General features: G+C 41.6%; 5 protein-coding genes across 6 annotated transcripts; 3 read left to right on the top strand and 2 right to left on the bottom strand.

Annotated features, from left to right (window-relative positions):
* The first annotated feature begins 19438 nt into the window (after positions 1-19438).
* Positions 19439-21628, top strand: fkbp3 (FKBP prolyl isomerase 3). The gene is made up of 7 exons (XM_070925912.1): positions 19439-19573; positions 19954-20055; positions 20200-20301; positions 20402-20537; positions 20744-20811; positions 20927-21024; positions 21278-21628. The coding sequence occupies exons 1-7, from the start codon at positions 19439-19441 to the stop codon at positions 21330-21332; spliced, it is 696 nt and encodes a 231-aa protein (XP_070782013.1). The 3' UTR covers positions 21333-21628.
* A 542-nt stretch (positions 21629-22170) lies between these two features.
* On the bottom strand, positions 22171-23994 carry faua (FAU ubiquitin like and ribosomal protein S30 fusion a). The gene is made up of 5 exons (XM_070925642.1): positions 23944-23994; positions 23416-23497; positions 23129-23273; positions 22638-22693; positions 22171-22403 (listed from the first exon to the last, which is right to left on the bottom strand). Exons 2-5 carry the CDS (start codon positions 23488-23490, stop codon positions 22278-22280), a joined length of 402 nt encoding a protein of 133 aa, XP_070781743.1. The 5' UTR covers positions 23491-23497; positions 23944-23994; the 3' UTR covers positions 22171-22277.
* Positions 23995-24491: 497 nt separating this feature from the next.
* On the bottom strand, positions 24492-32197 carry prpf39 (PRP39 pre-mRNA processing factor 39 homolog (yeast)). 2 transcript variants are annotated; one of them, XM_070925512.1, is made up of 15 exons: positions 32096-32197; positions 30464-30898; positions 29691-29881; positions 29461-29586; positions 29062-29180; positions 28696-28863; positions 28243-28423; positions 27726-27833; positions 27467-27631; positions 26904-27030; positions 26488-26756; positions 25893-26077; positions 25699-25782; positions 25338-25452; positions 24492-25162 (listed from the first exon to the last, which is right to left on the bottom strand). In XM_070925512.1, the coding sequence occupies exons 1-15, from the start codon at positions 32106-32108 to the stop codon at positions 25073-25075; spliced, it is 2376 nt and encodes a 791-aa protein (XP_070781613.1). In that variant the 5' UTR covers positions 32109-32197; the 3' UTR covers positions 24492-25072. The 2 variants fall into 2 exon arrangements, with proteins under 2 accessions (XP_070781613.1, XP_070781614.1); XM_070925513.1 differs by having other exon boundaries at positions 25708-25782.
* Positions 32198-35589: 3392 nt separating this feature from the next.
* arf6a (ADP-ribosylation factor 6a) lies at positions 35590-37573 on the top strand. The gene is made up of 2 exons (XM_070925306.1): positions 35590-35687; positions 35819-37573. Exon 2 carries the CDS (start codon positions 36504-36506, stop codon positions 37029-37031), a length of 528 nt encoding a protein of 175 aa, XP_070781407.1. The 5' UTR covers positions 35590-35687; positions 35819-36503; the 3' UTR covers positions 37032-37573.
* Positions 37574-47923: 10350 nt separating this feature from the next.
* On the top strand, positions 47924-55671 carry LOC139302021 (E3 ubiquitin-protein ligase pellino homolog 2). The gene is made up of 7 exons (XM_070925571.1): positions 47924-48006; positions 52717-52846; positions 53285-53386; positions 53880-54077; positions 54285-54470; positions 54586-54791; positions 54925-55671. The coding sequence occupies exons 1-7, from the start codon at positions 47927-47929 to the stop codon at positions 55307-55309; spliced, it is 1287 nt and encodes a 428-aa protein (XP_070781672.1). The 5' UTR covers positions 47924-47926; the 3' UTR covers positions 55310-55671.
* Positions 55672-71438: the final 15767 nt, after the last annotated feature.

The following is a 71438-nucleotide window of genomic DNA, read 5'->3' as shown; positions in this document are numbered from 1 at the left end:
TGCTGTGCCTTCTCTGAACAGAAGAAGGGAGAAGACATCCTTGTCCTGCAGTTTTCGTGACATAATTCCTCTGCCATGCATACGGTAAGTTTACAGTTTGCACAGATTGTTTGATTGTTTATGGAAATCCCACAGATTCGTCAATCTCTCTGGGATTCACGTATAATGCATGAGAAAACAAAATTAAAGCTGCGCTAAGCAATATCAATGTTTCAAATGATTATGATAATATAATAGAGAAATATCACCCAAGTTTACAGTTGGACACACAAGTCAGAATGAATGCTAATGTTGCTGTGTATCTGCCGGATGTGTAAATAGGTAACTGTTGGCTAAAATGTTTGCCATAAAAACTTTGGAAGGTGATGTCACTGTTTGCACTTTGTTACGTTGCCCAGAAGTGGACAAAATAAAATGAATGCAGCTTTAAAGAGACTCTAAACGGTTATAACATTGTTAAAGTGAATACAGAAAAGTCTTTCTTGACCTTGCAGACAGAAGGTGACAAAGGTCACCGCACGGTCCACTAGCTGCTCTGCAGCCTTTCAATGTTCTTGTCGACTTGTTTCCAAGGTCAAAATACAACTTTTAGTCTAAACTTTTAAGCCGACATGGGCGAAACGTCTTCAAAGTGCTCAGGCAGAAAAATGGAAATTTGCACATCTGCATTTCCATGACAACTGGGCAACTCCATCTGCTGAGGAAGATAGTGTGACACGATCAAAAGCTCCAGAACAGCGAATGAGTGGATCTTTTGGTGAGATCAATTTCATTTATTGAATGCATTGCCAGTATAATCCCTTTTATTCATGTTGAACTGCCAGATATTGAGAATTATTGTGTCGTGGCCTCCTGCTAATTTAGATAATCTTTACATATTGTAGTCACAAATCATTGTAAAGTCATTACTCACACTGTTAGGGGTGTAAGCTTCAGTCTTCAATACCAGTAACTATTATTCATTTGAATGCATTGTGATTCGAGCTGTGCATCACATAATTTCCTTGTTGTAAGGTTTGTTTATGTTGTAATTATTTTTCCAGCAGAGGATGAGCAGAATTAGATCACAATGCACCCTTTAATCAGCACACTGCTTGAGTTTGGTATATATGGCCTTCAGAGAATGAAGTAGCCACACGTCTGCCAGTCCACTCAGACATCAGTTGATGCGAGAGGTCGGTGCTGGTCTGCAGTGTCTGGTATCAGATTGCCAACTTCTTCACACCCCAGTGCAACAAAACACCACACACCCAGCTGTGACACAACAGTCATTTCACTTGAGGAGATGAGCTGCAAGATTCAATAATACATGTTGATGTTCTACTGCATTTGTGGCTCAGTGAAAACGCAGCCAAGTCCCCAAACAGACTGGTGATGCTGGCTCCATCCACAGCTGACCTCCTACACACATTAGGGTCAACACACACACACACACACACACACACACACACACACAGAAATGAGCACTCTCTTTACTCACATCCAAATATGTGTGGGCGTAATTCAGAACAGAGTTGTATCATCTTGTTATGGGAATGAGCTTGATCTATCGCTGTGGAGAGACAAATCCTATTCCAATAGCAAAATATTTTTTTTCTTTTTGTCTGTGTGAGAGTGTGTGTGCACACTGCCGCATATCAGGCAATCAGGTAGAGAAGTGTGGGAATAATTGTAGGTTTTGCAGAGAAATGAAAGTGATTTCTCATAGTCAGGAGGGTTTTCTTGCTTTATATGTCGTAGCCTTGAGAAAAGTGGAACATGAAAGGGAAAATAGCAGAGTTCAGCAGACAGAGCCAAAGCATGTACGATAATTCAGCTGTTATTTTGGGGGAACTTACAATGCTTATCTTTTTTTTCTCTCTGACTTGTTAGTAACATACTTTTTTGTCAAACCTGTAATATTTTTGCAGTATTTTTTGTCTTGAACATGGTCATTAAATGTATTAAGGTGACTCACACTCTGCCATCCAACTCTAATTTACATCTTAAATCACAGCTTTTCCTACAGTTTCCTGCACTGTATCTTCAGCTAAGAAATGTGGCAGATAGCCGGATAATTAGTTTAAGAAATCTTTCCATTTGCATCTACCTTTGAATTATTTTTCCTGCTGGAGCTTCTTCAAGGACTTATGAATAATGATATGAATCTCGGTGCTATGGAGATTGGATATCGAACATTTTACCATATAGCACTTTGTTAATGCCCAACTTACCGCGAAACACCTTTGACTAATGCAGAATCACTGCACACGCTGAGTGAGAAATGATTGACTTCTTAATTGATACTCTCCTTTGGCCATATGTGGGTTGTTATCCCAGCAGCCCACAATTATTGATGAATTACCATATCATCAATATTTAAGTAATCTCTCACTGCGCAACCAAAAAAAGAACGATTATAACGGGCTGCAATTTGTAAAATATTCAGAAAGAGAGAGAAGGAATCTCTTAGACCGGCTCCGTCTGTATGAGGGAGTAAACGCTCCTGAGCAGCAGCGTCTTTTTCTCCCATTACCAGGAGGGCACCCGTCCCCACTGGCTCCCGATCGACAGGGGAGTCAGACGTTGTGAAGGACAATTGGCAACTTGTGAAAAATTAATCAGGGCCATGAATTAATCAATAAAAGGGGGAGGATAAATGAAGCAGGCGCATGCACCTAAATGATGGCAGGGGAGGCCCCATGGCCCGCTGCTACGCTTACTTCCTGAATAAATCATTTCCTGTGAAGGCCTGGAGTGTCCTGTGGAGCAACTGCTCCCAGACTCAAAATCTTTTCCCTCCCGGGCCTCTCCTGCGTGGATCTCAAGGCCACGACAGAGAGCGGGGAGCTGAGTCTGTATATTCACCTTACCAAAATAGACTCACTCAGAATATTTATCGTGCACAACACCAGATCATTTCTTATGGGAGCCAATTTGGGGGAATAGCTTGGCCTGTCAATGTCATGCAATTAAGCCTTATAACCCAGTGTATCTGATTGCTATGTAGCATGTTGGGACCTAATTGCTATGGTCTTAACTCACGGGGGAGCTAACTTAATATTTCCCTCTGTCCATAGGCCCTTCTCTTTATATTCCATGTGTCTTGGCTATAATTACAGGCTATACTTCTGTTTAATATGTTAGCATGGAACCACAGGAGGCTGGGTTTTAACAGTCGGTTTTAACAGTATGTTGGTGTAATTCTGCAGAGGGACTTGATTACTAGCTTGCACCGTAGAGATTGTTACAGTTTTGAGACCAGCTACTGTAGCAAAAGAAAATATCATCACACACTCACACACATTGCACAATGAGTAGCAAAAGCCTTACAGCTTGTGTAGCTTGTAGAAGAGGCTGCACAGCTGATCACTAACAAAAAAAAACAAACATGTCAGCTCTTCCAAGTGAACCTCCGAACTGTTTCCTGTGTTCGAGGTCAACTGCTTCCCTGATGGGCTTCACACTGAGGCTCTGCACGGCAACACTTGCAAAAAGAATCATCCCGCCGCTCGTCTGCAATATGCATTCACACATATTTGGGTTTACTTTTCTAGCCAAGTGAATGTGAAATCGAAAATGTGAAGGCACCTGGCGTGGTAATTGGTAACTCGAGCCCTAGCAAGGATAAATCTGCAGGAACTAAGTCCACATCGAATTGAAAATGCATGCTTGTGGAAAGAGTGTGGGAGAGAAAGACACAGAGAGAAAAAAAGCTGTTTTAGGTACACAGCTAGGACCTATATTATAGATACGACATATTGGATAGATAGATAGATAGATAGATAGATAGATAGATAGATAGATAGATAGATAGATCTGTGGATTGTAAAATAGAGGATAAAAGAAGTTGAAGAGAGGCAAAAATAGGAGAGAGAAAATGAGAGAGAGACAGGTGAAAAGAGAATAAGAAGCTACCACAGGGGAGAGAGTCAAGTGTGAAAGAGACAGAGAACAAGAGAGAGGGAATCAAAGACGGAGAGACTTAAACTGGCAAAGCCAACCTCGGCTTCCCGTTGGCACTGTAGTGTGCTTGGAGCTAGGTATGAGTCTAGGTAACCAGCTATAGCAGCATGGAGTCTCCTGGGCACTGTTCTCTTCTATCTCATCCTCAGCACTCAGCGGAGCACAGCAATCGCCCCTCTCCACACCCTGCCACAGATCTGCACCCGCAATTACACCCCAAATCAAATGAGTCTGGGACTGAGAACAGGGAGAGGGAGAGAGGTGGGTGAGGAGACAGGGATGGTTTGGCAGATGTGCATGCAGATTTATCATGCCAGCTCTGGATCGGAGTGGTCTGAGAGAGACAGTGGGGAGAGAGGCACATTGAGTGATTTAGAATTCATCTAAAGCCTGTTGGTTTAGAAAGGGCATTCATGCAGAGAAATGACTTGAGCGCTCTTACACAGATGCGGGGTGAACAATAGTGCATGTATGAAAGATGTGTCTCTTGAAGAGACAGAGCAACAATTTTCTTACTGTTTTTTATGCAAATGGAATTCCTGAGATCTACATTTCAGCCTCACAAAAGGAAAACCCACGTTGATACCCTGTGAGGACAGATGAAAAGGCAGAAATTGAAATAGTAAATGGCAGCTCACACATGTCATTTATGATGGCAGAAACGGTGACTGCAACAACAGAGCAGAAGGAGCTGAAGGACAAATACATAAATCATTTACTATCCTATGCTACCACAGGGTATTTAGTTGCTTCAGCTCTTAAGGGTTGCTTAAAAGAGTACTCCACCAATTTAGCAGTGCACTCCTTTAACAATGTCGGACTAACAGTGAACAATTGAAAGAAAAAGGATCAAATCGATGTAGCGTAACCAGAGATGTTGCCTTTTTTGTTCCACACGTTCTTCTTCTGTCTCAAAACCTTGCGCTTTCATTTCTCACAATGCAACTCCACCGCCGACTGTTTGGTCGGAGATGCGGGTGTGTTATGCTAATAGCAGCTAATATAGCCTTGAGCCGCTAGTCTCTAGCAAAGATGAACAGCGGGCTACAGAGGTCTGGTAACCTCACATCTGTGTCCCAGAGAATCTGTGTCCCACAGAGAATTATTGCAGTTCCCCTCAGCTCTACGAAGCATTTTAGTGTTTTACAGCTCATTGTTTTGGTTTTACAGCCCACTACTTTACTGTTTTCTCATCGCTCTCATCGTCACCATTTTCAGCCACTGTTTTCAGCATAAAAGCTCTGATAGACCCACTGTACAGTACCTGCCCAGCACCAAACAGCAGACAGACTAAGTCAGCAATTAACTAGTGAACATAGATGAGCATTTAGCAGGTAGGAGTTAGTGAAGGCCGAATAGAGCTAAAATAAGACTTAAGTATTGGACTTACATTCATCAGGTGGCCAGAAACATGACTCCAAATGAATGCTAATGTTGCTCTGTGTCTGCAAAATGTGTAAATAGGCAACTCTGTGCTAACAGGTTCATCAGCTTGTTGTGCTGCTCCCAAGTGGCCAAGTGCCTTTAGCTTGCTTGCTTGCTTTATTTAAATTTAGAAAATAGCTGTTAAAAGTAGCTAAAGCCTTATAGCTTGCCAGGATTTGGTGCCCTCCAATAATTATAACAAAGTTGTTTAAAGGCGTCAATATCTTTCATGTTAATTCGTCAAACACTGTTTACATTCTCAAAATTACAAATGATGATCACAAGAATTTTCACCTGATACATGTCCTTAAACATTTAGTCCTCTACTCTAAGAGATACAATATGCCGATAGCAGCCCAGAACCATGTTTTTACACCCTTAGTAGCTTTCTTGGTAGTGCAGGATTTCAGGATGTGACCACCATGTTTGTGGGTTAGGGTTGAAACTCCTTGTAAATATAAGACAAATTGACAATTGGAACAGTGGTGTGATGATTTAAAGCAAGTGTGAAAGCAAATAGAAAGAAATATATGGTCTGGCATTTCCCTGTTCTTACAGTTTCTCCTCTCTTATTTTATTCACATCATATCTGATATTGTCACTTGAGATATATGAATGTGGTTCAGAGACTGATGAGGAGAAATCCTCAGTTGAATGGAGAAACAATGAATACATTGGGATGGAACCCTTGCAAGCCAAACCATTGCCTTTTAAAAGTAGACAGGTAAAAGCTGAAATTGTCCCAGACTGCCACATCATTCATTAAGTCGGCCCTCACCAGCACTCTCATTTTGTGAAAAAAGAAGGTTGTACACGCCTCTTAAGGTGAGAAAGTGTTTTTGTATTGTAGAGCCCAATGATAGAAATTTAGGAAATGACAACATTCTCTAATATTTGAGGACACTTTGTCAAATTACCCTTCTTACATCTCTTGGGACCATTTCCTTTAACTTTGCCAGGTTGAATCTTGCCTCTTCAAAATAACATATTTACATGGGGGGCGCATTTTGCTCCAGGTCCATCACTCTGCAGAGATACAAACACAAAGTAGTTTTGAAAACCACTCTAATAATTACTATTAATACGCATAATTATTGTTAAGTGCACATATAATTCAAAGGTATTATGTATTCTGAAAGTGAGCATTTACACATCTAAGAATACTGAAGGACATACAGTGATGTGACTTTATCTGTATGTGTGTTGGTGCCTCAGCTTCTTCACTTTGCCACTTTTCCTCTCACAGGGAACACTAACCCGATTCACTGCAACTCCTCTTCAGCCTGCTGATGGTCGAGAGGATCACAGAGTCGATGTGCTGAAAGATGCCCCCTCATGTACAAACAGCACTCTGAAGCTCTTCAGGTTGAATGGCATGATGTGCCATCACCATGTTACATATTCCTGCCTCCCGCTCAGGTTTAAAGGCTGCTGTTGTTTCACCAGCAAGTGATTCAGCACATGAACAAAGGTGATGTATTATTTTAAATTGTCTTGGTATGACCAAGATGGTCTTGAAGAAATTTGCTGAATGGCCTTTTGAAGGTGTGCATGACACATTCAGTATACAGATTACTATTAGCACGTATGAGAACTGATTGTTGCACTGTAAATCTATTGTGTGAAGTGCCTCCATTAATTCTTAATAACAACTAAACAACTTAATTCAACAAATGTTTTGACAAGTAAAAAATTAAGTAATGTGTAAATTGGTTGCTCCTAAACGTCTGTAGTGCTGTCCAATCAAAAGCAATCAATTATGTCAGGAAGTCACTGTAGCGTCCCTTGTGGCGTAACTTTCAAAATTGATATGCTTCATTTCCTTTAAATGTAGGTATGAATCTCTTTTGCTTTTAATGTGTACATGGACAATTTTCAAAAATGTATGTTTATCCGATTATGCTAACTTAACTAACACAATTTTAGCCTGATAACTTTCTTTTTTTATTTTGATATGTTTTGTGTTACTTTCGTTAAATCTAATTTAAACTCATGCCATATTACATCATAATTAAACAACATTTTGATCAAATGTCAGGTCAGATATTTGGACCATGTTTCAGATCACCTCTTTTACTCTTAAACGGGTATAATGTTAGCAAGCTAACATTAGCTTTGTCATTTGATTCAGGTGGCTTTGTAGCAGCTACACCTGGCAGGTAGGTAAAACAACTAAATTCTATGTAAGAACTAGCTGTCAGCATTAGCTTGTGTGGTGCAACCTGTTTTAATTTAATATGTAAACCTCCACTTAGTAAACATTATTATTTTATTATTTTATGTTATTTTAAACATTTGATATTGGCTATGTTTGGACTTATAAGGAGCTGCTGCAACCAACTCCTGGTTCTTCAGAATGTTAAACAAGGTTAAATTGATGGCACATGCTTTCAAATGTGGGCAAATTATCTCTTCACCTTCAGGTGTTTGCTGTGTAATTTTCTATAATGTATAACTGCAGTAATTTAGCACGTATGTGGATTGGTTTCTTGCTTTGCATGTGAGACGGATAGCATTGGACTCGCAAGAAAATGTTTTAATTAGTCAGACTAAATTGATTTTCTTCTCAAGTGCAGACATTAGTGTTTGCTGGTTGGCAGAAGTGAATTTTACTATTGCTTTTTGGATGAAAGCAGTAAGTAATTCGAAAGCATTATGAACAAATGAGTCCATGGTTAGGGATTTTAAAACATTGTTTAGACATTGAGCGAAACAGCCTCTAAGCAGTCGAGAAGTGTAAACCCTTCAATGTGAATGACTCAAAGCGGAAATGGAGGAGACAACAGGGTGACTGGCCCATTGCACTTAAAAAGAGACACAGAAAACAGAGAGCTTTTCTTTGTTTTGTTCCAGAGAAGGGAAAAGAGGGCAGGAGGTGTGTTATTCCGTGTGAGCGAGACAGAATGAAGAGATGGGTAGTGAGGGGAGATAAGGTTCATTAGAGGAGGTGAGCAGGAACAAAGCGTAATCTCCATTTTAACCTTACCTTTAGAGGAAGGCCGCAGTTGCTGCTGTGATAAAGGACTAGTGCTGCCCTAAGCTATGCACAGAATACTGATTAATCCCTCACCATTGTTATCAGGAAACGTCAGCTAATGCTGTGATGGTGAATCGCACTCAGCTGCTGTGGCGGAGGACATTTTTTCTCTCTATCCCTTTCTCTTTCTCCCGCTCTTGTCCGTTCTCTGGGTCCATCCGTCTCTCTCTTCATGAGGGGAGAAGAGGTGCCTGGGGCCTTTGATGGCGTAAGGGGGCGTTGGTGTTTTGATAAGTATTGATATCAATCTTATGAATCTGAATTTAATGACCCGATGTGCCTGGACCGAGGACATTTGTCATGGAATCCTCATATGAGGAATAAAGCTTAAATAGGTTCTCTATATTCACATTGACTCGTTCGGACAGAAGATCGCTTGCTTGTGAATTATAAACTATGACGATCTATCTATTATAAACTATGACGATGTATTTGTGATATCGACTTACCCTGCACCTTGCCGGATATACAGTACAGTAACACAACAGAAGGCTCGTCTTTCGTGTGGAGAGCATAAGACGACTCTTGGAAAGTAAGAAAGGAAAAGCAATAAGAGATGTGAAAGGGGAAAGACAAAAAAAAGAAAGAACAAAGGGGAAAAAGAAAGGAGAGATCCTACAGAGGAAGAGTGTTTTAGCCTCAGCGTGAGTTCTTACCGTCTTTCTCTGTTCCTCTCCGCCTTCTCATCCTCCTCCCTTCCCTCTTTCAGAGTGTCTCTCTTGATGGATTGGCCCATCAGTTAGAAATAATTAGGATGAGCTGTAGTCTTGTCTTGCTGAATGCAGTATCACCAGGGAGCAGGGTCAAGCCTTAAAAGCAGAACATCCTGCTTTCACTTTATATTCCTACGGGCAGGTTTGCACATGAAATTGCATCATTCCACTTTATTGCTCTGAAACCTTATGCAAAGAACAAGCAGATAAAGTCAAAGAGCTGATGATTTCACCTGCTACTTCATGGAAACATGTACAGCATGTTGTACACTGTTATTTTCACCTGCGTAAGAGCCAGCCTTACCTTGATCAAACACCACAACAGTTAATGCACTAAATATATAACTCTCGTAAGTGATAATACTGTTGTATTTTCCCTTCCCTCTGCCTATATTTCCATTCATTTATATGTAGAGAATCACTCGCTCTTCAGCAGATGCTCTTGTCCACTGGAGGCCATCACTCGATCCTGCAGATTGCTGATTAAACCATTTTCACACTTGTGCTCCTCAAGTGCGTGCTGTTTATTAAACTCCAACATATCGTCGTGATAAATGGTTAAGTTGGATGCATCGTGGGACCTGTGTGACTCATGGAGGAGGTGCTCCAGTGTTGAATAACCCAGTGTTGACTGCAGAATAAGGTGGTGTGTGTTTCTTGCAGATTTACATTTTCACTGAGTGATTGGTGTAACAAAATAAGTTGAATATGGTTTTTAATGTATTTGTAATATAGTGTTTATGTAAGTTCAAACATAATTAATTCACAAATACTTAACTTGAATAGCCAGTGCACAAACCTGCAACAGCTCTTCTAATAGTGGTCCATGTTAAGTAATTTTTTAAACAAACTTGCAATGGCATTACCTTGCAATTCTTGATAAATCTACAGTATGCATTCAACAGGGTCTTGGTCTTCATCTCCACTTCAGATGAAGTCTCTGGAGCAGAGTGACTTTAAAGCTGCACTAATCCATATTTTTGTTTTAACAGTGAATCAAATGACCACCTGTAATGTGAAAGCAGTGGCGAACCCACAGATAATTATACCCCAATTCTGCAGTTGTTCTCACCTCTATGAAGCTTTTATTTGTGTGTGTCTTTCAGTTCATTGTTTGTTGTTTTTACGGCATGCAACTTTAATGTTTTGGTTCCTCCTCTCGCTGCTCTCGGCCTCATTTCCAGACACAGCAGGCAGCTGTTTTCAGCGAGAAAGCTGTGATAAACAGGCTGCACGCTACATGCCCAGCAAGAAATGCCAGACAGACAAAGTTAGCGACTAGCTGGTGAACATAGTGGAGCATTTAGCTGCTTAAGAGCCAGATGTTTTTCTCAGGAGTTGGTGGAGACCAGGCCAGAGCTAAAAGGAGAGTGACTATTTAACTTACATTTGCCAAGTGACCAAACGAAACCTAATGTTTTTTATGTGCCTTTTATGTGCAACTGTTTGCTAGCATGTTCGACTGTAACAACTTTTTTAATACAAACAACTTAATAAGGTGATAACATGACGTATGTGTTGTGTTTATAGCTTATTGCGCTGCCCCCAAGTGGCCAAAAATCTTTTAATGCGGCTTTAAAGCTTCATCCTCAACATACCAGTTTTTATTTCGGGGGTGTAAGGGAACACATCTTCAGGTAGAGTCTCTTCGCTAAGAATACATGATGTCAACCAATTAGATATTCTGTTAAAAACAAATTAACACGTAATTTACGGTGGAAAAAAATGCATCGTTTAGTTTAATTTTGACCACCAGAGGGAGAGTTTTCCTAAGGGAATTACACAACCTAAATTCAGAGACCTCAGCTTTTTCATAAGATTTTAAGAAACAATCTGTAACACAGCACTAAATTAATCATAGTGTCTCTGTCTGTGCCAGAAAAGAGGATGGCAGATAGCCCAGCCCATCCCTGATGACACCGACTGTACCTCCACCTGTATGGGTTGTTATTGCCATCTTGGGATGCCTCAGCCTGCCTACTGTATCTGTCGTCTGCAGCCTCCCTCTCTGTCCTTTACACTGATGAGCCCTGAGCCCCAGTGGACCATCTCACCCTTCCAGATAATGGCTTTTTTTGTCAGGACAGAGTCTGACCTTCTGCTAATACCAGTGAACAATGCCATAATATCACAGTCATCACCATCGCCATCTCCCTGTGTTTTATTTTTCTTTTGTTCAGCATGTATGTAAGGCCTTGGGAAGGCATACATAAGTACTGAATTAAGTTTGTGATGTGTTTGAATTTATTCATGGAAACTTTAGGCTGTCTTTCCTCAAGTGTCTCAAACAGACATTGAACCTGTGGTCACTGCCTCATCCACCTGAAGAAAATTTGCTAAAACTCAGACAGACACCGGGGCTGTAGTTCATTCCCCACGCAGATTCATTATTCAAACATGACCTTTCCTCCTCCTCCTCTTTAAAAGTGGCCCCTTCATGAATTCTGTCAGATAGACAGATTGGTTGGCACCTTCAAAAATGCAAGGTGGTGGAGGTGCCACAGACAATCTGGCACTGGCACTTTGCTCTTCTCTATTATTGAGATGAATGGGATTCTGAGAGCAAATGAGAAGTGCAGGGTGGCGGTGGGGGGGCTACAGTGTGGGAATTGTTGGTTTTGTCTTTTTGAGCCTTTTTTTAACAAAACGGAGGAATGAGAGACAGTGAGAGGCAGACACATAAAAGAAAAGGTTTGTGTGGATGGGTGCTTATGCTCGCGTGGCTAAGAGTGTGTGTGTGTGTGTGTGTGTGTGTGTGTGTGTGTGTGTGTGTGTGTGTGTGTGTGTGTGTGTGTGTGTGTGTGTGTGTGTGTGCCTGGGTGTTTGCTGAGCCTTTCATGTTCATTGCTTGGTGCCTTGTCCGTGTCAGGCTTCACATACTGATCAAACTCTGAGCCCGAGTGGTTCAGCTGGCTGGAGAGGACAGGACATAAAAAAATGACTGGTCACCTCTATCATGGCTGTTGTGCTATAACATCCTGGAGTTTTTGCACCAGGTGCGTACACTGAGCATGCACAGGATTTAACACACGGCATTTCATCCCTCAAATACCCTCTACATCCCCCAGTCTGCCTCATCTTTTACAAAGTGCATTCATGCTCATGCATGTGCACTCGTGGGGGGGAAAAAATAAGAACTGGTGACATTCCAGGGCCTGAGCTGCCCATGGAGTACAATTTGATTTGCAAACAACATAATGGGTTCATGACTTCCATGACACTGTCTGTCACATGTGCACAAATCTTTCCTGTTATGCTTCACCCCTAAGAGAAGGGATTGTGCCTTAGGAATAACCTTCAGGAGATGTTTCATAAATACTAAGTATAAGAAACATGTTCTGTTATCAATAAGTCTTCTTCTCTCCGCGGTCCTGATGTATTTTACATGGCAGCCGCAGTGAAACCTGCTTCATCCTGCTGATGGAACTGAAGGGAGGAAGATGGAATTCCATCCACTGAACGCAAACCTATTTTCAATTACACCAAAAAAAAACTCACACCCGTGCACGTACGCCCGTGCGCGTTTGTGTTCTTGTAAAAGACAGGGATCGCTCTAAAATGCAATCTAATCTTTGAACAAATGGGAGAAAAAAGTTACTACATCCCAGGTTTGAAAACGCGTTCAGTTTAGTGTATGTTGAGCCAAATTGTTCTGCGTTTTACTTGACATCCTGATAAGGGAAAGTATGCCATCCTCTTTTATAAAAGAGAGCAAATATTTTGCTCAAATGTTACCTGAAGGTTTGAATGTTTTATGAGCAACAGGAGGTTAGTGCCAGGCCACGTTGGGCATCCTGGCATGGATTTAATGGAGGCTGATACAGGCAGTGAATCACTTCTGTACACACACCACTAGATGAAACTGGGTTTTGCCAACATGTTAAAGCCAGTCTGTATCACCATGAAATATATTCAGCCACAAAACAGTTAAATCAAGTGATGAAAAAATCAATCAAAATATTAAAATCAGTGTTATGATTCAAAGTCATAAATGTGCCCAGTTTGTCCTCATTCTCTGTTTAGCTGAAATTAAAAATACTAGCTTTCCATCATGCTGTACACATGTCACATTCTAATCAAATTAGGTTGAGAAAAAAATCTCATAATGCACGTCTTGACATATGCCTTTCAGTGTCACTCAGCTCTGCCTCTGATTCAAAACCTTTCTGCAATTCACACTCCCTTCACTATCACGATGCATCCACCATCTCTGTCCTGAGGTTTCCCATCGTTTCCCAGTGTTTGCCGCGTGTAACACGGGGTGACACGTGTGTGTGCCTCATCCCAAGGTTGGTAAACATGAATCAAAGCTCCGTTTGGTGATGGATCCTCTGGGTAGGTCTGGGTGAGATGGCAATCCATCCAATAGTTGCTGAGATGTTTCAGCCTAGATAAAGTGGTGGACCGACCAACAGACCACCATATTACAACAGACACTGCCATCCCTAGACTCATACTCACTAGCACTGCTGCTTTTACTTTTGTTTCAGTTGAAGTAAAATGTAATTGCTCTATTGTGGACATTTTTTATTCAACAGTTTCTGAATTTTAGGCTGTGTATAAAGTCTGAAGACAGACTAAGTGAAGTAAGAACAGGAGAATAAATGTCAGGGCCAATCTTCCACTGCTGGAGTTAAAACAAACTTTTTTAACAGTATTTGTTGAGGTATAAGAACGAGAAAAAGATGATGAGCTGTAGACAGAGCTATGGATGAAGTTATAATGTATAATTTGCACTGAGGATGCAGTCATGAATCCCATTGTTTAAATGTAAACAGACAGTGTGAGTGTAATGTGAGGAGACAAGAGTTTTGGGAGCATGTGGCTCAGAAGTCTGTCCCTTTAAGCCCTGTGAGATATCATACTGGGACCAGTTCCAATTGAAACTTCAAATCCGTCTTTTCTCTTTGGTTTCTAATTAGCAGTTAACAGATGATGCATCCCGGAGACAGAAGGGAGAAAGCACGTAGTGGTGTACAGCAAAGCCTCTGGCGACTGATAGCAACCCCTTATGCCACCCAGTTCTTGTGATTTTGAGATGTTTCAGGTGAGTGATTTCCCTTTTCCTTTTGCACGCCTCAGATCGGGGGTTCGGCTGATCTCAGTTAAACTCTTAATAAGCCCCATTTCACGGCATGCAGCCAAAAGATTAGATCTGACAGGGCAGGCGTGGGCCAGTACTGAGACTACAGATCTGAAGGCTAAGCTCTGGATTGGAAATGTTCCAGCGCCTGGTGCAGCTTGTTGCGTGGAGAGCTCCTCGCTGCATGATGACACCAGGAGCATGATTGGGAGAAATTCCACGCTCCCTGTTGACCAACCCACCTGCCATACCACACTTCAATCCAATCTTTACTCTCCTCTCAAGAGACACCGTTATAGGTGGGAGTTTCAGTTCCAGATTTCTCGCTGCCAGATGTTGGTGGAGTTTTCAACTGCTGACCCATCCCACCTTCCACCCTGGAGAAGCTCTGCCTACAAGTGTGAGCTGTTGGTTTGAGCCGCATATGAATCCTATTCCATATGAAGCTGAGGATATGTTCTCACAGCCCGAGGCACAGGCAGGTGAATTCACCTTGCCATATGGCTTAGAGAGAGCTTATTAGGCTCTGAGCAGAAAACACATTATCCACAGTGGACCAAGGCCACCGAGAGATGATTTCCATTATGAAAGCCTTTAATTCCACTGGTGTGAGTTGTGGAAAAATGCTTCAGGAGAGGAGCTGTACCCTGGCGGCTTGGCTCGTGCACGATAGTGGATGATATCTTCAAGGCCAGTCTACTCCTGACTGGCATGAAAAGAGAAATCGAAATGATCTTTTCCCTGAACACAGTTTTATAAGTAATTATATTGTTGATAATACAAATGACCGACCATCTGACCTCACTGACTTCTCTCTCTCTTTCTCCCTCCCTGTTGCTTTCTTTCCTTCAAATTTGTAAGATTCATCAAAGGTACCCTCAAGGTGTTTGTTGTAAATAGATTCAAGAGGAGGTTCATAAGGAAACTCGAGGCCTGCAAATTAAATTGATTTGGAAAGCATTGTTAAATAAAAAAGAGTGACGCCAAGCTCAATATTTCCTCCTTTACTGACGCCAAATTCACTGGTAAACAACATCAAAAAGAAAGCTTATTGATTTAATTCATGCTACAGTACATCCACAGTACATTTTAATACTAAAGTAACACCATCCGCCCAGACAGTGAATTGTCAGCTCTGTAGCTTAGCAGCATTGCAAACCTTTTTCCCTCTCGCCATGCACCTGTTATTTATTTACACTGTTTATGGTATTTAATATTGTTGTGCTCTTCAACAGGGTGAATCATGGCCATTTTCCCTCCTGCCAAGCCTTATTGTAAACCTCATATATTGAAAATATCAATCTTTTGTAAATGTGGAGCTGAACCTGCTTCACCCATATCAACAATGTGTACATACTACCCTCTAGAGGTCAAAAGCTGTAACTGCAGTCAGACTGAACTTGTGAACAGTGAGATAGATAGATAGATAGATAGACAGATAGATAGATAGATAGATAGATAGATAGATAGATAGATAGATAGATAGATAGATAGATAGATAGATAGATAGATGAGGTCAAGTGGTCTTCCCACCTCAATTTAAAGACATTACAATGTCTTGTTGAAGTAGCTGATTATATCTTTGTTCTTTGAGAGAAAATATGTGTGTGCATGTTCCACTGCAGCAAAGCTGAAAAACAATAAATTAGCTCAGTATTTCACTCAGATCGCATTCATCCTTATTTGGAATCTGCAGGTGAAACAGAGGCAAAAATATGACAAATTATATGAAGACTTTCCGTTTGGCAGTATGAGATTTTTAGGCTGTAATTTACTTTTAATGTGCAAAAACAATTAGATGGACAGATTTGACTTTTTGTATATACACCTTATGTGTCACTGTCTTTGAGTTTTCATGATATGTGGACTTAATTGATTGAAGAATATGCGCCCTGCTTTTAAAAATCAACTATTTAACTATCATCTCGTTCCATCGGGATGTGAAAGCTCCATAAATACAAAGATGTAGATGTAGCAAGATGTAGACACTGTAAAACATTCAGCTGCAATCATGGGAGGTCAGCTCACAGCGGAGAAAAGCCGAACTAACCTGGGGGGCGAAAACATTGTCTTATTGAAAAACTAATTATATAAACGTTAAAGTGTGACAGCACTTTACCACCATTATACAGCATCTTGTTCTCTATTGGTGCTTAGCAAGTAAAGCACAGGTGTCACCAATAACATCAACGATGGCTCTGTTCCAGTGTTCCAGTACGTCATACAAGTGATCATTAGTGTTATTAACTACACCTGTGCTTTTCTTGCTATGCCATGTCAGAATATTTGCATTGAAAAATACCATATAGTGCTCAAAATCAAGGTTACCTCCAATAATATTTCCATATTCAGTTATAAATTCACCTATACCTGCTCCTTACCATCTAATTTTAGGGTATCTTACTCATAACATATACACACTGCCTGAGAGTTTGCCACAAAATGCTATAAAAAAAAAGGCTGCTCAAAAAGTTGACTCACAGTGCTCGTACTTGAATTGAGTGTAACTAAGGACATAGTTCTGCAAACATGACTTGAGGATTATATTGTTTGCAATCTGTGTGCTGAGAGGCACATCTCAGAGAATGTGCATCCCTTGTTTGTGTAACCTGTAGATGTGAAGAGCTCTCAGGTGCCGCATCAAATTGAATTCCTCCCCTCGCTTGATATGTGAGCTCATTTAAGCTCCTCAGCTTTGCATTCCTGAGAAATTTTTCATCACAACACAATGTACCAGACATGATCCTCCAATCGCCTTTTTTTTCTTTTTCTTTTCTCCTCAAAACTTCCTGTGATGCACGTTTTACATCCAGACACTCATAAACACAGAGAGACACGTTCATCACTCCGAAATGCAAAAGAAAATCATCACGCTGGCGGCATGAGAATGAAATAAAGAGACAGAATCAAAAGATATTTTAAGCAAGATGGCCAAGTGATAACTAAATAGTCATGGTTATACTTCTACACAGATAGGTAAAGATAGATGAGGTGTCCTTTAAAGAGATCATTAGCCCTCTCCTCTTCCTCATGAGCTTCTCACCCAGAGTCACTGTTGTTGCCTCGTAACCAACAAACGGGAAAGAAAAACTCTGCGTGACCCTGAACTACAGCTAGGTATAGTGGTGGCAAATCATCATTATCATCATCATCATCTGACTGCTTTTCAAGATTATTGATGAGTAGAAGCAGGCAAAGTCAATTATGAGACATATTTCTGCAGGGCTCTTTATGCAGGATCCAGGATTTCCAGTTGAACAGCAGGTTGCAAAACAGATGAGATGAGATTGACATGGTGACTCCAAGAAAGGCAGCAGGAGGCTGCAGAACACATGAGGCTCTTGCTAATATGCCTACATGTAGCTGTAGAATAAAGCTACATGCCTTGCTGGGAAACATATAGCGATGCTGTAAGTAGCACCTATATAACATGTATGCATGTACTTACAATAAACAGAGTAATGTGTTTTACTTGTTGAAAATGTTATTTCAATTACAGTTTCAAGAACTGAAATTATATCAAACAGCAAGGAAGTGTACCTATTTTGTTTTCTCTAAATGTCGGTACCACATTGGTTTAAATATCCATATAAGTTTTGATTAATAGGTGCAATTTGATGGTTTTATATGTAAAGCGACAAATAAGGGTCATCAACTTTCCAAAAATACAGAAGAGGAAGAAGCAAAGTAAGAACTTAGTCCAGGGGGTGGTGCTAATGCACCTGAGGCTGTAACAACTAGAAGAAGTGTTTGTGGTGTAGGTGAGGATTGTTGGATTGTTGATTGATGTTATACAGCTGTTCCAGTATTTATAGACACGTCAAAAGATTAAAAGAAAGACGTTTTGCACTCACCATACCCAAATTAGATGTAGCTGAACTTAACATAACTGATGTGTACACAGTGGAGATGATTGTAATGTTATTGACAATGCATTGTGTGGAGGAGAATCAGCTTAGTATGTATTAATGAACTGATTAAATGTTTATTATTGTGCCATGCATTTAACTATACCAACTACAAGAGACCATAGATTCATACAAGCCAGGATCAGAACACTGCGTATACAACAAACACTTTCACAATCAAATATTAAAAGCGTCATTGTCTACAACAAAATGCATAAATAACTTTTCAAAACATAGTACTGGAGAAATAAGAATACACTAATCAAATAATCTGTCTTGCCTTCGTTTCCAGGCTATCTTATAGCAAAATTAATCAGCCATTCCAATAGTTGCTCATCTACACGTACCCCAGAATATTTCACAGTTTTATCAAGTAATTTCATGGAAAATTAACTCTCTTAAATCATCATAGTTTGTACCATACAAAAGAAAATGGGACTCACTTTCCACCTATCCTAAATCACACAGCTCACACATTCAGTTTTCCTCCTGAACATTTTTGAACAGCAGCTCTCACCTGTGCAACTAAACATCTTTGGCTTCTATATAAAAGAGATGTGATTAGTGGCCAAACTTTAGTTTGAGCATACGTTTACACATGTATGTTTATACATTTACACATAAAGTTTACAACATTACAACACAAATTATTAATGTAGATATACAGCATATTCACTTACTCAAAAAGTGAATAAAACTGATTTACTGTGATTTACTCCACATAAACACCTTCTTATTTATTCTATCCTCTGCCATTTTAATTAGACGATTCCACAGTCTGATCATTTCATTCATTCATCATTTCATTGTATGAACATTTTTGTTGCACTGATCCTGGTACCCAGCTCATGTCTCCCTGAATTGTTGGAATGGGAAAAATCTGTGAGCCCCCAGAAAACATCGCATAGCTCTATTCTGCCAGGTATCTGCAGTTTCAGGCTCTTTGAAGTTCAACATTTGGGAGACACATGCATGCCTTCTAATGGTGCTGTTAATATCTCCTAAAAGGTTACATATATTTGTCCACTAGGTGGCAGGACACACATTTTATAGAGATGTAACTCGCTCTAATACTGATTCAGATCTCCTTTATTGTAACTAATAGGCTCACTTGAGTAGACTTTATAATGTGTGTATGTGTTATGGATTTAATGTTTGGTTAATTCAGCATACACTGTGTGTTAAATTGTTTTTTTTTCCAGACTGTTTTTTTTCCTCACTATATTGTCAACAATACCACCTGGCAGTTCATGAGGTAAATTAAAATGTATGATGCAGAGGGTCCACAATGAAACAAAAAGGCTGCAGTTTTTAATATACGCCACGGATGTCAAAGTTCACCAGTCCGCCTCTCAAAATGGCGGCTGAACCAACACGGGAGTGGAGCGATGAGCAGCTCAAAAGTGATGATTTGCCCAAAAAAGACCTTATAAAGTACATTCAGGACAATGCAGCGCACTCGGTATGTTTATCACCTCAGTCTCCTTGTGGGTTTTAGTTTGAATATTTGTAGGTTAAAGTGCTAATGCTGCCTTTGAGCTGCAGCACGCTGCGTGGTTAGCTAAGGGGAGCCACATAATAGCTGTTGTGTTGTAGCATCAAGCTAGGCAGGGTGTACAACAATGCAGAGTAATATTTGTACAAAAATGCTGCACAATTCAGATATAAAACACAGCTCATTATATTTGAGCATGAGCTGAAACCGCAGAATTTCTGGTTTGACATGATTTTGCACAGCCATGACCTAAACATCTCATGGATTTGGGCAGGAGTACACAGATGGTGTTTAAACAAAGTTATCATCTGTCAACCATGTCCCTCTAATTTTGTTTTCCCTTTCAGTTCCTCAACGAGCACAAGCTGCTGGGAAACATAAAAAATGTTGCCAAAACAGCAAAGAAAGAACAACTGATTATTGCCTACAATCAGCTCTTTGAGAGCAAAGTAAGTGGTGATGATGAGACTTGATAATGCACATAGTGACACTGCATCTGTGGGGTTGATGTGAACTGTCTGACAGACTCATTCAGCCGTGTGTGTGTGTGTGTGTGTGTGTGTGTGTTTTGTGCTTTTCCTTGTTATTTGCAGAGGTTTAAAGGCACAGAACCAGTCGAAGAAGTGACCGAGCAGGTTAGAGCCGTGAAAATTGAAGAGAAGCCCAAAGAAGTCAAGACAGAGGTTGTGGATGAGGTACTGGTCCAGGGTGTTGAATTTAGGGGATGTTGATTGTTCATTTTTGCTTTGCACATACACAAACTATTATGAACCCCTCCTGCGTTGCTTTTCCTAGGGTCCGCCCAAATACACTAAGTCAGTGCTGAAGAAAGGTGATAAGACAAACTTTCCGAAGAAAGGCGAGACAGTGAGCTGCTGGTACACTGGTACCTTGGAGGATGGAACTGTCTTCGACACCAATATTCCCGCATGTATGACAGACCATGCACATATTGTCTATTTATATTGCACATTGTCTTTTGTGTCTCAAGTAGTAACACCCTCTGGACTCAAATTTACATCACCCAATGTAACTGTTTAAACTATAATAGCTGTTTTGGTTATAGATGTAGATGAAATCAATATCCTCTGACGATTGTGTCTTTGGGTTTAAACCATCACTGTTGTGTCTCTGCAGTGGCTAGGAAGAAGAAGCAAACTAAACCACTGAGCTTCAAAGTTGGATTGGGCAGAGTCATCAGAGGAGTAAGTGATTCCGATTTGTTTTGGTTTTCTTGCTCTGTGCATCCAAACTTTTGTCAGTTCCTCAATATGACACTTCTCTCTGCACGTCATCACCAGTAATCCTTTACTTTCACAGTGGGATGAGGCACTGCTAACAATGAGCAAGGGTGAAACCGCTCGATTGGAGATTGAACCAGAGTGGGCCTACGGAAGGAAGGGTCTCCCTGAATCCAAGTATCCTTTTTCTTTGGCTGAGTTTGTGCATGTAAATATCCATGTGTTTATAAAGTAATGTGATACTAATTGTCAAGTGGTCGGAGGTCAGCTTCAGATATTGTGTTGTGGAGCTGGTACTGTTTTAGGGGCTGAGTCTCATTTGGGAGTGTCGGTACTCTTTGCTGTGCGGCTAGCTTTAATCTGATTTGATGAAAAAATGACTTTCATTTAGCATTGACCGCTGTCTTTTCCTTAACTCCAGCTCTTCCAGAATTCCACCCAATGCAAAGCTGATTTTTGAGGTCGAGCTGGTGTCTGTGGATTAACTGACGTATGTTGTGGCCCGCATGCACTATACTTCAAGGATTGAGTGGGAAAAAAATATCCAAGGGCCTTGCTGTAAAGATTCAAGTTTAAATGGCATTTGGACTGCGCTGTTCTGTTTCTACTTTGTCTCATTTATCATCACGTTTTGAGAGACGATGACCAGTTATTACATCGTTTTAATTTTTGTGATGGCTTGTCAATAATGTACATATGAGACACCCTGAAACCTTATTCTCTGCATTTTGTTTTGTTGTTTTGCACGAAAGTGATAAATAAACCTGTTTCAGAGACTTAATTTTTAGAAAGGAATGATTATTCACTTTTTGGTTTTCTTAACAGCTGATCATTTTACATGTATATATTGATTGGGGGGGTTTTAATTATTTACATGAATTGCATTGGTATGGGAAAACTCTGGTTCTTACATCCCATTTTCTTTAACCCTTTTCTGATATGAAAGAAATGAATGTGCACTAGTCTCAGATTTGCTTTATATATTCTGTTCAGTTTTACTCTATGAAAAGTCTCACTTATCCGTCCATTAAATATTACATTTACAGCAGATGACACCAATTTAGATACGCAGGCAAAGAACTGCACAAAGTTTAAACTTGTCATCTGTTCATTGATACATTGTACAGCTCTTAAAATCACTACCACCTGATTAACTAAGGCTAACACGATCAACAAAAAAGCGGACAAACCTGTCGTTTTAAAAGAGATCATAATTGTGTTTTAAAGTCATTTAAAAAATAGGGTAATGGATTCAGAAATTTTTTTGTCACAAAACCTTTGCAAATAGCAACCACTTTAAATTGCATCATATACCAAACAAACTGTTTTTTTTGTCCAAGCCAATTTTTATTCTGTACAGCAGGATAACATTTAACTTGGTAAAAACGTATGGGTGGTGATCGTGCTACTCCTTTTGGGCACTGAAGCACTTAGGAGTTGGCGTTGGGTCCCTTCTTCTTTCCGAAGGTGGGCACAACGTTCACAAAGCGTCTGTTGTACTGAATGCGACGCTTAGCACGGCCAGTCTTCTTCTTCTTTTTCTCCTGCTTGTCAACCTGGACAACAAGACAGACCACAGTTATTTAAAAGATCACATTGTACAATATATTTTAATGTATACATTAATGACTAGCACATCCAAAATTAGAAAAGGCCATTTTCATACATATACAAGACCATTACATTGTAAGTGCTATACATTAATTCCTCCGGCCAGAAAAGGTGTAAATTGGGAGTTTGTATTATACTGGAACATGAGGTTCCAAAAAAAAAGCATAAAATCTCTTTACCTTGGGTGTCTGTCCTCTCACTTTTCCGGCACGGGCCAGAGAGCCGTGAACCTTACCTGGAGGGGAGGGAAGGAAAAGGGAAGTGTTAATTGGGATATTTCCCAGACAAACTAAAGCTGATGTAATTGACACCGATCTACCTAGTGTTCAGAATAATAAGGGAGCCATAATCTATTGAAAACATCTAGTTACTTTTGTATTCATCCATGATGATACGACTTGTGCAACAATGGTGGTGGTGGTTTGTGTATCACGGCTGGCCAAGTTTGTGATCAACAGGAAATTCTGGCTTGTGACTTTTATTCCCACACTATATTAAGGCCAGTTTAGTGGATCAGTGATCAAATAATCCTAATTTGAAGACACAAGACGAGATAAACATTTCACTTGTTACTGGGCATATTCAATAAGCTTTCTGTCACGTTTACATTGCTTACGGTCTTGAAAATTTTATTGTTACAAAGAGTTGTGTGTTGCATCTGTGTACTGACCTCCCAGCAGTCTGCCAGCTACCTCCAGGGTGCAGTGCTCTGAGACACCGCAGGATGCCAGAGAGGCATCATCCTCCAGTGGGCAACCAGCAAGCAACAGCACCTGGTCCTCAACCAGGAGACCCTCCAGACCCTGGACATGGGCCTGAGAGACAAGAAATAAGTTTTATTATCAAAGCCCTTTCCACATGAAATCATTACAGAGTTCACATAGATCACTAAAAACAGTGCTGCATTCAAGTGTCTATGGCTACTTTGAGAACAAGGCCAACTTATAGACATTTTACCTTGATCTGTCCAACAGTCTCCTGTCCGGTCACCTCAAGGGTGTGAGTGTTCTGGGCACGCAAGAAGAGCTGCATCTTGATGCTGGAAAAAAAAAAATCAGTAATTATCAAAGATACTATTGCGGAAATCAGCTTGTGACGTTGGATTTATGTGACAGCAAACATTGGCTACCAAACCCGCCACGTTATGCTTGTGATCAATAGTATTTCCACGTTTAAGTTATTTCCCAAAGTGCACTCTGTCACAAAACAGGCAAGTTGAAAATTGACAAGAACCAGTGCAGAGCAGCGTGCCGGGAGCTGAAACAGACTTGTGTCTCTTGGTATCTTGCTAATGCTATGCTAGCTTAACTAGCCGCATGGGGCACGCGTTTCATAAAGTCGCTCAGAAACACGAGAAATGTTGGTCAACTGTTCAAATGAAGTATAACTTGAGATAAATAATGACATAGGCGTCATATTCGCGTACCAAAATCTACCAGGGCTTCACATAATTATGCTTTTTCACCTAAATTGCACAGGCCTTACCTCGTTTGATGCTAGTCGTTCAACGCTAGGCATAGAAAGGGCTGTTTAAGGGCCGACACTGCGCATGTGCGGATTTACGTAAACCTAGTCGGAAGCAGTGGCCACGCCCATCGCGCGTTGGGGGCCGATGCAGTTAAGTTATTGAAAGATCAAAAATAGTTTATGTTGTGTTAATTGGTTAAAATTCAGAATGTTGCGTTAAACAGCACAAACTTCTGAAAGGTTACCACACAATCATTTCATACTCGGCCCAACTAGGTCTTTATAAACGAGCTGCAGTGTTGAGTAGGCCTAGGTTTATTTGGGCACTTTATTAGTTTCATTTCTTCATGTGACTCAGCAGTAAAAAAGTAAGCTGCTTGTTATATGAACATTTAGGTTCTTTTCACTTGCACTTGATACTGCATAGTGAACATGAGGAAAAGATTATTTCTGTACTTAAACACATCCTTTGACAGGATTGTGTATGTGTAATGTCTGTAAGAAGCTCATGAGATCTGCAGAAATCCTTTAGGAATCAAAAGGAATTAAGAAATAGATGAGAGACGTCAGGATATCAATATCTTTATTATGAAATCAAGTCAAAATAAAAAAGGGAGGAACTCTTAATTTTCTTTATGGAAACATAACCATGAAATATTAAAAATCTTTCAGTTTGGGGAGAAGAAACACGACTCAGAGGTACATTAATGAATGCCTCCATTACAAGTTTAAATCTTTAACACAAAGAAAGAGACCAAACTAAGTCATCCGATCTAAAAATTAAAAAAGCCTTTATCACACAGGGAAAAATAAATCTGCCTTCACAAATAACATGCATTAAAGGACCCAAATAAGCAGCCAGTGTTGGAGATGATGGATGTAGCAACTAACTTTTTTTTTTTTTTAAAACATGACTGATCAACATGGCTGCCATGGAGGGCCAAGTGTATTATATCCCAACTAATGTCTACAAAGTGTCATTTAAACAGATTAGCACACTTCAAAACAGGGAGAAGACACATATCAGCTTCTGTGGTTGGATTGAAATCTCCATGACACCCAGTTAAGTAGCCCTGTTCAGAGATGTAGGCAGGTCAGAAAGGAGGCTTTCCTCTGAGTCTCCATCTTCATGTCAGGATTTTGTCCATCATGTTGGAGGAGGGGGGTAGTACTGGTTATACTGTGCATATTGGTTGTACTGCCCCCAGGTGTTTTGTCCCCAACCGCCATATTGTTGCTAAAAAAGGAGGGAAGGAGAAAAAGTTACTAAAGTTTCAAGAGGCTTAAACAAAACATGTGCTTAACTTTGGAATAGTTTTATCAGCCTTTTTTGATTAAAATAAGTTCTTACTAGAAAATACACACAATAAATGCTGTAAATGGCCATATGTGCTTGGTGTGATATGACTCACCTGGTACCAGTTGTAGTTGTATGCAGAGTTGTTTTCCTGCGTGTCTGTCACTGCGTTAGCTGCAGCTGAGGAACCGTCATCCACGCGCTGTTTCTTGGCGTCAGGTTCCTGAGAGCTGGAGACGAATAGTTTCAAGTCAGTAAAATCCCAAGAAATAAAGCTTCTTATATCTGAGTTTAATGTTGTGCGCTACATTAGGAACTTTTTAGGTTATGTTCAGCTGCTGTCACTGTTCACTGGCGCAATGAATAACTCACAGGACACTTTGGTTGAACCGCTATTACTTGATGGGAGAGTTACTTGACAAAGGTATGAAAATAATGTTGTGTTGATGTGACCCAAGCCCTGTTCCATTATGCACCTGTCATACCCGTTCTCGGCTTTCCTCTTTGTGGGTTCGCTTTCTTTCTGCAATTTCTGATGTTCCTCATAGGCAGTCACAAGCCTAAATGATATAAAAAGATGAAAATTACTCAATGGCAAATATGAAAGGAAGGAATTAAAAAAAAAAACTTAATCAATTTTTCTGTCTCTAAAAAGTAACAAAAAACTCACACATTGATGTCACTGCCAAAGTCCTCGAGGAACTCGACCTTGCGCTGGGAGAAGAGGAGGCGGCATTCAAGGGGCATCGGGCTCTTCAGGGCTCGGTCAAAACAAGCCAAGATCTCAGCCTCATTCTGCGTCACGTCTCCGCTGTATTCCAGCTCAAGCAGGTTTAGATAAAGTTTTGGACTCGTCTGTAAGGCAACAAAAATATTAGTGTGCATCTCACAAGTGTAGTGCCACCACAGAGGAGAGTGGTACAATTCCCATTTAATTGCATTAAGGCGGTTCATCATCTTCAAACTCCAGTTTCTCTTTGCATTCCGAGCACAATTTACTGCAGCAGAAAACCAGCTGTCCATATTTCTCCACAGTTCATTCAATTTAAGGGTCTCCAAATTTCATATAATCAAATTTAAGATGTGTAAATGAAAAAATACAGCATGTAAATGTACTACTTTTACTACAATATGTTTTTTTTTCCCCCATTCAAAACACTGAGTCAAATGGCAACATTTTAGGATTTAATCAGGACTGACTCTAAGTTCTCCATGCCAACCATTTATGTATGCATCTGTCAAAGAGGTCACCAACCAGGTCTCACCTGGTCTTTCTCAATAGCATCCAGCAGCACCTTCCTGGCCTTGCTCAGACTCCTCTGCACCTTCATCAGCTGCCTGGCCAGCTTCACAGCATAGAACGATGTCTCAGTAGCATTCTTCGCAGACTCCATGGCCTCCCTTAAGAGGGCCTCCGCTTCCTCCAAGTTACCATGGCGACGCTCTAGACTGACCCTCCGAAGACGCACCATGGCCAGACCTGGGACTGCCGCCTCCAAGGACTTCAGGATGCTACGAGCCTCCTCTACGTTGCCTGAGCAAAGAAAAGCAGAATACTATCAGTACGGATGAACTCAAGTCAAATTACACGCAATTGTGTTTTTAAAAGTCTGTCCTCTCATAATCTCCTTGGTAATTTGACAGTCTGTTCAGTTTGCATGTTGGTTTGAGTGTCACTCACCTTGCTGCTCCTCAAAGGCTGCCCACAGCAGGTGGGTGGCTGGTTTCTTGGGCAGATGGATGGTGCAGGCCTTCTTGTAGACATGTCTCACCCCGTCAGTGCTGTAGCCCTCTAGATATTTTGCATACTTCAGAGTGAAAAAGAAAGAGCGAGTTGGAAGGAATGCGGGAAAGGACAGAAAAAGAACAGAGGAGAAAGAGAAAGGCAAAAGAGAACACATTTTAAACCTAAATTTTCAGTTGACAGAAACAGTGAATTTCTTCATTGACAAGATCGTTTTTAGAAATTTTCTGTGTAAACCCATCAGCACCTTCATGGAACCAATTAGATAAGTTTCTGTAAGGTAGTGGGAGACGAAGAAGATGCAACGTAGTAGTTGGCAAATGCTGCAGTCAAATCTTGTGTGGCAAGCTGGCCATCCCCTAATACAACAGATACAGTCACATATCAACGTTACACGCAAAGAGAGTGCAGGACGATTTACTGTGTCGTTGTGATATCATCGTTGATGGGGGGAAGTGCAGGGAGGTAGCGGGAGTGTGAGAGAGGTCATGTTACATTACCTTGGTCCAGAACTCTTCGTAGAGTGCACAAGCGATCAGGCATCGTTCAAAGAGAACGACCACGCGCTCCGGAGTCCCATTTTCAATTTCAAAGTCCAGGTACTCCTTCCAGTTGTTCAGCTGGGTCTTCTCTAAGGCTTTGACATGGAAGTATGGCCTCTTAATCTAAAAAGACATGAATAAATGTTTGTTTTATAGTGTCAAAGAATAATTAACTAATTCAACAATTAACATAATGTGAAGAAAACACAACACATACCCCTTCCTCAAAGGCCCAGCGCTTGCTGACTTCATGTTCGTTGTGGTTGAACACTTCCTGCCGAAGCTCGATCACCTTGTGGCGCATATTCTCAATCTCCGTCACTCTCTACATGAAGACACACAGAAAAAAGCACATGGTTAACACCCTCATGTAGGCGTCACCATATCACATTCTCCACTTGATGTAAAAACTGCTAGGCCTGCAACCAAGGATTTACATCACCATGAGCTTGCCAGAGACAAGAAGCCTGTAGAGGGGGGGAGGTATGTATGCACCCTGCATGTCAGCCTCTGGGTGCAGGTGCTGGGGTCAATGGGCCACGGTTGATCCTTTTAGTTTTAGGGCGAGTCCCTGGCATTCATTGGCTTGGCTGCTGACATAAAGACACCTCTTCAAACCTGAGCAAAGCTTTCTTTCGGTCTCATCATGGAGAACAGGCAAGCTCCTGCTAACCCCTGCAAGCAGTACTTTTGGAAATGTGTCTCCCCTGCAAGACTGGCAACTGGATTTATACCTTAGCAGGGTCCGCAAGATCTTCTGTACCAGGTGGCAGCTCCTCCTGAGCAACAGGTGTCTCATCATCTTCTCGGACCATCGCAGCTAGGCTTGCTTTCGAGAGTTCAAGCCTCAGCTGAACAAACTCCTCCTCTGACAAGAAGTGTTTGGGGTTGTTGCTCTGCACATGATCTTTGAACCTGGAAGATTAAAAACAGGTAAATAAGATTCAACTCAAAGAAAGATGTCAAATGGTGTTACTTTAGTAAAAATGGGCTTAAATGGCCTCTTTGTGTTGTGTGGAGCTGAGTGCTACGAGGAGAGGGCCCTATTCTGCTCAATGCTACATTTACATTACCTTTAAAAAGAAATGTCGTCTTTCAACTACAGAGAACCTGTGTCTCTGGAGTATAACTGAGGAGCTGATAAAATCAGACTGCTACCAAAGTTTTATTCTGTTTCTACCCCCTACCTCTGGAAGTGCTGGGAATACAGCTGGGTTGGGATGCCCAAGATGCGGTCGTAGATGGTGGTGACGTTAGCCAGTTTCTCCTGCTCTGTTTCCCAGTTGATGAAGGACTCCCACAGACGGTCTGAGCGAAAATCTGTGCCTGCTGCAAGCACTGCATGCTCAAAGGCACTGAAGGTAGAAAATAAAAAAGGAAAGATCATGAATCTTATGCAACTATTTGCTGTCTCATTAGCCCACCGGTGATCAAAAATGACACTGAATTTAACCAAATATTTGATCGGTTCATTCAACCATTTACACAGAAAAATAGGGACAATTCGATTTTAACTGAAGACAAATGCTATAAAGTAAGAGTCTTTTACTCACGCTCGAATGCGTCCCTCAGTCTCTGGGTCACTAGGGTCTGAGTTCTCTTTGATGTAGGTCAGGTAGTGTAACCACAGGTCCACACTAAGAGGGATGGCCTGCAAGCCTCTTCTGTACACCTGGGGAAAGACCAAACACAAACTGCCCGTCAATGGCTGGAACAAAAGAACATTCGTAAAAGTGGCTCTCTTGTTGCCCCTCTGCCTTAAAGAGGTGCCGTATGAAGTCTCTAAAGGACCAAGATGTAGGCACAACTACATGGTCTTGAGACAGTGTACTAATATAATAATGGGATACACAATAGGGACAATGCCAGAGTAGTCCAGCACATATAGTAAAAGGTAGAAAATCAAAGACAAGAAAGCAATGCATGTGTGTCCAGAAGCTGTTTATATTTACCTCTTCTGCAACCTGTATGTTGTCGTGTTTTTTCTCAATATCAGCATACTTCTTCCAGTAGCCATAGCAGTAGGGATAACGCAGGAAGAATACATCAAACGCCTTTCTCACAGCTGCTAAGGCATTCTGCAAGGGACAGGTGACCGCAAAAAGATTCAATAGGTTACAATTTCCCTTTCAGTACAAGAATTTGATTATCATGTCTGGATAACCTACATGTCTTCTCTTACCTCTTGCTCTACATACTGCAGCAGGTAGACCCAACCATTGAAGTCTTCTGGGTTCTCCTCGCACCCTTTAAAGAGTTTTTCAAACTCACTGGGCTCCTGTGGCTCTGTAGGAACAATCAATTCTTCTGTTGTCTCTTTGGATGGTTCTTCCAGCTCCATGCCATCCTCCATCACCTGTGCCTCAGTCCCATCTGGAGAAGATAACAAGGAATCATGTAGTGGCATTAAGTGGAGGACCAAGCATGGTATTGGTCCTACATTTGTTTAATAACTACTATGTAAAAAGACCAATGGTGGAATTCTGTATATATTTTTTTTTTTCAAGAAATAGGTCACTTACAAAAGCAGCAATAAAAAAATGACCACAATGTGTTTTTAACAGGTAATTCAAACATCCTATGATCACATGTTGTCTGAAAAGCTCAACCTTTTTCCTGCATTTATACTAAGATTTGGTTGGGAAATGGCCAAATACTGTATCACAGTCAAAAGACCGTATTACATGATTATGTGCAATGAAACCAGCAGCATCATTTTAAGTTAATGCTATGTTTCTGTGGTACTAGTGCATATATCAACGGGCCACTAGTGTTTTAACCACTACAGTTGAGAGAACTGCGTGGAAAGGTTTTGCTCTATACAACTATTAAGTCATGATCCATCCTAAATTTACAACTTTCCACTTTCTATTGCTGCCATGTAAGGAGACCAGTTTTGACTTAATATTTATATTGGATACATAGCAACAACTAAACCGCAACTATTTTGATTACCTTGACTGCCATCCGGGACAGCAGCCTCTGGCTCTATATTCATTTCCTGGCTGTCCTGTTGAGTCTCCCCTGACTCTGATGGCTGTTCTGGCTCTTCTGCGGGCCGTGGTGGAGGTGGTGGTGGTGGTGGCTGCTCCTCTTGGAAGAGCTGGGCACTGGCAAGCTGAAATTGCTCCACAGCCTTCTCCACAGATGCCTGCTCTGTGGAATTCATTCGCTGGTCTGGCTGCAGCTGTTGCTCCGGAGCATCCTGGGACGCATCTGAGTCCTCGGGCAAGATGTTGGTGAGTGGTTCCGGAGCAACCTGGTCTGGAGACCAGTCAGCAGCTTGGCCTAGAACAGGAAGGTCAGGAAGAAAGGCATCCCCATTGCTCTCCATGGCAGGGGACTCAGTGTCCAGCATTCCAGTAACGGTGTCGTCTGAGAGTTGCAGGCCTGTTGAAAAGCAGGTTGGATTGTCAAAAACTAATGGGCAACTCTTTTGTGACCGATTAACAGTTTCAGTCATTTTCCAAGTAAAATCAACAAATATTATCTGGTTTCAGGTTCTCAAATGTAATGATTTTCTTTGCCACATGCTAAAGTAAATTAAATAACCTTTTCACTTCAAGTCTAGTAAAACTTTTGTAGCGAACATGGCAAAAAAAGAAATTGCTACTTGGTCTTAATTCACCATTGAGAAGATAGATCACCTCGAAGTGCACCTCCTATAGATAAAGAACTTTCCATAACTCGTTTGGTGGCATGTTTTACCTTGTAGGAAACAAATGATTTCGCAACTGCACCGTTCATCGCTTAATAGTTATCACCAGAGCGGTAGTTAATAATTCTGACCCGAGATGCGTAATATGTTTAAATGGAGTAGGTCATGTCGACATTTTCAAAAGTTAATTACCTTTATACCAAAAAAGGTCACCCGAGTAAAAGCAGCAGCTGGTGCTAAGTTACAGGACACTTCCTTGTTCTAACATTAAAACGGATGCCAGCTTTAGCTTAAACCCGTGCGTTAGCTACTAAAAATAATGCATCCACGTGATCGGGTTCTTAGTTAAATAACACTCCGCGTAGCTCAATAACTTGTTAGCAAAGGCTAACTAACGCTACGTGTTCCGTCCAAATCGATAAATGTTAGCTTTAGCGTTAGCCTTGTTTGCTGTTTGAGACCATGTTGCACCCGGGAGATTGTTTGCATAGTCAAAGTTCAATCAGAAGTTGGGCCTTGGCTGCTGTCTATTTCCTGAGAAGTATCACAGCACCAAAGTGATCAGAGATACATGTTAGCTTCACGTTAGCCTTCGTTTTGTAACGTTGAACGTGAACTCGATTATGAGCATTTAGTTGGTTAACTACGATTTTCAGCTTACCAGGTCTACACGTTGTAATAAATTCAGTTTACTCAACGGTGATTGATTACTCAATAACCCCGTTCACCGTACGCTAACTAGAACAACTACAACGTGCTAAGCATTTGCCTCCATTTCCAGTTAATAGTCGACGCCAGAGGCTTCTCCACGTTAGCTAGCCGGCTAACGCTGGAGATTTCACTCGGTACCACTAGTAGCTAGCGTTAGCTGGCTGTTACTAGCCACATTACACCAATTGCACAAATATAGACAAGTTTTGGGATCTTACCAGTATCTTCCATGAAATTCTGGTCAACCTTGAGAACTTGTGCAGCTTTTGAAGTCACTTGATCTCACGTTAACCTAGAACGACCAGGCGCGCTTCGCCCACCATTCTTAACTTAAGGAAAGAACCGAGACAGAGTTGCGCATGCTCAGTGCAGCACCCGCCCGTGTGAGTGTGAAACCAATTTCCAATTTGTGCCACATTTTTGATACACTTTATACAACGGGCAAGGCCACAAGACTGTACACGCAGAAAAACTAAAGGAAAGGGATAGAAATTTAGTTAACTGAACAATGAGAGAGGTCAAATCATTAGGCTACCACACATAAGTACATTTGGTTTTAAAAGGCGTACGTATACTTATTCCTATTCTCAGTAGCTCATTAAGACCCATACTAAAAACATAAACGTTCACTGGATAGCAGAATTTAACATCGTCCACATTAAAATTACACTGTCCTGAAATTATAATAGTGGTGAATTTTAACATTAGTGATTAATACCAAGGTGATCTTCTCGATTTGTTTTTTGATCACTGATGTAGACTACAACATAATTTTCCTGCAGTTTTATTGCAGATAGATATAGGTGTTGGCAAATATGTCAACCGATACATAACAAGAATTTGCAGTACAGAAATGCCTAAGATTTATGTTTTGAAACAGCATTGCTATTCCATAGTTTATTTATCAACTCTAAAATATCCCACATTATTGTAGTCATAATTGTAATAATAATTTAACAGTAATAATTTAAGGGATCCTTACCAAAAACGTTTGTCTATGCAATTAGTTTATGAAAAAAATATATATTGGTCATATATCGTTATCGTATTTTTAAAACTAATATATCAGTCAAATATCATTTTCAGTATCAACCTCAAAAATATTGGTCAGACTTTAGTTTAAATGTAGTAGATTTTGGTATATGCTAAAATGTGTTATTTGCTTTCATGCAGGGATCCTGAAAATATATGCTTGGGTAAATCTTTTTCCTACATATGTAACCTCTAAGAAACTACAGAAACCCAGTTTTAAAATGGTATTGGGCGCTACAAAATGGACAAAGACAGTCAAAGGGACTGTAACTTTTTCAAATCCTAAAGTTATCCTCCTGTAAAGTTGCAAATGGCCTGATGCAAATAGCCTACCTCTTTGTACATGGTGAAGTTGACGAGGATCACTGAAATCATGATGCTCTCATAACATCCTACCTCTCCATGACATACTTTAGTTCTTCAGTAATCATCTATATATCTTTATTAAGTTAATTGTGTGTTTAGTCAGTTATAATAAGCAGGTGTCAAGTGCTGCTTTTGACAATGTGAAACACGGTAGTTTGTAGTTGCCCCCGCCCTACTCACTCACAACCTCCACGTCACACACTGATCATACGGGAACTCGTTTTGAATGAATGATAAGACATGTCGGAAAGACCCTGCCGTAAACCCCTCTTTTGATCATTAGGCCTTCTAAACCCTTACTTCTGATTCATATGCACAGGCATATGTGTAATTATTTTGGCAGATGTAATATTAGAGGTGATTAAATACACAATGAAAGCTCAAATGGCGTTAACACTAGCTAATGGGCCGGCCTGCAGTTTAGTTTTTTTGAAGCGCGCATGCGAAATGGCGTATGGTGCTTTTGGGGACAGTCAGAAATCTTACAATTTAAGTGAAGCACATGCCCACAAGGCAGCATGGAGCCTAGTCTTAAAGCGTTTACAGTTTATGATAATTATAAATTAATATAGTGATGCATTTCTAAAAATATATTATAAGTTGATTAAATAATTATGAATTTACTGAAGTCAAAGTCAAATAAATAATTACATTTGTCATATGCTGGGTCAGGCCAGTCAGTATTCCTGTTTATGCCTTGTGGGCTGGAACTCATTTAATTTTTCAGTGGAGTGGCACATCATCAAATAACAGCTTAACAACAGCTAAACTGTTGTCTGTGCTGCGGTTTAACTTCTCAGCTTTTTGCAGTGATATAGAAGTGTACTCCAGGGTGTGTCAGTTCACTGTGACATCACTGCAGGGTCATAGGGGTAACAGACTTCAAGACTGTCCCTCTCACAGACTTTAAACTTTCAACCAGAAGGCGCAGTGCAACACTGCGTCAACTTCAAAGTTCAAGGTTCAAGGTTCAAAGTTAATTTATTGCCATTTTACAACACAGTGTTGCACAATGAAATGAAAGTTATAGCCCCTTTATGCTACACACACATATATACAAATATTTACATTTGAATAGAATAAAATAAAATAAAACAATATATAAAGTTCCTTATATACCCATATACATATATATATACACATATACATCCAGAAAGTATGTACAGTATGTGCAATGTCAGTGTAAAGTTCCATGTCATTTATTTATGGTGGATTGCAGAGGATGAGTTGAGTTGAGTCTCTCAGCCTGAGAAAAGAAACTTAGTTCTGTATTGCTTGCCAGCCAGGAGCAGGGTCAATAGGCTGCGGCTGGGTATTGTCTTTTAGTATCCTTTGCCATGCACATGCCATGCCAATATGTAATGTCTCCAGTCAGGATGCTTTCCATTGCTCCTCCGTAAAAGTTAACAAGAACTTGGGAGTGTTGCCTTCTTAAGTGGTGTGTGACGTCCATGACAGGTTCGCTTAATGCTGATTCCCAGGAACTATTCACTTGCTCCACACTTGATATTCCCTGAAAATTTGGCCCTGATTCTATAACACAACACAACAATATTCATGATTATTAAAATGACATCAGAGTTTAAATATATATATATATACACACACACACATATATATTTAACACACAAAAACTCCTAAAAGTTAATCTGCCACATCGGGACTGTTTGGGTGTAGTTTGATCTGATTTGATTGACAGCGACTGAACAACCCAGCAAGTGCCATCAGATTTTGATTCAAATATTGCTAGATTCTGATTGGTGCACAGAAATATGTGACGTCACATTTTTCTATCTGAGTCCCACCCACTTTAAATCAGTGAGAAGAGAAGAGAAAATAGCGTGTTCATGTAGAATCACCCATAGTAAGAAGCTGATTGAGAAAATACGTTTTCAGGAACTTAAAGGCCAACACCAACATTTCAACATTAACATACAGACATTGCATCTGTACAGAACACACGGGAAATAATCCTTAACCTGTAAAATAAATAAAGAAAAAAATAATAAACATGATTTTTATTTTAGACATATCTGTCATATAATAATGTACTATAAGCACTATACATATTTTAATAAAAATAATATGATAAACAGTATAACAGCACAAATGTGTCCTAAAAAAGTTATTTAAAAAACACTCCAGGCTCCTATGCAATGCCCACATGTTCGGATGTTTTTTTTCGTCTTCAGATGTCGGAGCTCTTGCGGGGCGCTTGAACGCAGCACTAGTGTGTGTGAGAGCAGTGTAGAGGAAGTGGCGGTTGATCTGGGTCCGCACCTTTTCCGGTAACACAGCACCGCCGCCGCTGTGACTGAACGGCTGGAGAGAGAGAGGGAGGAAGAGAGACAGAGAGCGGCAAGAGCGGGGAGAAACGGCCCGGGGACTGGGGGAGGATTGCCGCAGACGCAGGTATTCATCCCGCTCTCCATGTTCTTTGGTTTGGTTGTGCTTTTCTGTCCGCAGAGAGAATCGTTTTTCGGATCCAAAGTTGTCCTCTGTACTAACACCCCTCCCTTCTCTGGACCGCTCTTGTGTCACAGGGGGAAGAGAAGAAAGTCGGATGAATCAATGACCTTTTGAGCGCTCGTGCTCTGGATGTCCCGGTGCAGAAACGGACCGGAGAGCTCACATTTTGGTGTGTTTTCATAAGAAAAACCGCTGCGCTTTGAAAATCCATCGACTGGGATTGGCTAAGGGCAAGTGTGGACAGCCGGCAGCCAAGGAGGAAGTGGGAACCCCCGGGCTTGGACTGGGCCTGATTTATATTGTAGGCTCTTTTTTTCCGTATCAAGTCCAGCTCAACTGAGAGCAACAGGATTTTTGAAGGATAAAAAAAAAAAGACTTGAAATGCGGATTTTGAAGGAAGTCTGTGCTCAACGGCTAGTTTGAAACAAGGGGATGTCATTTTTTCTTCTGACATCGGAGGGCAGTGGATCATGAAAATATATCCCCACCCAATTCTGCGAGGGCTACACACACACTGCTCCCATTGAATGCTCAAAGTCACCCGCTCAGGTCAGATCATCATAGTCCAGCTAATTGTAGCGGCCTGTTATCCAACTGCACAAACTTGAGTATTGACACTTGTGTCAGCCCACCGCTGCCATCACGTGGAGGGCTCTCAGCACGCACTGAACTTCCCAGTTGTATTATAAACAACTTCTTACTCTCATTAGAGAAATCTTATTTTTCTTCTAACAAAGTATTTATGCACAGCAAACAAGATGGGGAAAATGTTCTCAAAGATCTTTGGCAACAAGGAGATGAGAATATTGATGCTTGGACTTGATGCTGCTGGTAAAACTACCATCTTGTACAAGCTGAAGCTGGGACAGTCAGTCACCACCATCCCCACTGTTGGGTTCAACGTGGAGACCGTCACCTATAAGAATGTGAAGTTCAACGTGTGGGATGTAGGGGGCCAGGACAAGATCAGGCCTCTGTGGAGACATTACTACACAGGCACCCAGGGCCTCATTTTCGTGGTGGACTGTGCCGACAGGGACAGGATCGACGAGGCGAGGCAGGAGCTCCACCGAATCATCAGCGACCGGGAGATGAAGGACAGCATCATCCTGATCTTCGCCAACAAACAGGACCTCCCAGATGCCATGAAACCCCACGAGATCCAGGAGAAGCTCGGCCTGACCCGGATCAGGGATAGGAATTGGTACGTTCAGCCCTCGTGTGCGACAACAGGGGATGGACTATACGAGGGCCTGACCTGGCTTACCTCAAATTACAAATCCTAATGTTTCTCCCTTCACCAGCCTGGACACTTGGGAGGCAACAACAAAAAAAAAAGTAGCTGAGAATGAAAACACGAGTTAAAAAAAAAAATGCAATCTGAAGCAATTCATACTATGGCCTCTCTGCTGAGTATATACACAAGAGAGTAGCAATTATATTTTGTTTTCTTTTTCTTTTTGATAATGATGACATCACTATAACCCCAGATTTCATTTAAACAAGAGACAATAGTTTTTTGGCTGGCTCTCTTTCTTTTTTTGTAGTTTGCTTTGGTTCACATTCTGTATAATCAGTACTGTTTTAAATATACATTAAGCTTTCTTTTGAGCTCTTGGTGCAAGTTCTTTTTGTTTTCCTCTTTTTTTTGTATCATTTCTTTTTAGGGGGGCTTTGAGACGCACGCTTGTAGTTTTTGCCCCTGCTTGGATCTCATTCAGTATTCTCATGACCCAGCTACGTATCCAAAGGATGGGGAAAGTGCAGAAACCATTGCCTACATCAGCATATCACTCTCATGGCTCAAACTGCCTGTGTCATTTGTAAGAATGTGTATTATGGATATGTCGGGGGGGGGGGGGTAACTGTTTTCATAATTGATTGTACTGGTTTGATTGGGGGGGGGGGGTGCAGTGATTACGTCCTTCATGTCTACTGTGGCGGGTTTGTTTAAAAGACACTATGTAGACGCTGGATATTCACACACACACACACACACACACACACACATACACACTGTGATATGGATATATACTTTTGTTGTTTCAGGGTGTGAATCTGTTACCACCAGTCTTATTACTGCCTCTTTTGTTTCTCCCAGAGCTTCCATTACTGTTGGGTGTTTGTAGTTTCAGCTGCCTCAGGAGGAGCCCAGGTTACAGGTGCCCCAAAATCAAGACCGCTACTACGGCAGAAGGTATTCTCCACTGCTGAGTTTGCACTTTGGCGGGGGGAGGGGGGGGGGCTAGCTAGCTGTGATTGACTTTTGGAACCTAGCAAGTGCTTATTCCCAACCCCCCACCACCTCCAGTGTAGGTGCTTCAGTAACTGCAACCCCTCTTCTTTTTCCTTTTTTTACTCATCATCATCTGCCTATACACTTACGGTCCTGCAGACACACACCAACTGTCTGTTTATAGTTCATAGAAACTGCTCTGTTTTATTTTTTGTTCCTTTTTTTTTTTGCTATGCTGATGAAATAATAAAAAAATATATCCAGATCAGTACGGAAGTGACGCCTTTTCAATGAGCAGCTGCGATCGTTTCGAAGTGTAGGAAAAGCATTATTTCACTTCTGATGAAGGCGAGCTCACAAAAGAGGAAGTGAGAGTTTGGGGCATTCGAACGGCTGAAAGAAGGGACTGGTTGGAACCAACTGTGAGGTGAAGTGAGCCTCGGCCTGTTTCCTTTCCGCGCTCGCATGTGTGAGTCACCGGCTGTGAATAAGTGATGAGATCTCTGGTTTCAGAGTAGTGATTGTCAGGTAAACCGTGCTTTGCTATAGTGTCACTTTGCCCATCATGGAGCTGAACGCCACACATGGGCTTTTGACATTTTCAAACAAAGGAAAGCAAATTAAAGAGGCAAAAAGGAGCTGGTCCAAATCTTGAACCACGGAGGAGTAAAAGTCAACAAGCCTGAACTTTTAAAGAGAGACGAAACAGGAAACTCAGCGCTATCTCAGAAACGTCTCATTTGTCTATTTAAACAAGGGGTGCTGCTGTGAAAAGTAAAGTGCAATAGTACACTTTCATAAGCAGGAAATGACACATTTCTTACAAACCAATATTTATATTTATTATTGAGTGAATTTGGGTAACTGAGAACTTCATGAGAGTTAGTGTCTTCCTCCATGCTTGTGTAACTGCTGAGGTTAGAGTGACAGCCTCACAGAAGGTCTTTGCCAGCCTGGCATTTTGCCCTGGGTATGTGACTCGCCATAAGGCACAGACTTCAGATCAGGCCACAATTTCAAAGCCATTCGCCCCCCCCCCCATCGCTGGTCAGAGTTTCATGTGTTTCCAAACCATAAGAAGAAGGAAAATAGCGTGTCTAAGGTCAGCTTCCCCTCTACTTGCATCGAAAGAAGCGGGTGTGAACTGTGGGTAGTGACGTCACTAAGTGAAGTCAGGAAACACTTGAAAGAAGAAATAGTTGTCATGGAAATTGGTGGTGTAGGTGCAGATCATTAACAGTAAGTGTCAGGTTGAACTATCAAGATAAACACAAAAGGTAAATTGTGAATTCCACTGCAGGTTTTGGTCTATTTCTGAACTAAGCAGTAGCACAATAATCACTCTCCAATTTCCTGAAAATATTTTTTTTCCTAATATGCTATTATAGCAGTGTTCAGGAGAGTCACTGTCCAGGAATTCCTGTGCAGGAATGCTGGCTCTCTGTCTCTGTATTTGCTCTGTTTGCTCATGTGGTGTTTGTTCTGTGGCTGGTGATTTGAAGTTTGACCTGTTGCTGTGTTGAAAGCAGTGCCATGCGTGTGACGTGTCCAGCACGAAGGACAGGGACAGGCAGTTAAACCGAGATAGACACACAAATGCCACAGTCCGTTATCTCTCCTGAAACTGCCATCGCTTTTACAAAACGTCTGTTTTTGAAAGTAGAAGCACCGCTTACTGGAATTTCCTGCATTTTCAGAGCGTGCTATTCTAATGAAACCACTTTATTTGAACAGTTGAGGGCAGCGCCTCTGCAGTGTCAAGTATGATCTTGTTTGCTTATGATTTTTTCCATTCATGACTTTCATTGTGGATGTGGAAATTCCAAAGTGAAATCTACAAACGCCTTTTCTTTTCTCAGGAGAGGAAATGTGGAGAGGGAGAGTGGCCTGAAACGGCTCCTGATGTTACATCAGCGCTGAGTCGGTGAATCACGCTGCACATGTCTGAGGCCTTTTGTACAGCTGTCACTGCACTCAGCAGCAGATGCACTGCACACACTGGCTGGTGTCAAAGGCTGTCAGGCTCACCTGTGGCCCTCAGTTAAAGGACACAATTTAAGAGTTTGTATTGTCACTCTCACTTAACCCGGTGAAATCTATGAATTCAGCTGTATTTCATCCAGAGAAACCTGCCTGAGAGAGTGAGCTGCTGGTGTAGAAGTTGCACACACTCATTCTGTTCTGAAGCTGTGGTTAGGCTTGTCAAAATGTACACAATCACCCGGCAACCTCATTGATACAATGAGACATTTCTTTCATCTTTTCTCATCATCATCAACAGTCACATCAGGACTCGGTGTGATTCACTTGTGTTTCCTGCAAGCTCCTCTCCCAGTGAAAGCTGCAGCGGAAGTGTTGGATTTGAATGAAAGCCTGAGCAGACCTGCCTCGTTTTCTTTCGCGTTCAGGTTTAGCCACGGGTGCTGCCATTGTATGTCGCTGGGTGGGGGTGGACTGGGCTATTGTACGCCTTTTTTATTTTTTTTTGAAGGGGGGTGGTTTCAAAACAATACTTTTAAATGGAGCTCATTGGCAGTTCCTCTGTCATTTGTTTACTCAGGCGTTCCTCTTTGATTTTAATCTCACTTCAGTTCTTCATTCAGCAAACCAGGAAATAGTCACATGCAGACAATGCACATTTCAACATGAAGGAATCCATTGCCCATGAACTCATATTTAATGAAGTATGACCTCTAACATGTGCTTTCTAGGAAATATTTACCTATTTTCCCAGTGCTGAACTAGCTGTGTGTCATGCCACCGTAAATCTCCAATCAGTGCCTGTCCAAGCACTGTTTTTAACTGTATGTTAACTGCAGCCTACACGTGGAAGACAAACAAACACCAACACTCATACAGGGAGATCCAGAGTTGAATAGACACACTTTTCATCGTGGCTGTTATCACACCTCAGGCAGTCGCTGCCTGCCTCTACCCACAGTCGTTTCCATAGAGCTGGGGAGTTAACGGATAGTATGCTCACTTTACTTGAAGAGTCAGAGTGTTTCACCCTCAAGCTTTTTCTCACCATGTTTGCACAAATGTGTCCATGTGTTTAAATGTTGGTTTGATTGGCTGGCGTAGATATGTACAGCAAAACAAAAAAAAAGGATGGTTGGAATACTTCCCATCATATTTACCTTCTAATTATTTAAGATTAAAGGAATAGTTTAACATTTTGGTTAACACAGTCGCTTCCTGGTGGACAGTTAGAAGAAAAGATATATCAGTTCATTAAATATGAAGCAGCAGCCGGTTAGCTTAGCGTAGCTTAGAGACTGGAAACAGGGGAAAACAGCTTTTTTTGTTTACTTCATACAAATACTGAACTGTAAAAATTTGCTCTTTTATTTGGGTTATGTGCCAGGCTAGCTGTTTCCCAATGTTTCCAGTCTTTGTGCTAAGCTAAGCTAACCGGCTGCTTCATTTAACAGACAGACATGAGTGGTATTGATCACCTCATCTAACTTTTTGCCAAAAAGTGAATAAGCGTTTTTCTAAAACTGTTGAACTTTTCCTTTTAAACAAGATGAATTAGAGAAACTCTCATAGTCTGGAGTCTTTAGAAGCTTTGTGTTTGTGTGTTATTGCCTGCAAACATGATGGTTAGAATATGGACGGTCTTATATTTTACATTACAGCGATTTGTTTAGCTGTCACAACCCTGCCCTTACCATCATAAGCCTCCAATACCTCTGGGGGTTTTTATAACCCAGGACAGTGCATCCTCCAGTTGCCATGAGCAACAGGAGCCAAAAATTGCTCTCCTCAAACACACCCCTCTGCCTTATCTTTATCTAACAAATTCAGCCCATCGAGGCTACGATTCACCCGTGGATTACTTTTTGTTTTCCATCTCAAAATCACTGTCTCTTGATTGAAAGCAGTTGTCTTCACAGGCATTTCCGACAACATCCACTATTGACACACACAAAGGGACTTTGGGGCTGGCTGGATGGGCCGGAGCTGCAGCTCAGAAAGTCTCAGCGTCTCGGTTGTCATGGGGTCCGTTTAAACAGTCTCGTAAAAGCAGCATGCAGAGTGACATTCAGCTTCCAGGCAGTTGTAAGCTCCTCAGAATCTGTCGCACATTGCTTTTCCCTCCGCCTCGGACAATGTGCTAATAATTATAGGGAGCCAGAGGCCTGTGTTTGCATTTGGCGGAGAAGTTGTGCAGTGGGAGGGATGTGTGTAGCAGCAATGATTCAGGCTCACAGATGTAATTAATGGAGGCTGTGCATTTAAAGTATAGCTCTTTCACACGCTTTAGAAAAAACTTAAACAGAATCTACTTCTTTTCCACTGTCTTGAAAAAATGTCACATGAGAGCAAGTGGACAGATACTACCAATGTATTTCATCTACACTTTTAATTTCATAGATGCGGTTGTGTTCGATATCTTTCTATAGATAATGGAGGCTTTTGAGGGCCAACATGTCTGTAAACCGATCTCTCATACAGTAAACTAAATTAATGAACAGGAAGTTAGTGCTAAGAAGAATCTTTTAGTGAAGAAGATTACTTTTAGCCTTGTTGTTTCAGCAGATAAAAACAATCTGAACCAAATAGCAGGAAGCTACATGATTTTCTAATTACAGAAAGATTATATTCCTCTACAGATAAAGACCTAAACTGATGAATAAATATTGAGCTGTACTTTCATTTGTGACAGGAAGTGACATGTGCTGCAACCTTCCTGTGTGACACATGGCACACCACAGCAACAGATGGACACCTTGAGATAACAAACGATTAACAGGATGGTGGAGAGAGGTACAATAGATGTGTCTGCCAGGGTCTAAAATAAATCAGTTAGAACAGGGTTAAAGTATTGTTATTCTGAAGTAAATTATAGGTCTATTAAACAGCACTGTAATTTCCTGGACTGACTTTCTGGGAAACTGAGACATTGCACAGTTTGAATGCTAAAAACCTGACTACATTGACCTGACTACAACAATCAACAAGTGCCACCATGCCTTAACACATTCTTTAAAAGCTGTGGTGATAAAACCGGTTGCACCCAGGTTAAAGGCCGCCATTCATGCTTTGTGTAATTATTAATGGGTCTTCTGGAGAATATTGTCAGACTGAACAGGGAGCCAATTACTCTAAATGTTGCTCTCTCTCTCTCTGGTGCCGGTTGGCAACCTCCCACTTACTCCAACACAGAAATAGAGTCACCAATACAACTTTCATCCCTAAATAACACACAACACTAAATCCAAAAATAACCCACCAGACACAGCCTCCCCACTGGCTCTTATTAATGACCCGTCTGAGGAGCCATCTGCTTTCGTGTAAAGCACTCAGCGTAGCTCACACCAGCAGCTGTGTGTGTAGCCTATGTGTGCTCAGGTCATGTACATGTATGGCAGGTTGTTGGCAGGTGCTCTGCGGAGCTCGGTGATTTGTGAAAGGCCTCAGCGTGCTGAAGGCAATCAGAGATGAACGTCTCGGCTCACTGGTCAGTGTTTAAGCTGAGCTGCAGTTGTCCCACTAAAAGGCCTTGTGATGTACAAGTTTCATACGCTGGGACAATGTTTCCTGTTTCTCAGAAGTTTTCTACAGTACTTTTTGAATTAGGTTATAGTGACGGTTCTCCTTGCAAGTATTACATTTGTTCAGTTATTTTTGTATATTTTGATGGAATATAATCAACATTCAAATGGAAATACTGGAATACGTAAAGTGTATGGCCTAACCAACTGGCTACAAAGGTTAATCTTGTCACATGTGCAGCAGCTTTATTTGGTCCTTTTCTGGCAGTGATTTGGCCAAGAGTTGTTTCTATGAGGTCCTCAAATGACTTCCTTATCTCCTGCTTCTCACACGATCTTACGTCATCTTTTCTTGTCTTGCCCAACAATGAGCTAAATCTAACAATACTATTATGTGCAATCAAACTGCCCCAAAACCAGCACATATTTCAAAACTATTGAAATACAAAAATATTGAAACTATACTGCTGTATGTGACCGTGTACGACAGTCTGTTAAAGCTATTATCCACAGTATATACAATCAATTGCCACAGTTTGTAACTCCATTCATTTTCATTGTTTTGCAAACAAACCTGTTTGTGTATGCAATTAGTCCTCCCTGCAGGGAGCCAAAATTACTAGCGGAGCCTGTTGTGTCCGCGTGCCCATAGAGATGGGAATATGCTGAACCATCTGCAGTATCATGCCTGCACTATGTAGGAGGCCTCCTCATCAAGTAGAAGGAGAATGGTGTGTCTCTCACACACACAAAGACACACCCAGCCGGCACGCGTGCACTCGTGCATCACAGGTAGGATTCACTGTCTTTTTGTTACAAGCACGATTTCATGCACTTACACAAGCACACAGTAATGCTTACATAGTGATCATATCATGATTTGTGTTAAAGTGATTTAATAACTCTTGTTGCTCTGCTTGGTATGCATCATACCCAGAAGTCTTAGGTTCTGCTTCACCAGTCCATCTAAGCTTTAACTACAAACAGAGGAGACGGCTTTGCTAAATGACAGAAATACCTTTTCTTTGTTTGCCCTCGTCTCTATGGCAACATTGACAAAGGCTCAGTAGCGGTCTAAATTGACTGTCTTGACTCCCATCCCTTACTTACCATTTTTTCTACCCAGACATCAGTTTCCATCTTTTAAATCAGCATCAACTAAATCCAGATTGAAGAATTCAGCCAAGAGGCGTCTTTACGTCACTGATTATAACGTTCTGGGTATAAATCCAGGAGCCACATTCATCATATATATATATATTTATAATTTTTGAATAACTATATTTGTGTATACCAGAGATCCGCTGTTATTTATAACATATAGCAGCAGAGTTACTCTCAAAAAGCTCATTTTTTGTGTATATTCTGCATGAGCATGCACTTATAAATGATCAGTGACCTTCTACGATGTTTTGCTTGAATTGAAATGCAGCCTGCCAAAAGCTGCATAATGATAGCAGAGGTAATGCATTCCACATGTTCACAATTAGGCATACAATCTCATCTGTGATTTGCTCACCAAATATGGTTTCTACATGACTTGCGTGATGCAACATAGTTGTTCGCTACTACACACTGTGGTGCAGAGTACACTACAGATTCCTTTCCAATTTGCCTGGTTAGATCCCTTTTATTCATGCTGGTGACATAAATGTCAAAGCAAGCTGCCATAAATGGACATTTTAGACTGTTATGTGCTGCTGACTCACTGAGTTGAACTACTGTACAGCATTTATGTGTCAATACTATTGTATTTTTTATGAACTGTGAACACAAATGCTATTCAGCAGTAGCAATGTGCAAGACGTGCAAGCCAGCTGAGACCTTACACTGTGATGAACTCATGAGAACTTGTCTGGCTGATGAGGCCATCATAGAACAACTTAGCTGTCAATCAAAACTGCCATGTCTAATTTCTCTTTTTATTAATTACATCAGTTTCTCTTTATCACTTTAACTGCGAGAGGATCTAGAAGACAGAACCGATGACATATACAAACAGTTTCCTTGCCTATTTGTGGCAGTGGGGAGGTGTTGTGAGCAGAGACACAGTCTATGAGCAAAAACTCAACTCTGTAACGACAAGCATCTGCCCTGCTAAGTATCCTTGAGCAGGTTGATGAATCCCTCCCACTGTTCTGTTGCTGAAATTGTTCTTTAACATCAGTGAAAAGCCAAAAGAATAATTCTCATCTGGGGATTAATGAAGCACTAATCATTAAAGACTTTATATCAGATACAGTTGATTACCGACATGGAGTGGATGTTATTCATTCAGAGCATTCTGTACATTGTCAATTCCTGGTTAGACAAGACTGAGTAAATAATCCCCACAGCGCACACTGGATACTTGCCCTGCTGATTGATTATTATGGCCATAAACACAATGAACTAAGGGGAGCAGGGAGGATTCCCCCTGCATGATGAAGGCCAAACATATTTTCTAGTTTAATGCTGAAATTCAGCCAAACAAGGACAGGGACAGCCAGAGGAAAGAGACAGAGGAAAAGGGAGAGAGCGACAGAGAGTGAGGAGGGTGTGACCTTAATCCCAGAGTGGGAAAGAAAGAAACTCACACTCACTGCAACATACACACACACACACACACACACACACACACACACACATCTGGTCCATCCAGTTTCTACTTTGTATCTCAGAGGAAAAGTATGTTGGAGGTTAAACTTCTGATACACACAGTGAAACTTGGGTAATATTGTATATCCTCATGAGGTGAGTCAACACTCCAGTTGGTTGATTAGTTACTCTGTGACTGCAGTGGGCTGTCATTCAAAGATTAAGGGTGTGGCTGTTTGGTTTTGTTTATGCTGAAGCTTATTGATGAGTCATCACCCCTATTAGTGTCATCAATGTCTCTCTGTAGTTGCAGCACTTTAGCTAATGTGTGAGGGAGGGCATGAGTGAGTTTGTTATCATATCACTCAGGTAACGTGCAAATTTGCACAAGCAAATGTTGTTTTTTTTAATGACACCGACATATGCAATAGCAAGGGCCCGCATCACCACACACTGCAGAGTCATGCAGAATACTGCATGGCGCCTCTGTGCCTTACCCTGTGTGCAAGCCACTACATGTTCCACCAGCCCGCCAGAACACGAAGTAGGCTACTGTTCCAGATGAAGGCAGCCGTGCCGCTGTGGAGACTGGGCAGATTCTGTTACTGACACCCCAGCTCTGCGTCCTGTCCAAAAAAGCCTGCAGCGAAGGCTTTGCTTGCTGTCTCATCAAATAACAATGAACAGCAACCAGGCTTTTGGAAGAAAATGTGGCAAGTATGCGTCAAGGCAGCTGTATCAGACCCAACTGTAGGTCCGCGCCCCCTCCATGCATATTACTCTAAACACCCAACAACAAACACACATAGTGGAATACCATGTGTGGGAGTTAATGGACCAATACACACGTAGAACTGACACAAAATTAATGTAGTTTCACATGACTAACTTTATAGACTGGAAAGTTACTGAAGTGCACTGCCCTCATGTGGTCACAGTATTATGAGTAAGTACATAGACACTACTCTTTTCTGTGTGTGTGTGTGTGTGTGTGTGTGTGTGTGTGTGTATGCATGCGTGAAAGAGAGAGAAAGCGAAAGAGAAATGGAAGTGTGGGCTCCAGCCGGCCTATATCTGTCTCACAACTCCCACATGAAATGCAAACAAGAAGAAAAGAAGGTGTCTCGTCTGGGGTGCAATGGTGACCCACATCTTAGCTACACCACACCCCTCGAAGCATCTCATTACGTCAGACTCCATAATGACCCACGAGATAAGAGCTCTATGATTTCCACACATGAAATCAAATGGCCTAGTCTTTTGCTATAAATGTGCCAGTACGCCTCTACATGCCTGGGTATGTGGGCACTTCCTCTGGATTTCGAAATGCCTCATTTTATTCTATCGGTGGGAGCCAGCGTCTCATCAAGGCTTCATCCATTTCTTGTTCCATAGGAGGGTTCACGCTTAAGTGCATTTTGCTTATTGAATTATGAATATGTTTCTTTTCTTCTAATCGCTAGAACGGTATTTCACTGCGCCTAATAACCCGGGAAGCCCGCATTTTCCGTGTATATCTAGTTTTGACAACTATTTTTGAGGTATGTTTTGAAAGACCACCCCTACAAAACATGGTATGCCCCACTCCCCGCCGTTAGCCGTTGTTGTATTTTATGCTACCGAACAGATATGTCGCGATACTAACTAGCTACACACTGGCATTAAAGCCATGAAAAGATGCTCCTTCACGGGATTAAAACAGTAAAACAAACAACAAGAAGTCTGGAAAAACTTTGCCCAACAGTACCCAAACTTTGATAGACTACAACCCAAATCACTTCCCTACTGTTTCGAGTGTGTTAGCATTGTTTTATCTCACCACTATTGCCATTGGACGCGTTTTTTTCTTCTGGAGCTGTCCAGTCTGATGAATTCGCCGAAAAAAGACGGAGATGATGATGTGCCCATTAAAGACCCGGTAAAATACGGCGAATTGGTCATTTTGGGGTAAGTCTCTTAAAACCTAAACCGATAGTAACATTGTGTGGGACGAAGAAACGCTCCAGTGGCAAATTAACGTTGAATATGTAGCGGCACCATCAGCACAATAAACCAACAGATGACGTGTGAGTTCAGGTTTAATCCACTGCTCTTATAAAAGACAGTTTCTTTATCGTCGTTTTTCGGATACTAAAGCCATTGATACTAACACATTTTAGCTCATTTCATTTATTGTACCCTGCCGTCGTTCACTACTAGACTATGGCTGTGTAGTCATGTTACAAACTAACTTTATGTTCCGATTGAAGGCATATTCTCCGAACCTATGCCACCGTATTGTTTCCGCATCATGTATGGTGCATTTGAGTGTAAAAGGTGCTTAGCACATAAGGCTACTACGGATGTAGCCCCTTTTTCATCAATGGTTGTAGTGGGGGTAAGCAGCGCTGGATTGCTCAGGCTGAAAATCCCAATGATGTCATACTATGCTGGATCTGAGATGGCTAAAGCAGGGCTGAGGATGATATCATTGTCTGAAAAATGCATGCATCTTGCTCATATTATTTAGTCACAAAGCCTCTTTTTATTACTAATTAATAAACGTCGCAGCCAGATGACCACCCATGCCAAGGAAGGAGAAGGAGGAGGAGGAAGAGGAGGAGAAAAGCCCCTCTACATCACCAGCACACAGTAGGCAGGATGTGCTGATGACAGCCACCAGCTTCCACAGCATTTCCACCCCTGCAGCTCCACACTGTGCAGGATCTGCAGGGACCAGAAATGCCACAATACACACACACACACACACACACATGCACACACATGCACAGTCATATCCAGGCTTACACAGGCCTCCCTCTTGCCCTGCAGAGCTTCCTGTGTATGCCAAAGATAACTGACCTAATGGCCTATCTCTTCCCCTCCGGCTGAACATGGAGTGAGGAGGCTGTGGCCCGCCTGCTTCAGAATACTGATTAGCCGTCCTCCTCGTCATCTGGCTGTTTGAACAGAGCAGTCCTTTACATCCTCGGATCAGAGTAAGGAAGCGATAATTTAATGCCAATTTTAGGTTAAATGGCCATGCAACTTAAACACAAGCGTGGCCCGTGGTGTGTGCCACAGCTCTTAATGTGCCTCATTGAGGGTTGAAAATGCATTTGTATCAGGTCACTTTAAAACTGTAGTGATTAAGGTTTGGGTTGATGAGGCTTGCCGGCTATTATGGGTATCATCTCTGTGGTTTTGAACAAGGCCTAAGTGATGTGATATTGTTATAGCTGAAATACTGTTATGTAAAATGTCACAACCTGATTACAGTGGTAGGCAATATACTATTAATATCAATATTAACATTATTACATAATGTAGGTGATATCAGATCCGGATCAGTGGGATTTAGTATTAGGTTCAGGCCCAGTTCATCTGTCCCCACACACACAGCAGGTAACTTTCACCGCAGATACCAGGTGTCAGATCAGGCTGTTCTTTTTGCTGCTTCCTGTCAGATATCATGTTTTCCTGGCCTGTTTTGTGCAAGTGTGGTTTAACTTTGCATCTGTCAGCCTTGATGATCACATGCCCCGTGTGGTCGATGCTTCACTGCGGGCCATGTGATCTTTGCAGTGGCTGCCTGCCACCGCTCATTGCCTCCGTTAGCCTGGACACCGTGTACATCGCTGCCCTGTCCAGCAGCCCCATCAAAGCTCAACTCGCTCATAACCCACTTCCCATCACTATGCAAACACCCGCCCGTTCTCTGTATTTATCTCTCCCACACCTTTGCTATCTCACCCGTAACCCCTCTCAACGCCGTCCCTGTCGCATTCCCCCGTCTCTCGCCCAGTCCCTTCCTTGCCAGCCTCCCAGTGTTTTGCTGAGTGCTGACTTTCACAAAGGCAGGCCTCCTCGGTGGCTCGCTCTCAACGAAAATAAACCCTGTGTCGAGGGGCAGAAGGAGTGAATATTTCATATTGTGCTTTAGATGTACACACATACATAAGGCAGGCCAGCACTGCACAGGCAAATCATACTTTGTGGAGCTGCTCTTCCGGTGGCCTTTACTCTGGACCCTCGTCTCTCAGCCTTCTCTCTCCCACTTGTCTCCCTGCACCCTGCCCTTTGCTTCATTTCATTCATTGAGCTTTAGTTTTCTGTCTCTAACACTCACGATAGCTTCTTACTTCTTTTTTTGCTCTGTTTCTGTCAAGGCGCTTGCTACTTTTTCTTTTTCCTAAATCTGATATTCTCTCCTGTGCTCTCTCATCCTCGGTCCCATTTCACATCTTCTGCCTTTTAACCCGACCCCTCAGAAGCCTGTCTTCATGTGTCTTCATATCCTGACCCAGTCTTTCTCTTGTCAGCCGGGGTCCAGTTTGAATTGAAAGGCAGTGAGGGAGCAGATAGCACTGAGTCATCTTCTGTGATTGGACTCCACATTTAGAAAATATCACAAGTAAAAATGTGGCCTGACTGCCAGCCCTGCTCTGGCTTTATGGTTGTTACAGACAGGAAATGAATATTGGTCCTGAGATTCATGGAAGTATAGCTCATTAAAAATTCATAATGTCAACAAACTGTTAGACACACACACAAATTGAACCACCAAAACCAATTTACACATTTCTACTAACAAAATGAGCTGCTATCACTGAAATAAAAAAAAATGATATACATTTTTCTTATTTAGATAACATAAGAAAGGAAAATATAGGAAAAAGTTTTGCAGTCAACTGCGGTTTTCATGTTGCTTTTGCTACAACTCAGGTCCGAAATGTTGATGATTGGCCTGTTCAGTTTGTGTCTTATCTGGTTACATTTTAAAACAAGTTTTTGTTTTCCAAATGATATTTAAGGATAATTCCAAACTAGAACAGAAAGATATGTGAACGAATGTTAACTGCTGTTTGGGTAGCTTTTATCTGTTGGCGATGGCCACGCATTGCACTTATCCATAAATTGTTTGGGTGATCTATTTACATCTAGCTGATAGCATTTAGGTGTATTGAGACACTGTGATTTTACACTCATTTGTGCTTTATTAAAACACAGTTTGTTAATAATTGGCGATAGCGAAACTTAATCATGTTCACAATAGGCCTCCAACAAACAATTATTTTCATTATTAATTAATCTGCCGGTTATTTGCATGACTAATGGATTCACCATTTGGTCTATAAAATGTCAGAAAATAGTGAGTTCACATATTCAAATGTTTTGTTTTGTCCGACCGACCCAAAGATATTCTGTTTACTGAATTGTTTCAGCTGTAGTCCAGATGAACAATTCTGCTTGTATACTGTTTTGTTTTATTCGGGCTGCAGCTGAGGATTATTTTCTTTATCAATTCATCTGTTGATTCTGTTGTCATATGATCAGATGTAATGTCTATGTAATGTCACAAATAACAAAGTGGGAATTTGTTTTTTGTGACATTACATAGACATTATAATTTACCAAAGCCATGAGTGATGTCTTAAAACTGTGGACAATTTGTAACAATGTGAAATGAAGAGATGCAAGGACACCTTTGCATTTGAAAAACTATGACCAGCAGATTATTGGCATTTTCATTTCATGAAGTAATTAATTTAATCAACTTTCAAAATTGTCATGAATTGATTTCCATATGAAAGACTGCTTGATGAATCAATCCTAGTTCCAGCTCGTACAAACATTGTCAAAGCAGGCAGTGGTTTCTTCAGCCCACGCTGCGAGGCTGCTACAAGACAGATCAGAAGAGAGCCAGACCAGATGCCCTCTGATCTGATCAAGTCTGAAGGCCAGCAAAGACACTAACTGTCCCCTCTCAAAGTCTTCTTGCCCGCTCGGTATCCTCTGAATAGTTTTTAATAAGGACCGTGCCCTGCTGATTAGTGAAAAGCCTAAAACCGGCGTACTACCTCCTGTGAACTCAAACTGTGAAAACGATGTTCAACCTGGCTTCAAGAAAAAGTAGTATTTTAGTCGGTGCTGGCACCTGAAAGGTTTTAACATCACGCCTCACGCATTTCCATTAAAGCATGAAAACTGAGGTCATCTTAAAAAACAAAAAAAAAAGATATTGAATTATAAAACACTTGAGGTCTGGAATACATTATTTATTCTCTCGTAAGGAGACTTCAAAGCAGAATTCAGAATCCTAACTGGAGCGTTTACTCAAGGCCATATGGTTAATGGTGTTGTGCGATGGTGACGTGAAAACGATTCTGTCCTGCTGCAAATGCCTTTCACTGTAAAAAGAGGTTAGATGAAGAGCAAGCTCCTCTTCAGTAAGCATGGGCCTCAAGTATAAGCCGAGTGAGTGGGATCAAGTGGCAGTTGTCCTTTTCATTGAGGTTCGGCAGTTGAACTTTAATCCCGGATGGCCCGAGTGTGCTGCTTTAATATATCTCAAAAGAATCTGCTGTGATATAGCCGTAAAGATGCACAAAATAATTTGAGCTTGCACTGTAATTGCAGTTATTTCCTCAGACGTCTTGGCAGCGTCAATGGAATTTTATTTATAGCTTTCCCACAAGTGATGGCAGATCACAAATACAGTGTGCAAACAGGGAGATAACAGCGTTTCTCCCACCATTAGGCTTTCTCAATAAAGCTTGAGGACCTGGAAGTCTCTGGGTCTGAGTCGTGTTCTAGCCTCGATTAATCGAGCATGATGTGCTGGTGCCTCGCGCTCATGTTTTCATCCTGCGCTTGGTTTTTTTGCCCTTCTTTTAGGTACAATGGCTCTCTTCCAAGTGGAGACCGTGGGCGCAGAAAGAGCCGCTTCGCTCTGTACCGAAGGGCCAAGGCCAACGGCGTCAAGCCCAGTGCTGTGCACATCCTCAACACACCACAGGACAGCAAGGTGTGTGTGTGCATGTTAGTGTATTGTATGTTTTATCAGCGTGTAACATTATTTTCCTTCCTGTGACTCCCTGTTGTTCTATATAAATGAACCAGAGGAAGGATGACTAAGCATGTGGACTGATGAATGTGGGCTGTCCATCCTTGTGTGTGTGTGTGTGTGTGTGTGTGTGTGTGTGTGTGTGGGTGTGTGGGTGTGTGTTGTATGATGATAAAGATAAAAGATAAATTAAAAATTCTATCACTTCCAGGTCATTGTCACATGCTGCTATCACATGCAACATGAAAGTATGAAGCTTTTATTTTATTCATGTAGGTACATCTTATGGACTTTTGAGTAACAGTGTAATTCAGTCCGATGTTTGTTCTGTCAAGACAACGAAAGACTTTTCCAGAAGACAAGTGCATTAAGTCTTGCTTGTTGCTATTGTTGTTGCAGGCTGTCAACAGCAGAGGGCAGCACAGCATCTCTTTCACGCTGTCCCGTAACCAGACGGTGGTGGTGGAGTACTGCCATGACAACAACACAGACATGTTCCAGGTAACACACCGAGGAAATCAAGAAAACAGGGTCAACCTTTCAGACATCCTCCTAATGTCTTGTTTTGCAACAAACGTAATCCTAGAATTGTTTTTCTCCCAAAATATGCTGTTATGTAATGTCATCAAAGGAACTTCTACAGTAGGTAGATAATTTTGGTTCAGAACTGTGACCATTAGGAATAAAGACGTGTGTGGAAAATCTCCAAAAAAGTCAGTTTTTATACACAAAGTTCTGCTCTTATAATAATATCACATATTTATTTAATGGTGAAGTATCTTTCACTTAGCAATAAAAGCCACAATCATGTGGGAAACAAAATTCTTTAGGTTGTCCAAAAACCTACATGGAGCTAGTGTGAATCTAAAACTATTAATGATTGTGTAGTTCTGTATAACAATAGCAATCACTCTGAAAGGCATTTGTTTTGATGAATGGTGTCTGAGGCTATCAGTGAATTACAGTGAGCATTTCTCCGTGCTGTACTCTGCAGATTGGACGCTCCACAGAAAGTCCCATTGACTTTGTGGTGACGGACACCTCTGGAGGGGGAAAGGAGGGGGAGGACCCCTCCATTGCTCCCAGCACCATCTCACGTTTTGCCTGCAGAGTGGTGTGTGAACGCAACCCACCTTACACTGCACGCATCTACGCCGCCGGCTTTGACTCTTCCAAAAATATCTTCTTAGGGGTGAGTAGACTGAGCATCCAACCAACAAAGGTTTCTAATCAAAGGTGTATTTTTGGAATTAGTATTGGTATTGAAGTAATTTAAAATGCTTATAAACCTCGTGAACAAAGATAAAGCTAGGGTTTGACAATTCGCCATTCTTTTTTTTACCTTTTGTAAATCATTTGAATTTGATCATGAATGATTTATATGTCTGTGCCACCACAGGAGAAAGCAACCAAATGGAAAAACCCTGATGGCCATATGGACGGCCTGACCACCAACGGGGTGCTAGTGATGCACCCGGAGGGGTTCCCAGAGGACCCCAAGCAAGGTCTGTGGAGGGAGATCTCTGTTTGTGGAGATGTGTACGCCCTGCGGGAGACACGCTCTGGACCCAGCCGGGGCAAACTGGTGAGTGGCTGCCTGTGTGGCTACCATGTCCACGTTGCTTTTCAGCCCCATCATCAAGGTTTGTTTTTGGTTTGATTGTAAGCATGTGTGTCTGTCTGTGTATCGATCTCTGCAGGCGGAGGGTGAGAGCAGTGCACTACGTGATGGTTCCCTGGTTGACCTATGCGGTGCCACCCTGCTGTGGCGTACAGGTGAGGGGCTCATGCGTGCTCCCACCCTGCGTCACCTGGAAGCACTTCGCCAGGAGCTCAATGCGTCCCGGCCCCAGTGTCCCGTTGGCCTCAGTACACTGGCCTTCCCCAGCCTGCCACGCAGCCACAGGTAACAGGATGTTGCTTCATCTCCAGTAGCTAGCCTATAAAGAATATATAACTGCCTCTACAATGGCCGTGTTCTGTGTTCGCCAGGAGTTCACACAAAGTTAAAAATACTGACAATTGATGTGTTACTTCAGCCTTGAAGAGCGTCAGCCGTGGGTCTACCTCGCTTGCGGCCATGTCCATGGACGCCACGACTGGGGCCAGAGATCCGAGGGAGTGGAGGAGCCAGGAGAGGGCGATGGTCCCACAGCCCGCCGAGAATGTCCCCTGTGCAGGAGTGTGGGTCCCTACGTGCCCCTGTGGCTGGGCTGCGAGCCTGCTGTGTACGTGGACGCTGGAGCTCCCACTCACGGTTTTGTGCCGTGCGGCCACGTCACCTCGGAGAGGACAGCCAGGTACTGGGCCGAGACCCCGCTCCCCCACGGGACGCACGCCTTCAGACCCATCTGCCCCTTCTGCTCCACTGCCCTCAGCACCCCCGGCTGGACACGGCTCATCTTCCAGGGCCCCATCGACTAGTCGCCACACCTCAGCAAACCCTATCACAGTAACAGGAAGATGCCTGAGCTTCATTCGTGTTGCAAACGTTGATCAGTGTTCAGTATGGATAGGTAATCGATTAGGAGTGTCATTTTCACGTTACATAAGCATGTGTGTTCTACACTCAGGTCACGCATTCAGAGTGTATAACAAACACTGTCCATCGTTGTTACTGAATGAAGCCCAAGGCTGAAGAACCCTTTCCCTTGTTTATCCTTTGATGCTTGTTGATTGGTATAAGATCTGGAGAATAGATGAAAAAACATGACAGAATACTTACTCTAAACTCTACGTGGTGTCCAGTCATTCCCACCAAATACTACACAAGCTGATTTCACTGATTGCCCAACTTCATAATGTCATAAGTAAAACTGTATATATACAGGAGCTTAAACAATGCTGCTTGACCCTTTTCAAACCATTATAATCACTCCATTATCAAATGACACAACCTTCCACTAATTATATACTATGTCAAGCCATGTATGAAATGGCATGTAGCTTTTTGCACATAAGAAAGGAATGGCCTTTTCACTCAGTTGATCTGCAGCGTCTTACACGTCTGCGGCGTCTGTGTGTCCTTGTGGTGAAAAACCACATCTTGCACTTCTCGCCTGCCTGATACCCGACCACTACTTAATTTCTAAAAACTTGTTACTGTAATTGTTGTGAAATGCTGCCACTCAGTCTTTATTAGCTGTGGCAGCTCTTTGATCACCATACAATATAACCCATCTGGCCTCAGCTTCACCTTTATTTCACATCAAGTCTCTGTTTAGATTTGCATGCTGACTCTGTTTTCCTTCCTGAATGACCAGCTGATTTATATTCATGGCTGTGTCCTCAGCAGGCCGTATTAACTCCTAACTCCTCCACAAGGTGAGATCACAGGCTTCTATTCAGCGTTTCAAGTTCCAAGTGATTCATGGAGGGAAACATATTAACCATTAACATCTGAGCATGTGCAGTTTTCATCTTTTGTCTTCATGTATCCTTTTAGTGTGAAATCTATGCAGAGAGACCCCATAAATGAGACTCCTTGTGTAGTATCAGGTTGGAATGAAAGCCAGCAGATTCTTTGATTATCTCTGAGGCACCAGAGGGAACACACTAAAGAAAACTGTATGATCGCACCACACAGAGTTCACCTGCGAAGGCCAGATCTTATCCTGATTTATCAAGCAGACCAAGGATAAGCAGGGGCTGGGAATGAAACCGGGTAAAAATCCACTTCATAACTCTCTACAGCAATAATAGCACTCCCATAGATAAGCTAGATGTTGTGCTATGTTTAGCCAAGTGTTAGTGGTCACTTCAAACATGGCTGAAATGGTTTCCAGGTTAAGGGCTCAACCAGAGGCGTGTTCAATGTCATGATTTATGTCATTTCCAAATGAGGTCTTAGACCCGTGATCTAAGTGTGTGTGATGTAACCAAAGCACTAGAATCAGTGATTAAACACCTGACATGTATTTAAATACTCATTTCAGATGCACTAGCAGCCTAAACACACAAAAATGAGCATGTTTAGGCTGCAGAAGAACACAACAGCTGTCATAAAAGAACATACTGCTGTTAATTTGAACACACTTCTGGTTACTGAATTATGCTAAACAGGGTCCATGTTTGTATGATGGAGTGTCAAAAAGGTTTGACCTTGCTTAACCTCAAAAGATGACCTTTTTTCTTTTTGGGTTTCAAAGAAAACTATTTTGTTAGGAAATGGGGAGGGCTTTTTTTGGGGAAGCGGGAGGAATTCTTTTAGATGTTCAGTGTTAAAAAAACAAAACAACTATTTTTCTAACTGATAATTGGTTTTAGTTAACTGTTGTTACTCAGTGTAAGCAAGTTCTGTATGTTTTCCGAATATTATCCGTGTGGTAGATATAGGAGAGCTTGTGAGTGAGAAAACATTGCCAACACTGTGTCCAACAAACACACACTTAACACACTGCTACCGTAAAAACATTGCCCAGACAATGAATGTAGCCAAATACTCAGGCTATATTTAGCCTTCCCTGGTGCTCATATTGAATGGTCTATATTGTGATACTATTTTTGTAACTGAATATTATGGTGTAGCCTGGTGAACTAGCTCGAAAAAGTCGGATACTTTCAATAATAGCCTCAAGTGTGGAAGACGTATAATTGATAATACACACTCACGTGGAAATTGTGTCTAGCTTGCATGTGCTGAACGTACACATACAGTATGTACACTACACACACACTTACTCGAAAACTTTGCACGGTTGATTGCCAACCTGTTACACATGCTGAGAGCGTTTGCCGCAGACCAAGATGTCTTCCGAGTTCTCAGCTGTCAAAACTGCAGCATTTCTGTTGTTGTTGTTTTTTTTTTTTGGAAGACCTCTCCAAAAGAAAAACAAAAAATAGAGAGAGCGAGCTTAAAAAAAAAAAATCCTCATACTTGATAGATGCGTGATGTTTGTGAATGAGACCTATCGAATCCCACTTTGTACAACTATGCTAATATTTTCCACCAAACCAATTCACTGCGGAAGGATGTCCACACCAAGACTTGTTTTCATTTTGTATTTAGACCGAACACGGAACATCTCAAGCTATTGAAAGTCAGCCTGCTGATTTCAAAATACTATGTTTTCCGTTTGAAGTCTAAATACAAGCTTTAAACTCCCTACAGTGTGGTGGATAATTGACGTAGTGTTGATAATTACTGTAGCTCAGGATTAGTGATTTCAGATTCACGGCTGGCAAGGCCCGAAGGAAGCCTGGTAGACGACACATAAACTAGACATTAGATGTCAGAGTAATCATCTAATGTGATGGCCGAATGATAGAGGGCATACAGTAGGGTAGATCACCACAGGTCTAGGATCAGTCACATATGGGTCTTAATAAAAGGGGAACAGGCTGTGAAAACATCTCGATCAGCTGCCCTTTACTAAGCACGCCAAATCCAGTGAATCCTGCTTTTGAAGGTAATATATACAACAATTCATGTAACGCCATTGGCATGTGGATGGAAGAGTCGTTGCAGCACCCTAATTGGCTTCTAGTTTATGACCTGACATATTTATTTAAGCTGATTTCTTTTTACTTTTCCTTTGTTTTATTCTTGGTTTGAACCCTCTTTGGGTTATAGGTGTCCATATGCAATTTCCTTTCCCTTGTTTTTAGATTTTAGTATCGGTGGATTTTTTCGGACACTATGTTAGCATCGGGTTGTTTAATAACTCCAGTAACATCGTTAGCTCTTCTCTAACTTTGTTTTATATTATATGTATCAGTTGACCTTCATTCCAGATAGCAAAGCCTCAACCTCTGAACTTATGAACTCATCTTATCAAAGGTGAGTGAGTAGCTGACATGTATTATACAGCGTAAAAACCTCACAGTTAATAATGCATTCCTTTTAAATACATCTGTGTTATGTACAGCTATTTTGTATTATTTTATATCATATTCTTCTGTAATCGTCCGGTGCACAGACAATCGCTATACACATGTCAATAAACCTGTAAAAGTTGAATTTGCTCTGTTCTTCTGGTTGCTTTGAATGACTTCTCCTTCAGGGTGTGAAATACTGCAGATCAGCATAAAGTCAGGAATGTGCTTATTGTCCAGAATACAGTTCATTGTATTTAAATGAAGCAAAAAGTAAAGAGGTGTGCTTCTCGTGTGCTGGTGCCAGCAGAGGGCGCTCTCCACCAGCTCTGCAGCTGACAGTGGGGCACACACACTGTGGTGAGGTTGCTCTTGAGTTGCATCACCTCTTTAAAATAATCAACCGTTTTAATGAGCAGTTTTGGCAGTCATGTTCATCACCACGCAAAATGTGATAAGACGCCGCAAATGTCTGCAAAATTACAGAACGCTTGATTTAAAATAGCAGTTTAAAAGACTTAAGTTCGTTCCTTTGCAAGGAATTCAGGGTGTCTGCTGAAAGACTCCTGCAGACCTGCTGAGAGTGGTGGTATTCAGAAGTTTGTTCAGAGACGATTTCACTCTTGAACCACGGGGAGGAGGCTTTTTTCTTTCTTTCAAAGATTATGAAGCCTATTTCATGGGTATGTCAGCGCCACACTATATTTAATCTCTTCCAAAGCATGGGAGGGAGAAAACCAAAAGCCTGCTGAAACTCTATAGAAGAGACAATACGAACATAGTAAATTCTGGCACATGTTAAGATATGCTGTAATTTAATAAATTGTAATAAGTGACACATGTCCTTATGGGTGAGCATATTAACACATTTCTCATTTCATTTTACAGTTTGCTAAAATGCTCCTATAATAATTAAAACATTTTTTCCAGTTTTCAATGCACTCAAAAAAGTAAACTTTGCTGTTGAAGGTTAAATTAAAAATGTTTCACAGTATTAACAGGTTTAGGGATAAAGATAGAGTATAGCGTTTTTTGGGAGGCCTTCACATTCAAAGCACAGAACTTGACTGATTAACAGTGAAAAAGTTGTTTTGCAGCTTGTCCTTGACACTTTAAATGAGGGCAATGTCTTTGTGACTTTAGCCTGGTTTCCACCCAGGGATATATTTTAATGTGGGAGAAACTCTCTATGTTGTTGCTGACAAAATATGACTGATTTGAATTTGCCAAATAATTCATCTGCGCTGTGCTTTAAGTGCAGACAAGAGAACAGAGTGACAGCTGGACGCAGGGGAGAGGAAGTGTCTGATGTTGTTCGTTCAATTCTTTTTTGATTTCAAGGCTGCATTACCAATCAGGTGAAGTGGGTAACTGTCCCATGGAGGTCCCCAGACCCCCAGGGGATCCCAAAAGCCCCAGGTACTCTGTGTAGCAGATTAATTAAACTTTCTTTGTTTAAATATACTCCTAAAGCACAATACCAACTGGCAGGAGGCCTTAAAGCTGCACTAATCAACATTTTTATATAAACAGTTGCTCATATACAGTTATGAAAGGGGTGACTTGTAGGGATTAACCCACAGAGAAATATTATGCGACTGTAGTTCCCCTCAGCTCTACACAGAGTTTTAGCATCTTTCAGCTCACTGTTTTGGTTTTACGGCCTGCAATTTTACTGTTTTGGGTTCACGCAACATTCTCATCAACATTGTTTCCAGCAGCGGTATGTTGCTGATATTTTCATTGAAAAAAAAAAACCCAAACAATGTATGCTACCTGCTCAGCGCCAAACAGCAGATTGACAAAATTAGAGTGAATGTTGGATTTATTCATCAGGTTGGCAGAAACACAACTCCAAAGGAACGTTAACGTTGCTCTGTATCTCCTTAATGTGTAAATATGCAGCTAGTTGCTAACACGTTAGCCACATCAACTTTGCCCACAAGTTATGCCCAGAAGTGTTATTGCTGCTTTGAGGTGACTCCTGCTTCAGTACCTAAACTTGGGGCAATTTGTGTCAAAATCTAGCTGTAGTACTTTTATAATTTAAGATTATAAAATGAAATATTCCATCATAGGAAACACTGTACATATGGCACAGAGAGGGAAGGAACAGGGTTAATAGGGGGCCAGCAGCTCACTTGCAGGTTTATTCTGCCATGCTCAGTGTGTGTGTGTGTGTGTGTGTGTGTGTGTGTGTGTGTCATGGGACATAGCATAGATGATGGAGGCAGGGTTTAGCAATAGAGTTCAATTCTCAGTGGAGGGATTTGTAGGTTTTGATCCAAGCTAATTAATGTGAAACCCTCAATGGGGAGTAATGGGTATCCGTGGCTGGGAAGTTTGAAGGGGACTGTGTGTGTGTGTTTTCATGCATATGTCTGTGTGCGTGCATGGACACTAACACAGTGTATGAGCTTGCGCAAGTGAGGAGCATGTGAAGGCGTCTGAGTTGGTGTGTGTGTGTGAGTGAGTGTTAATCAACGACTCGGAAATCTTCCTCTCCGTAACTCTCGGCGGACTCACTCTGGAGGTAGCAGGGGGCGTTCATACCATTGTTCCATCAATCCACCCATTAACTACAAACACTGGGAAACTTTAATTAAGCTGGGGCCACAGACGATTAATTAACTTTAAGACTTTCATTTCTTTTTTCTCTCCTTCTACACATTTCACTAAGTCACCGAGCCATAGAAAGTGTTAATTTAGCCACATAATTTACAAATCCAATTAAAGCCAATATTAAGGCATCACAAGCTGCTGTCCTGTGTTCTCTAGTCTTATAAGACTATTCTCTTTTGTGGCTCGACTAGCAGTGAATGCCAGCACACGTAAGCTGAGCAGAATGTATTAAACAGGGGTTAAGAGTTGTAATAAGTTTGATTATTTTATGGAGTTTATTATGCAGTGTTATCCTGTTAGGGAGGTGATGTTGTGGCAGCGGGTTGGTAATCCGGACTGTCTTGTGTCTCACCAAGTGGTCCCCCACTCTGCCGCCATGGAGGCTGTCTTCACACGTCACTGTTTGAGAAGGGAAGGCCCAGCCTGGATGTGACTGGATGAGAATACGACAGAGGAGGGAATCTGTTTCAACACCTGTCATATACAGCTCATTTAAGCCTTCAGGAATATACTTCCTCACTGTGGCAGTGATGAGAGGCCTGCTGATGATGCTACTTCAGTTTCTACCAACACTTTTAACCAACCACCAAACCCCGCTCAATTTTATTTTAATACATTTTATACATACATCATTTCAACATTTTACCTTTAATTTCATATACAGCATTATATGTCACCTGTCATTTTTCTGGGCATTAGGGGGACTTTACATTCTACAATCATAAACTTGCACATGGTGGGTATTTATTAGTTTTGAGTTTAGAATGATGATAACCAAATGATCACTAATCGATACCACTTAAAATCACAATAACAATAATATTGAATTCTTGTCTACCCAATGTTGCAGTATTTGGCAACCCACAAACTGTAGACTCTCTGACATCCCTGTAGGTTACTTCCTGACTACCTACTTCCTGTGACTGCTTTCATCTTTGCATATCTTGCCAAGATCTTGAAGACATGATCTTCATAGTTCCAATAATATTGCAGTTTTTCTCCACACTTCGGAGAAAGGTCTGGCTCAACCCTTTATCACTCTGGGATAGGGGGAAAACGCTCTGGCTTGTTTGGATTAAACCAATCACAATTGTCTCGGCCAATGGCCGGCGTATCCCAACAGCCTACATCCGGGGAGTCAGTACGTTAATCAAGCAGTGGAAAGCCCCGCCCACCTGCGTCTTGTCTCGAGTTGAATTTTCTCTGCGCTGGTTTTCTTCACATAAAGGAACTATGTAAGTTTATCCTTACTACCAAAAAAACCCCAATATTTTGAGTTCCAACATAAATAATATTAAAAAATGTTTAACTTCATCTTGTTTTTCTCCATTTGCTCTGGCTGGTTTTGTTTCTAGTGAATTCTCAACAACTAATGTGATCAACTTCATGGCTAGCTTAAATGTGTCAACTGTAACTAGCTAGCTAATGTTGGCAAGAGCAGTTATGAGGCCTGGGATCTTATAGGCCTGATGGTTTGGTTTCTGTGGAGTTCTGTTATGTCATCTCATGTTGCTTTTATTCACATATATCACAGTGCTGATTTCCAAACCTATTTTATAGCTGAATGGCTATAATAGCTTTATAATGTGACTCACCTTTTTAGCAGTGTTTGTGATTCCTGTTTCATGGAGTCTCAATTCTACAGCTCTGATTTAATGTGTGATACGAGTCCCCTTCCTGGTTGTTTATATTTTCTACTTGAAACTCAGCTAATTTATCTTTCAATTGCTGTTCCTGTTTCATTTGTATCTTGCTGTTGAAACCGAGCTAATTTGTCTTTCGTGTTTCCCATTTTGATGAGGGAAGTGCTCCAGCAGTGGCGTCCCTCTGCTGCTAAATGAATATAGGCCAAACGCTCCTCTGTTCCCACATCTTCCCAAAGTTTCTTCTTTTCCTCCCTGACGTTGCTCTCGCTCTCAGCGTGACCAATAACAGCCCCGAGGAGGCATCGCTGTAATTCCCTGTAAATGACAACTAATGAAGATGGTATTTCCCCTCATTACTTTGTGTCTTTGAGGGGGCTGGGCTGTCAGTGGCTCTCGGTTGATGCAAGCCAGTGTCACTTTTATTTTACTCCCTGCTATCCACTCATGGTTGGAAAACTTAAGTGTTCCTCTTTTCTTTTTCCCTCTCCTCAGCACCTTCAATGGGCAGGGATGAGCGCTCTCCTCTTCTGGCTGTATCACACACACGCTCAGTTAGCATCGCATGGTAGGTGAGAGCCATTTTGAAAACATTTCTCATTACACCTTATCACTGGGGCACAGAGGGGGGCAACATGAAGCAAATTAGAGGGGTGAATGAGAGACAGAGAGCGAAGGAAGGAGGGAGGGCTGGAGACATCAAAGTGTTCCTGCTCTATTTAAATTGAGTGATCTTGTGTGAAAGATCCCCACTACATAAAGATTAACCCCATCCTCCTTCCCTCCCACACACACACACACACAGCTAATATCACACACCCACTTACCCTTGGATTTATGTGTCAAGGGTTAATAACTATGAGGATGAGGACACTGGGGGGGCGTTCATGTGGGGTGTTTCTGCAGATGCCCATCAATGTGTGAGAGCATTATATGTAGTATATGTAGAATGTGTGTATGTTTGTAGGCATGCGAGGATGTTGGTGTGTACGAGTAGAGAGGGGGAAGAGAGGGAGAGAGACTGGGTGCACACAAGCAGGGAGGTAGACATCACACAGCAAGTGCGGGAGAGGCTCAGTTTCATCTCAAACCGACGGACTGACATGTTACAAATCCCACCAGCAGCAGCACTGAACAGACCTGCCAGCACTCCTCAGGAAAAGGCTCACACACACTCACACTCAGAGACAGACAGAGAGGCGGCGTGAGAGTTGATCTGTTGCCTGTTTCCCTCCAGTTTCATCATGTCCTTTAGCTAAATGCAAATTGTGGTCCCTTTCAGTACATTGTAGAATGTGAGAGTAGTGGTATCTGTATGCGTGTGTGTTTATGAGCCTTTCATTTCCTGTCTGTCTGTGTGTGTCTTTCTGTGTGTGTAGGTATGTTTCTCTATCTGTTTGTCCCTGTTGTCTTCAGTATATGAAAGAGTGCGTGTGTGCATCCTGTGTCTTCCCCAAGTGTGTGTGTGCCTGCTCAATCCTGCCCGGTGGATTAGTGACGTCGGCGGAACTCACCCTCTCCCTCTGATAAGGCCACGCGCCGCTGCCTCCCGCTCTCTGCTCCCCGTGCTCAATTTCAGATAGTGCTAATGGAATCTGTCCTGCGCGATTGTAATGCGAGCGAGACTCATTTTCCACGGAGCTTGGAGCTGTCAGCTTGGCAGGACTGTTGGGAGGGTTTGGGAGGAGGAGGAGGGGGAGAGCCGACGAAGAGAGGGTTGATGGGAGGACGAGGAAGGAGAGGCTGATGAGGAGGGTGTGCGAGTGTGTGTTTATGTGTGTCTGACGTGTGTTATGGTAGGCCTCCTCCCTCTTGTCAGGAAGCTGTAGTGTAGCTTCCCACACGTTGCCCATCATGGTGCATATCTGTGCACACATAAACGCACACATTTCCAGGTCTACACTACCTAGTTAACATATGGTGACTTAAGTTTTTGACACAGCACAGGTTGGATTAGTCTTGTCTATCCATGCAGATAGTTTTGGTTTGAAGTGTCCAAGTTATTAGATATTAACGGTTTTCATAGGAACTATTTTATTTTGTCAGTGTAAAGTAGTTCCAGTGAAAACTGTTCACAGTGAGATCTTTTGATTATTCAGATAAACAAGATTATTGTTATGTTGCTGGAAGAGACACGTTGCTGTTGATTTGGTATTTTGTTTTATGTAATTTTTCAATACTGTGAGCGCCCTGGAAAATTATGCCTTTTACCTCCATTGTACAGGGGTGGAGGCAGAATAAGAGACAGATATGTTTAAACCTGGACACATTCTGTGGCCTTCATCAGTGGATGAAATTTGCTTAGTTGTCATTAAAAAATGTATGAAGTGGAAAAAGTCAAAACGCTGACAAAATGTGATTTGTTATTATTATTTTGGCTGTAAACTCCCTAATACAGTAGACCTGTTTTACAGCAACATTTTGACTAGTCATGGTAGGCAAGGCACAGGTGTTACTGATAACATTAATGATGGGGGCCATTTCTTCAATGAAAAATGTAATAACCGATTATATATTATTAGGTGCATTTTAAGTGTTTCATGATACATTTTTAACAAGCATCTCTGCTGTGTGTACTACGCCAACGATAAACACACCCACAAACATGGGTTTGATCACCTAAAACTGCGATAGTGTCCAGTCCAGATGACCCACCATTGCTGACATCTGGATCCATCTTGGCCCATCATCGTAACTTTCCCCTGACTAATACTGGTTTCTGAAAGGACCATTTTACACTTCAAAAATCAACTTGTCAGTTCTCTCTGGTGAACAAACTGCATGTATGTAATGGGGACACTGCTTCTAAATAATATAATATTATTAAATAACCTGTACTGCAGCTCATTACAATTGTTACATTTTTAATCGCAATATTACTACCAAAATCAGTATAATAACTGATTACAAAAAATGGTTACAGTGTGCTCTCAAAATGTGTATTACATTATAGGCCAGTTATTACATTATCCGTTTTTATTTCATTTTTGTGTTATATTATCAGCAGTTCTTACGTCAGTTTCTACTGAGGCAAACATTTTTTTGGATAAACTTCTTATTAATGTGAGATTCCCCTACAGACAAACAGAATTTTCTGCCCTGATATGTTTTTCTTGTGTGTTTGAACCTGTGTGTGATTCAAAGAGCAGCCTGCAGGTGGCAGTGTTTGCATGATGAACAGTATAAGAGTATAGCTGCTGACCACTGGACCAGCCCTCCTCCCTGAACATCCCTCTGCTCTCCACTTTGTTCCATTTTTGCATTTGTCTGTACTCTTTTTTGTCTCTCTCATTCATCTTTGTTATTTGTATTCATTACTGAGTAAAATTATTCGTTTTCAGAAGTGAATTCACAGCTCAGCTTCAGTAGACCTAAAGTTGAGCATGATATATTTTTTCTCCTTTTGTGAGCACCAACAAAACAAATTCCTAGCAATGGTTGTTGGCATAAACTGTGTTTTTTCAGAGGAATTAAGCGAGAAATTCAGTCCAGTCCAACCGTACACAGGCCAGGCAGTTCACTCAGGTCAGGCCATACAAGTCACTATGTGACGCTGCTTCTCTTCCTGTCCCAGTCTCTGCTCATTCACTGCCACTCGGTTCAGGGAAGAGAAGGAAATACCAATTTGGCAGCGCTACAGGGATTACAGTGGTAGTGGGCATTTTTAATCTGGGACAGACTGTGGCATTTGTCTGCACTTAAAGCTGTCATCAGTCCTGCCCCGTCTATCTTCCTGTCACCCCGTCCCATCCTGTTAAAAAAAACAACATGAAACACTGCTGGAGCTGATTAGACTCTTCAAAATAAATAAATAAAATAAATAAACTGCAACCCAAATCTCACAGCAAGGGGTTTATGCACTCAGAGCCCCCATTACTGGTACTCTACCCCCTGGGAAGAGTTGAGTGTCAACAGACCCTCCCCTTGCAGGGGTGGAGGAGGGTCTCCATCATAGACATTAAATGAAATGTGTAAATGAAGGAAGAGTATTTTGATATAAACAAATAATGTGTATAGAGGTCATAAAGGGTCAGAACTGTGCAGTTTAACCTAATGCAGCTGAAGAAAACTGCAACCGAAGTGCAAAAAAACCTCTAATGGCCTCAAATCCAACGTTATACAAAGAGCGTGAGGGGACATATATGCTTCTGCACACACACAAACAGAGCAGCACACATGCAAAAGAGCATATGCTTAATCACCACTGGAGTTTCCCAGGAAATAAAAAAGCCTCTGTGGATTAAATCCTTCGAGCTGAACATTAGAGAAGTGCAGAGTTCAGCTCTTACAGAAAAAAAGGCAAATCATTATCTTCCAGAGAGAGAGGGGAAGAATCAGAGGTTGAAGGCGGCGGGCTGTGATACTGAGGAAGAAAGGCGTCACGTTGCGAGGAAGACAGACTGATAAAAGAACGAAGCCATCGGCGGAGGAAGAGAGAAAGGGCCCCACAAATTGGCAAAGGGAAGTCAGGGTCTCTCTGCTTTGCATTTCATTTACATGGCTGGCCGTATCGACCAATCGGATTGGGAGCAGAGCCCGTGGCTTAGGAAGGCGAATAAAGACTCCAAATGCCTTCACTGCTCTCATCCCTCTCTCTCATAATACCCTGTCTGCCCTTCTTTTCTCTCGCTCCCTCTCTTTTCTCTCCTCGCTGTCATAATACCCTTTCTCTCCCCATTCTCTGCTTTCTGGCGTGGTACTATAAGTAGACCCTGTCCGATGTGATAGTGGGATGAGGAGAGGGGAGGGGAGGTGAGGAGGAAGAGGAGGGGAGCTTGCAGGGATGACTTTTGCTGCCACCCACTAGAAGTAAAAAAAGCAAGATTGTGCATGTGTGTGTTTGCATATGTGGGTATTTGTGGGCGCATGTGCACACGTGTAGTGTTTTTGTTTTTTTCCAGATATTAACCGAACACAAGCAGAAGCACTTTCATCCGATGTTTTTTGTTGTTTTTGTTGTTGTTGTTTGGGGAAAGGTTCCTTTGGTGTTCACCTGCATGACACACATAATATAACACCAGCAGAACATTTTATTATCCTGACAAATCCATTGCCATAGAGCACATGCAAACACACACACACGACCATAGAAGACATAATACATGCTAATTAATTTAGAAGTGCTCTATAATTAATGGTAATAATGTCTGTGCAATTACATATTACACATTGTAGATCATAATTAAGAGTGATAGCTATCGTTTGACTTTTTTTATGTATAGTCGATGGTGCTGTTCCTCAGTGGAACGCATTAGTACACAAGCACACACACACATACACACACAAAATGATACACTTCCCCTCAAATTCATTTGAATAATGGCATGTAGACAGACACATTAGAAAAACCCATGAATGACCTCAGGCATTTCTCACAGGAGACATGCAACCACTTAACGCTTAAGCACACAACCACACACACACACACTCTCTCACACAGACCTAGAGGGTATAATTTTGTGCCATTTTACGAGTTAATAGTTTACCTTCCATCCATGCAAGAGAGGCCTCCGTCTGCGAGTCAAATGAAAGTTTTGGAAAAAGAGGTGGAGGATGAGACAGGAACTTATTTACTTCCGTCATAGATAATAACTGTATCTATCACTTTAGTGCAGCATATTTAGATGTTCCCTTTGTGCAGCGGAGGTATTGTGATCTTTTACTTTAGTTAAAGTAGCAGTACCTCAGTGTACAAATACTCCATCACAACTAAAACTCTGTATACATAATTTTAGTTAAGTAGAAGTACAGAAGTATTGTCAGCACTATGTACTAGAATAACCAGTTTTTTATTATATCCTTATAGATTTTGGAGCTACTGTATGCTTATGAGAATTCCATCTATGCTCATTCAGAAGAAGATCTGTAGTGCGTCCTTGATGCATTTGTTCAAGCATATAGGCTCCTGGGACTGGCCCTGAACCTAAGGAAGACAATACAAATTGACAATACCAATCGCAAAAGTGTGGCCCACTTTCATCACCTTGGCAGCCTCCTCTCTGTCAGAGCTGACATCGACAAAGAAATACATCATCATATCAGCTGTGCTATTGGGACTTTTATAAAACTCAAGGGAAGAGTTTTTGTGGACCAAGACATCCAATACATACAAAACTGCTTGTTCACAATAGAGTTGTTCTACTGTATGGAGCAGACACATGGACCACCTTGAGCAAACACATCAAAGCCCTGGAGAGTAGCAGGGACCTATTTCTCTCTAAAATGTAGTGGACCACTAGTATAAAGTAGCAGAAAATGGAAATACTCAGGTAAAGTACAAGTACCTCAAAACCACTTACTTCCTCTTACTTTCTGATAATAATCTCCTCAGACCTGCTGTTTATATCCTTTTCCACTGTCAATCCCGATTAAACAGTTTTTAAAATCTTGTATTTACACAGTCTTCCTCAAATATTAGACACATTTAAACCAGGAAACTGTGCAGTGAGAAACACTGATCCATAGGTCTAACTGCTCAGGACATTTCAGCAACTGAAGGTGTGAAGAATATCATCGTGGCCATCATCAACAGAGCACGATTAAATATTTGCTGTCATCTTAGTCTGCTTTATCACTGCCACTTCCCTCCATGCTAAAGTTAATCTGTGATAACACCTTACTCGTCATCATCAGTCATCACCTACATCATCCTCATTATCCTTTTCCCTGCCCAAACACACACACACACATACATACATACATACATACATACACACACAGTACCCCTTATTGCCGTTAATCATCAATAACAATACCTTATTTGTCGGGGAAGAATGTTTACAATGGGATCGCCCCCCTGGGCGTGTGAGCCCCTCCTCCGACACCGCAGTGTGTCAGTGTGCCTCCAATTACTGAGTGCAAACTGAATGAGGTCATAACGGGATGGGGTCATTAGCAAAACAAACCCACTGACCCCGTGGGGCAAAAGAAGGCAAGGAAGAGGGGGAAGACAGTGGCAGAAGATCTCCCCCCAAACATCCCACCATGACTGTATTTACACACTCAATCACGAGCCACCCAAAGGCCTCTTGCTCTTGACCACCGTCCAACAAGTGTAAGAAGTCAAATGCTTTCAAATGTCCCTGAGCACACACAGCACTGGTTTGGCTGTACATCAGGATCTTGGCATCCTTTTACATCACCTTACCGTAGTTTCTGTGATAGGTTTAGTTCAAACATGTCATTAAAATATATCAAGGTGACACTGAAGCCCTGAATTACATCATGCATATAAAAGCAAGTGTTACAGTGATGACTATTACATTTACATGGAAGCAACTGATGGCTACTCTCAAGGCTCTGGATGATGTTTGTAATATTGCTTTCCCTTGTGTCATCACTAGTGACATTTTTCATTCATGTCCCTGTTTTATATGTGAAATTTTTTTAAATGTATAAAGCTGAAATTACCCTTATAACTAACATCCTCACTAAGCCATAGCACTTGAACTTATTTCATATTCCAGATAATACATATTTGGCTTTCTAACCCTAACCCATATTCTTGAAGCAAGTTTGATCATTTGATCAGTATCTAGTTCTATTTTATGCATTCAAATCAACTTTGAATTGAGTTTTAGTGAAAAATTGTGCTTGTGTTCTGCTGCTCAGACTACATGTATGTATTTTAAAAGGGTACTAATTGATTTTATGAACACTTGTAATCCCTGTAGGGATCCCTACTTTAATTCCTGAAAGCCACAGAAGACATTATAGAGGTGCTTTTACTGAATGTCCAGTGCTCCCCATGACTAGCAAATTGACTCTGACATGTAAAGTGGGTGGAATGCCCCTTTAAATTATTGTGGGGAAGTGAGTCAAAGCTCTCAGTAGGCTTCCCTGTACACAATAATGTTAAAGAATAACTAAGCGAATGATGTAGTTAGCCTCTTCAGTTTCTGCCCTCATAAACAAGCCTGTAATAAACACACCTCAGACTGCAACCAAACAAATGACTAAACTTCACTGAATCCGTGTGCTGACTATTCTGCACAGGACATTGTGTAGAGAAAGGCCTGTTGAGTCATCTTTGAGCAGACCCTTTTTGTTGTAACTTAGAGCATGTGGCCTTTAAATAACACGCTGCCAATAGTTGTTGTGAATGACAGTTTTTGTTTTGTGTTTATGTTGTCCACGCTGTTGTTGCTCATGGTGACGTTGTGTTTGAGGACCTTTCTTGGTGACAATCGCCTGTTAGTTTCTCTGTGTTGACGTCACAGTGTTTTTATAGTTAAAAAGTAGGACAGCAGATCTGTTGTGGGTCACAGTGGAGCAGGCATTGCAAAACACCTCCTTGGGCAGCCCCCCCACCCCCCCTTACACATACACACACACACACACACACACACGTTGTTAATGGTGCAATAAGCCTTCCTCAATAAACACATACAAAAATTAATCCACAGAAAAGATCCGCAGTTCAAAATCTCTCCTCCTGCACCTAACAGCGTCAGTCAACATAAACATAAACCTCA

This window comes from Enoplosus armatus, chromosome 19 (assembly GCF_043641665.1).
Source record: "Enoplosus armatus isolate fEnoArm2 chromosome 19, fEnoArm2.hap1, whole genome shotgun sequence".
Taxonomy (NCBI): Eukaryota; Metazoa; Chordata; class Actinopteri; order Centrarchiformes; family Enoplosidae; genus Enoplosus; species Enoplosus armatus.
The sequence above is the reverse complement of the archived record's forward strand: the minus strand, read 5'-3'. Positions and strand labels throughout refer to the sequence as shown.

Coding starts and splice junctions, on each gene's coding strand:
- fkbp3 (XM_070925912.1), top strand. CDS start 19,439: ATGTCAAAGTTCACCAGTCCGCCTCTCAAAATGGCGGCTGAACCAACA. Junction 19,574..19,953: donor AGGACAATGCAGCGCACTCG/GTATGTTTATCA, acceptor TTTCCCTTTCAG/TTCCTCAACGAGCACAAGCT. Junction 20,812..20,926: donor TGGGCAGAGTCATCAGAGGA/GTAAGTGATTCC, acceptor TTACTTTCACAG/TGGGATGAGGCACTGCTAAC.
- faua (XM_070925642.1), bottom strand. CDS start 23,490: ATGCAGCTCTTCTTGCGTGCCCAGAACACTCACACCCTTGAGGTGACC. Junction 23,274..23,415: donor AGACTGTTGGACAGATCAAG/GTAAAATGTCTA, acceptor CTTGTCTCTCAG/GCCCATGTCCAGGGTCTGGA. Junction 22,694..23,128: donor AGCTGGCAGACTGCTGGGAG/GTCAGTACACAG, acceptor CCTCCCCTCCAG/GTAAGGTTCACGGCTCTCTG.
- prpf39 (XM_070925512.1), bottom strand. Junction 25,783..25,892: donor TTTGGCAGTGACATCAATGT/GTGAGTTTTTTG, acceptor TATATCATTTAG/GCTTGTGACTGCCTATGAGG. Junction 25,163..25,337: donor ACAACTACAACTGGTACCAG/GTGAGTCATATC, acceptor CTCCTTTTTTAG/CAACAATATGGCGGTTGGGG.
- arf6a (XM_070925306.1), top strand. CDS start 36,504: ATGGGGAAAATGTTCTCAAAGATCTTTGGCAACAAGGAGATGAGAATA.
- LOC139302021 (XM_070925571.1), top strand. CDS start 47,927: ATGAATTCGCCGAAAAAAGACGGAGATGATGATGTGCCCATTAAAGAC. Junction 54,078..54,284: donor CCAAAAATATCTTCTTAGGG/GTGAGTAGACTG, acceptor GTGCCACCACAG/GAGAAAGCAACCAAATGGAA. Junction 54,792..54,924: donor AGCCTGCCACGCAGCCACAG/GTAACAGGATGT, acceptor GTGTTACTTCAG/CCTTGAAGAGCGTCAGCCGT.